The following is a 71,452-nucleotide window of genomic DNA, read 5'->3' as shown; positions in this document are numbered from 1 at the left end:
ATGCAGGAAGTGGATGTGACATCCAGCCTTGTCAAAGAACACAATTCACCTCTTTACAGTGGTAGGCCTCTGGAAGAGGCAGTGCTAAAATGCCTTCGTCAGGCCTTCTATCGTTTTGGGAACTTGCGACACTTAGACACATGCTCATTAAAATTGATTCAGCGAAGGGCCCAGTGTGTCGCGTGTGTCTGCCTTTGCAGCTCAAAGACTGCAGGTACTTATGTTGCCTGTTAACTAGCATAGGAGGCCCTTGTTAGGAAAGCAGTCTCTTCCCGTTTGGAAAGCTGCATCCTTGCGGCAACAGAGCTGTGTTCAAAACCCTGAAAAGGCCCAGCGTCTATTCAGTGCAGCAACGCCTTGTGAGGAAAACACTAATTTCCACAGAGGAACTGCATGCTTGCAATCCTTGGGGGGAGCTAATCCCGCAGCCCTCCTTCTTTCGGGGAAACAGCAAGGTGACCACTAGGTTCCCCGTAAGTTCCACTTTTGCCAACGGGCATGTTGGGCATACAGCAGTTTCCATGAAGTGTTCGTCGTTGGGCTGCATACATGGAACTCGAGGGTGCCTTTCAGGACGCAATGGGCTCTCGCGTCCGCACTGTGTCCCGTGCAACTACACTTAGTACGCCAAGTCTCCTCTCTGCCTGCTGAGCAACAGACAGCCATGTAGTCCCTTCGGAACACTTCTTGGCATGCAGAGTCCAACGCGACACACTCTTCTCTTCCTTCCAAACCGAGGTTGACATAGTTTGCAAAGAGCCCTGGAACACAGTCCTACATGGTCTCATGTGCTGGGCCACTTGGACTCAGTGCGGAAAAGTGACTAACCCCGAGAGAAACCTTCTCCTCTGCCTTCCTTCTGGGAACTCATACCTCCCCGCCCTCTACCTCAAGCAGGAAGTCGAGGTGAGATCCAACCTGAGCAAAGAGCACAATTCCTCTGTTTACACTGGCAGGTCCTTGGAATATGCAGTGTCAACTCGGTTTTCCTCAGGCCTTCACTCGGTTAAGGATCTGGCCACACGTAGAAGCCTGTGCAATAAAATTTGTTTAGCCAAGGGCCCAGTGTGTCGCGATGGTCTCCCTTTGCAGTTCCAATTTTGCAAGTACTTATGTTGGGTGTTAACTAGGTTAGGTGGCCCTGCTTAGAAAACCAGCGTTTCCCCTTTGGAAATCTGGATACTTGTGGCCTCGGAGCTGTTTCTGAATCCCTAAAAATGCCCAGCTTCTACTCACTGCAGGCACACCTCAGGAGGAAACCAGTAGGTTCCCCAGACCAAAAGAGTGCTTGCGCTTTCAGAGGGGAGCCAATCTATGGCCCACGTTTGTTCTGGGAAATCGCAAGGTGACCGCTAGCATCAGCGAACAAAAGCAGACTTATCCCCTTTCGAAAGCTGGATTCTTGCGGCCTAGAACCTGTGTGCAAAAGTGTGGAATTGCCCAGCTCCTATTTACTGCAGGCACGCTTGCGAGGGAAACGTGTATTTGGCCCAGAGAACTCAGGTGCTTTCAATTCTTAGGGGGAGCTAATCCCACAGCCCTCGTTCGTTCTAGGAAAGCAGAAGACGACCACTAGTCTCATCGTAAGGACCAATTTTTCCCCCTGGCAAGCTCTGCGTGCAGCAGTTTCCATGAGGTCTTTGTCGTGGTTCAGCTTAAATGGAACACGAGTAGACGTTTCAGGTCTCCTAGGGCTCTGGCATCCGTACCGTTTCCCGTGCAAATACACTGAGTACCCCAAGTGTCCTCTCTGCCTGCTGATCAACAGACAGCCGTGTAGGCCCCTCGGAACACTTCCTGGCATGCAGAATCCAGGGCGACACACTGCTCCCTTCCTCGGAGAACCAGGTTGACACAGCTTACAAACACGTCGGGAATATATTCCCAGCCGGTCTAATGGTCTGGGCACTTTGACTCAGTGCAGAAGAGTGACGTGCCATGAGAGACACCCTCTGCAAGCGTTCCTTCTGGGAACTCATACCAGCCGGCCCTCTACACCATGCAGGAAGTGGATGTGACATAAAACCTGGTCAAAGAACACAATTCACCACTTTACACTGGTAGGCCTCTGGAAGAGGCAGTGCCTAAAATGCCTTCCTCAGGCCTTCTATCATTTAGGGAACTCTCGACACTTAGACACCTGCTCATTAAAATTGATTCAGCGAAGGGCCCAGTGTGTCGCGTGTGTCTGCCTTCGCACCTCAAAGACTGCAGGTACTTATGTTGCCTGTTAACTAGCATAGGAGGCCCTTGTTAGGAAAGCAGTCTCTTCCCGTTTGGAAAGCTGCATCCTTGCGGCAACAGAGCTGTGTTCAAAACCCTGAAAAGGCCCAGCGTCTATTCAGTGCAGCAACGCCTTGTGAGGAAAACACTAATTTCCACAGAGGAACTGCGTGCTTGCAATCCTTGGGGGGAGCTAATCCCGCAGCCCTCCTTCTTTCGGGGAAACAGCAAGGTGACCACTAGGTTCCCCGTAAGTTCCACTTTTGCCAACGGGCATGTTGGGCATACAGCAGTTTCCATGAAGTGTTCGTCGTTGTGCTGCATACATGGAACTCGAGGGTGCCTTTCAGGACGCAATGGGCTCTCGCGTCCGCACTGTGTCCCGTGCAACTACACTGAGTACGCCAAGTCTCCTCTCTGCCTGCTGAGCAACAGACAGCCGTGTAGGCCCTTCGGAACACTTCTTGGCATGCAGAGTCCAACGTGACACACTGTTCTCTTCCTTCCAAACCGAGGTTGACATAGCTTGCAAAGAGCCCTGGAACACAGTCCTACATGGTCTCATGTGCTGGGCCACTTGGACTCAGTGCGGAAAAGTGACTTACCCCGAGAGAAACCTTCTCCTCTGCCTTCCTTCTGGGAACTCATACCTCCCCGCCCTCTACCTCAAGCAGGAAGTCGAGGTGAGATCCAACCTGAGCAAAGAGCACAATTCCTCACTTTACACTGTAAGGTCCTTGGAATATGCAGTGCCAACTCAGTTTTCCTCAGGCCTTCACTCGGTTAAGGATCTGGCCACACGTAGAAGCCTGTGCAATAAAACTTGTTTAGCCAAGGGCCCAGTGTGTCGCGATGGTCTCCCTTTGCAGTTCCAAATCTGCAGGTACTTATGTTGGGTGTTAACTAGTTTAGGTGGCCCTGCTTAGAAAACCAGCGTTTCCCCGTTTGGAAATCTGGATACTTGTGGCCTCGGAGCTCTTTCTGAATCCCTAAATATGCCCAGCTTCTACTCACTGCAGGCACACCTCGGGAGGAAACCAGTAGGTTCCCCAGACAAAAAGGGTGCTTGCGCTTTCAGAGGGAAGCTAATCTGTGGCCCACGTTCGTTCTGGGAAATCGCAAGGTGACTGCTAGCATCAGCGAACAAAAGCAGACTTATCCCCTTTCGAAAGCTGGATTCTTGCGGCCTAGAACCTGTGTGCAAAAGTGTGGAATTGCCCAGCTCCTATTCACTGCAGGCACGCTTGCGAGGGAAACGAGTATTTGGCCCAGAGAAATCAGGTGCTTTCAATTCTTAGGGGGAGCTAATCCCACAGCCCTCGTTCGTTCTGGGAAATCACAAGACGACCACTAATCTCATCGTAAGGACCAGTTTTTCCCCCTGGCAAGCTCTGCGTGCAGCAGTTTCCATGAGGTCTTTGTCGTGGTTCAGCTTAAATGGAACACGAGTAGACGTTTCAGGTCTCCTAGGGCTCTGGCATCCGCACCGTTTCCCGTGCAAATACACTGAGTACCCCAAGTGTCCTCTCTGCATGCTGTTCAACAGACAGTCGTGTAGGCCCCTCGGAACACTTCTTGGCATGCAGAATCCAGGGCGACACACTGCTCCCTTCCTCGGAGAACCAGGTTGACACAGCTTACAAACTCCTCGGGAATATATTCCCATCCGGTCCAATCGGCTGGGCAACTTTGACTCAGTGCAGAAGAGTGACGTGCCATGAGAGACACCCTCTGCAAGCGTTCCTTCTGGGAACTCATACATGCCGGCCCTCTACATCATGCAGGAAGTGGATGTGACATCCAGCCTGGTCAAAGAACACAATTCACCACTTTACACTGGTAGGCCTCTGGAAGAGGCAGTGCTAAAATGCCTTCGTCAGGCCTTCTATCGTTTAGGGAACTTGCGACACTTAGACACCTTCTCATTAAAATTGATTCAGCGAAGGGCTCAGTGTGTCGCGTGTGTCTGCCTTTGCAGCTCAAAGATTGCAGGTACTTATGTTGCCTGTTAACTAGCATAGGAGGCCCTTGTTAGGAAAGCAGTCTCTTCCCGTTTGGAAAGCTGCATCCTTGCGGCAACAGAGCTGTGTTCAAAACCCTGAAAAGGCCCAGCGTCTATTCAGTGCAGCAACGCCTTGGGAGGAAAACACTAATTTCCACAGAGGAACTGCATGCTTGCAATCCTTGGGGGGAGCTAATCCCGCAGCCCTCCTTCTTTCGGGGAAACAGCAAGGTGACCACTAGGTTCCCCGTAAGTTCCACATTTACCAACGGGCATGTTGGGCATACAGCAGTTTCCATGAAGTGTTCGTCGTTGTGCTGCATACATGGAACTCGAGGGTGCCTTTCAGGACGCAATGGGCTCTCGCGTCCACACTGTGTCCCGTGCAACTACACTGAGTACGCCAAGTCTCCTCTCTGCCTGCTGAGCAACAGACAGCCGTGTAGGCCCTTCGGAACACTTCTTGGCATGCAGAGTCCAACGCGACACACTGTTCTCTTCCTTCCAAACCGAGGTTGACATAGCTTGCAAAGAGCCCTGGAACACAGTCCTACATGGTCTCATGTGCTGGGCCACTTGGACTCAGTGCGGAAAAGTGACTAACCCCGAGAGAAACCTTCTCCTCTGCCTTCCTTCTGGGAACTCATACCTCCCCGCCCTCTACCTCAAGCAGGAAGTCGAGGTGAGATCCAACCTGAGCAAAGAGCACAATTCCTCTGTTTACACTGGCAGGCCCTTGGAATATGCAGTTGCAACTCGGTTTTCCTCAGGCCTTCACTCGGTTAAGGATCTGGCCACACGTAGAAGCCTGTGCAATAAAATTTGTTTAGCCAAGGGCCCAGTGTGTCGTGATGGTCTCCCTTTGCAGTTCCAAGTCTGCAAGTACTTATGTTGGGTGTTAACTAGGTTAGGTGGCCCTGCTTAGAAAACCAGCGTTTCCCCCTTTGGAAATCTGGATACTTGTGGCCTCGGAGGTCTTTCTGAATCCCTAAATATGCCCAGCTTCTACTCACTGCAGGCACACCTCAGGAGGAAACCAGTAGGTTCCCCAGACCAAAAGAGTGCTTGCGCTTTCAGAGGGGAGCCAATCTGTGGCCCACGTTTGTTCTGGGAAATCGCAAGGTGACCGCTAGCATCAGCGAACAAAAGCAGACTTATCCCCTTTTGAAAGCTGGATTCTTGCGGCCTAGAACATGTGTGCAAAAGTGTGGAATTGCCCAGCTCCTATTCACTGCAGGCACGCTTGCGAGGGAAACGAGTATTTGGCCCAGAGAAATCAGGTGCTTTCAATTCTTAGGGGGAGCTAATCCCACAGCCCTCGTTCGTTCTGGGAAACCACAAGACGACCACTAGTCTCATCGTAAGGACCAATTTTTCCCCCTGGCAAGCTCTGCGTGCAGCAGTTTCCATGAGGTCTTTGTCGTGGTTCAGCTTAAATGGAACACGATTAGATATTCAGGTCTCCTAGGGCTCTGGCATCCGCACCGTTTCCCGTGCAAATACACTGAGTACCCCAAGTGTCCTCTCTGCATACTGATCAACAGACAGCCGTGTAGGCCGCTCGGAACACTTCTTGGCATGCAGAATCCAGGGCGACACACTGCTCCCTTCCTCGGAGAACCAGGTTGACACAGCTTACAAACACATCGGGAATATATTCCCAGCCGGTCTAATGGTCTGGGCAACTTTGACTCAGTGCAGAAGAGTGACGTGCCATGAGAGACACCCTCTGCAAGCGTTCCTTCTGGGAACTCATACCTGCCGGCCCTCTACACCATGCAGGAAGTGGATGTGACATACAACCTGGTCAAAGAACACAATTCACCACTTTACACTGGTAGGCCTCTGGAACAGGCAGTGCCTAAAATGCCTTCCTCAGGCCTTCTATCGTTTAGGGAACTTGCGACACTTAGACACCTGCTCATTAAAATTGATTCAGCGAAGGGCCCAGTGTGTCGCGTGTGTCTGCCTTTGCAGCTCAAAGACTGCAGGTACTTATGTTGCCTGTTAACTAGCATAGGAGGCCCTTGTTAGGAAAGCAGTCTCTTCCCGTTTGGAAAGCGGCATCCTTGCGGCAACAGAGCTGTGTTCAAAACCCTGAAAAGGCCCAGCGTCTATTCAGTGCAGCAACGCCTTGGGAGGAAAACACTAATTTCCACAGAGGAACTGCATGCTTGCAATCCTTGGGGGGAGCTAATCCCTCAGCCCTCCTTCTTTCGGGGAAACAGCAAGGTGACCACTAGGCTCCCCGTAAGTTCCACTTTTGCCAACGGGCATGTTGGGCATACAGCAGTTTCCATGAAGGGTTCGTCGTTGTGCTGCATACATGGAACTCGAGGGTGCCTTTCAGGACGCAATGGGCTCTCGCGTCCGCACTGTGTCCCGTGCAACTACACTGAGTACGCCAAGTCTCCTCTCTGCCTGCTGAGCAACAGACAGCCGTGTAGGCCCTTCGGAACACTTCTTGGCATGCAGAGTCCAACCCGACACACTGTTCTCTTCCTTCCAAACCGAGGTTGACATAGCTTGCAAAGGGCCCTGGAACACAGTCCTACATGGTCTCATGTGCTGGGCCACTTGGACTCAGTGCGGAAAAGTGACTTACACAGAGAGAAACCTTCTCCTCTGCCTTCCTTCTGGGAACTCATACCTCCCCGCCCTCTACTTCAAGCAGGAAGTCGAGGTGAGATCCAACCTGAGCAAAGAGCACAATTCCTCACTTTACACTGGCAGGCCCTTGGAATATGCAGTTGCAACTCGGTTTTCCTCAGGCCTTCACTCGGTTAAGGATCTGGCCACACGTAGAAGCCTGTGCAATAAAACTTGTTTAGCCAAGGGCCCAGTGTGTCGCGATGGTCTCCCTTTGCAGTTCCAAATCTGCAAGTACTTATGTTGGGTGTTAAATAGGTTAGGTGGCCCTGCTTAGACAACCAGCGTTTCCCCCTTTGGAAATCTGGATACTTGTGGCCTCGGAGCTCTTTCTGAATCCCTAAATATGCCCAGCTTCTACTCACTGCAGGCACACCTCAGGAGGAAACCAGTAGGTTCCCCAGACCAAAAGGGTGCTTGCGCTTTCAGAGGGGAGCCAATCTGTGGCCCACGTTCGTTCTGGGAAATCGCTAGGTGACCGCTAGCATCAGCGAACAAAAGCAGACTTATCCCCTTTTGAAAGCTGGATTCTTGCGGCATAGAACCTGTGTGCAAAAGTGTGGAATTGCACAGCTCCTATTCACTGCAGGCACGCTTGCGTGGGAAACGAGTATTTGGCCCAGAGAAATCAGGTGCTTTCAATTCTTAGGGGGAGCTAATCCCACAGCCCTCGTTCGTTCTGGGAAACCACAAGACGACCAATAGTCTCATCATAAAGACCAGTTTTTCCCCCTGGCAAGCTCTGCGTGCAGCAGTTTCCATGAGGTCTTAGTCGTGGTTCAGCTTAAATGGAACACGAGTAGACGTTTCAGGTCTCCTAGGGCTCTGGCATCCGCACCGTTTCCCGTGCAAATACACTGAGTACCCCAAGTGTCCTCTCTGCATGCTGATCAACAGACAGCCGTGTAGGCCCCTCGGAACACTTCTTGGCATGCAGAATCCAGGGCGACACACTGCTCCCTTCCTCGGAGATCCAGGTTGGGACAGCTTACAAACACCTCGGGAATATATTCCTAGCCGCTCTAATGGTCTGGGCAAGTTTGACTCAGTGCAGAAGAGTGACGTGCCATGAGAGACACCCTCTGCAAGCGTTCCTTCTGGGAACTCATACCTGCCGGCCCTCTACACCATGCAGGAAGTTGATGTGACATACAACCTGGTCAAAGAACACAATTCACCACTTTACACTGGTAGGCCTCTGGAAGAGGCAGTGCCTAAAATGCCTTCCTCAGGCCTTCTATCGTTTAGGGAACTTGCGACATTTAGACACCTGCTCATTAAATTGATTCAGCGAAGGGCCCAGTGTGTCGCGTGTGTCTGCCTTTGCAGCTCAAAGACTGCAGGTATTTATGTTGCCTGTTAACTAGCATAGGAGGCCCTTGTTAGGAAAGCAGTCTCTTCCCGTTTGGAAAGCGGCATCCTTGCGGCAACAGAGCTGTGTTCAAAACCCTGAAAAGGCCCAGCGTCTATTCAGTGCAGCAACGCCTTGGGAGGAAAACACTAATTTCCACAGAGGAACTGCGTGCTTGCAATCCTTGGGGGGAGCTAATCCCGCAGCCCTCGTTCTTTCGGGGAAACAGCAAGGTGACCACTAGGCTCCCCGTAAGTTCCACTTTTGCCAACGGGCATGTTGGGCATATAGGAGTTTCCATGAAGTGTTCGTCGTTGTGCTGCATACATGGAACTCGAGGATGCCTTTCAGGACACAATGGGCTCTCGCGTCCACACTGTGTCCCGTGCAACTACACTGAGTACGCCAAGTCTCCTCTCTGCCTGCTGAGCAACAGACAGCCGTGTAGGCCCTTCTGAACACTTCTTGGCATGCAGAGTCCAACGCGACACACTGTTCTCTTCCTTCCAAACCGAGGTTGACATAGCTTGCAAAGAGCCCTGGAACACAGTCCTACACGGTCTCATGTGCTGGGCCACTTGGACTCAGTGCGGAAAATGACTTACACCGAGAGAAACCTTCTCCTCTGCCTTCCTACTGGGAACTCATACCTCCCCGCCCTCTACCTCAAGCAGGAAGTCGAGGTGAGATCCAACCTGAGCAAAGAGCACAATTCCTCAGTTTACACTGGCAGGCCCTTGGAATATGCAGTGCCAACTCGGTTTTCCTCAGGCCTTCACTCGGTTAAGGATCTGGCCACACGTAGAAGCCTGTGCAATAAAACTTGTTTAGCCAAGGGCCCAGTGTGTCGCGATTGTCTCCCTTTGCAGTTCCAAATCTGCAAGTACCTATGTTGGGTGTTAACTAGGTTAGGTGGCCCTGCTTAGAAAACCAGCGTTTCCCCCTTTGGAAATCTGGATACTTGTGGCCTCGGAGCTCTTTCTGAATCCCTAAATATGCCCAGCTTCTACTCACTGCAGGCACACCTCGGGAGGAAACCAGTAGATTCCCCAGACAAAAAAGGTACTTGCGCTTTCAGAGGGAAGCTAATCTGTGGCACACGTTCATTCTGGGAAATCGCAAGGTGACCGCTAGCATCAGCGAACAAAAGCAGACTTATCCCCTTTTGAAAGCTGGATTCTTGCGGCCTAGAACCTGTGTGCAAAAGTGTGGAATTGCCCAGCTCCTATTCACTGCAGGCACGCTTGTGAGGGAAACGAGTATTTTGCCCAGAGAAATCAGGAGCTTTCAATTCTTAGGGGTGCTAATCCCACAGCCCTCGTTCGTTCTGGGAAACCACAAGACGACCACTAGTCTCATCGTAAGGACCAATTTCTCCCCCTGGCAAGCTCTGCGTGCAGCAGTTTCCATGAGGTCTTTGTCGTGGTTCAGCTTAAATGGAACACGAGTAGACTTTCAGGTCTCCTAGGGCTCTGGCATCCGCACCGTTTCCCGTGCAAATACACTGAGTACCCCAAGTGTCCTCTCTGCATGCTGATCAACAGACAGCCGTGTAGGCCCCTCGGAACACTTCTTGGCATGCAGAATCCAGGGCGACACACTGCTCCCTTCCTCGGAGAACCAGGTTGACACAGCTTACAAACACCTCGGGAATATATTCCCATCCGGTCCAATGGGCTGGGCAACTTTGACTCAGTGCAGAAGAGTGACGTGCCATGAGAGACACCCTCTGCAAGCGTTCCTTCTGGGAACTCATACCTGCCGGCCCTCTACATCATGCAGGAAGTGGATGTCACATCCAACCTGGTCAAAGAACACAATTCACCACTTTACAGTGGTAGGCCTCTGGAAGAGGCAGTGCCTAAAATGCCTTCGTCAGGCCTTCTATCGGTTAGGGAAATTGTGACACTTAGACACCTGCTCATTAAAATTGATTCAGCGAAGGTCCCAGTGTGTCGCGTGTGTCTGCCTTCGCACCTCAAAGACTGCAGGTACTTATGTTGCCTGTTAACTAGCATAGGAGGCCCTTGTTAGGAAAGCAGTCTCTTCCCGTTTGGAAAGCTGCATCCTTGCGGCAACAGAGCTGTGTTCAAAACCCTGAAAAGGCCTAGCGTCTATTCAGTGCAGCAACGCCTTGGGAGGAAAACACTAATTTCCACAGAGGAACTGCGTGCTTGCAATCCTTGGGAGGAGCTAATCCCGCAGCCCTCGTTCTTTCGGGGAAACTGAAAGGTGACCACTAGGCTCCCCGTAAGTTCCACTTTTGCCAACGGGCATGTTGGGCATACAGCAGTTTCCATGAAGTGTTCGTCGTTGTGCTGCATACATGGAACTCGAGGGTGCGTTTCAGGACGCAATGGGTTCTCGCGTCCACACTGTGTCCCGTGCAACTACACTGAGTACGCCAAGTCTCCTCTCTGCCTGCTGAGCAACAGACAGCCGTGTAGGCCCTTCGGAACACTTCTTGGCGTGCAGAGTCCAACGCGACACACTGTTCTCTTCCTTCCAAACCGAGGTTGACATAGCTTGCAAAGAGCCCTGGAACACAGTCCTACACGGTCTCATGTGCTGGGCCGCTTGGATTCAGTGCTTGAGAGAAACCTTCTCCTCTGCCTTCCTACTGGGAACTCATACCTCCCCGCCCTCTACCTCAAGCAGGAAGTCGAGGTGAGATCCAACCTGAGCAAAGAGCACAATTCCTCTCTTTACACTGGCAGGTCCTTGGAATATGCAGTGCCAACTCGGTTTTCCTCAGGCCTTCACTCGGTTAAGGATCTGGCCACACGTAGAAGCCTGTGCAATAAAACTTGTTTAGCCAAGGGCCCAGTGTGTCGCGATGGTCTCCCTTTGCAGTTCCAATTCTGCAAGTACTTATATTGGGTGTTAACTAGGTTAGGTGGCCCTGCTTTGAAAACCAGCCTTTCCCCCTTTGGAAATCTGGATACTTGTGGCCTCGGAGCTGTTTCTGAATCCCTAAATATGCCCAGCTTCTACTCACTGCAGGCACACCTCGGGAGGAAACCAGTAGGTTCCCCAGACAAAAAGGGTGCTTGCGCTTTCAGAGGGGAGCCAATCTGTGGCCCACGTTTGTTCTGGGAAACCGCAAGGTGACCGCTAACATCAGCGAACAAAAGCAGACTTATCCCCTTTTGAAAGCTTGATTCTTGCGGCCTAGAACCTGTGTGCAAAAGTGTGGAATTGCCCAGCTCCTATTCACTGCAGGCACGCTTGCGAGGGAAACGAGTATTTGGCCCAGAGAAATCAGGTGCTTTGAATTCTTAGGGGGAGCTAATCACACAGCCCTCGTTCGTTCCGGGAAACCACAAGACGACCACTAGTCTCATCATAAGGACCAATTTTTCCCCCTGGCAAGCTTTGCGTGCATCAGTTTCTGTGAGGTCTTAGTCGTGGTTCAGCTTAAATGGAACACGAGTAGACGTTTCAGGACTCCTAGGGCTCTGGCATCCGTACCGTTTCCCGTGCAAATACACTGAGTACCCCAAGTGTCCTCTCTGCATGCTGATCCACAGACAGCCGTGTAGGCCCCTCGGAACACTTCTTGGCATGCAGAATCCAGGGCAATACACTGCTCCCTTCCTCGGAGAACCAGGTTGACACAGCTTACAAACACCTCAGAATATATTCCCAGCCGGTCTAATGGTCTGGGCATCTTTGACTCAGTGCAGAAGAGTGACGTGCCATGAGAGACGCCCTCTGCAAGGGTTCCTTCTGGGAACTCAAACCTGCTGGCCCTCTACATCATGCAGGAAGTGGATGTGACATACAACCTGGTCAAAGAACACAATTCACCACTTTACACTGGTAGGCCTCTGGAAGAGGCAGTGCCTAAAATGCCTTCGTCAGGCCTTCTATCGGTCAGGGAACTTGCGACACTTAGACAGCTGCTCATTAAAATTGATTCAGCGAAGGGCCCAGTGTGTCGCGTGTGTCTGCCTTTGCAGCTCAAAGACTGCAAGTACTTATGTTGCCTGTTAACTAGCATAGGAGGCCCTTGTTAGGAAAGCAGTCTCTTCCCGTTTGGAAAGCTGCATCCTTGCGGCAACAGAGCTGTGTTCAAAACCCTGAAAAGGCCTAGCGTCTATTCAGTGCAGCAACGCCTTGGGAGGAAAACACTAATTTCCACAGAGGAACTGCGTGCTTGCAATCCTTGGGAGGAGCTAATCCCGCAGCCCTCGTTCTTTCGGGGAAACTGCAAGGTGACCACTAGGCTCCCCTTAAGTTCCACTTTTGCCAACGGGCATGTTGGGCATACAGCAGTTTCCATGAAGTGTTCGTCGTTGTGCTGCATACATGGAACTCGAGGGTGCGTTTCAGGACGCAATGGGTTCTCGCGTCCACACTGTGTCCCGTGCAACTACACTGAGTACGCCAAGTCTCCTCTCTGCCTGCTGAGCAACAGACAGCCGTGTAGGCCCTTCGGAACACTTCTTGGCGTGCAGAGTCCAACGCGACACACTGTTCTCTTCCTTCCAAACCGAGGTTGACATAGCTTGCAAAGAGCCCTGGAACACAGTCCTACACGGTCTCATGTGCTGGGCCGCTTGGACTCAGTGCTTGAGAGAAACCTTCTCCTCTGCCTTCCTACTGGGAACTCATACCTCCCCGCCCTCTACCTCAAGCAGGAAGTCGAGGTGAGATCCAACCTGAGCAAAGAGCACAATTCCTCTCTTTACACTGGCAGGTCCTTGGAATATGCAGTGCCAACTCGGTTTTCCTCAGGCCTTCACTCGGTTAAGGATCTGGCCACACGTAGAAGCCTGTGCAATAAAACTTGTTTAGCCAAGGGCCCAGTGTGTCGCGATGGTCTCCCTTTGCAGTTCCAATTCTGCAAGTACTTATGTTGGGTGTTAACTAGGTTAGGTGGCCCTGCTTTGAAAACCAGCGTTTCCCCCTTTGGAAATCTGGATACTTGTGGCCTCGGAGCTGTTTCTGAATCCCTAAATATGCCCAGCTTCTACTCACTGCAGGCAGACCTCGGGAGGAAACCAGTAGGTTCCCCAGAGAAAAAGGGTGCTTGCGCTTTCAGAGGGGAGCCAATCTGTGGCCCACGTTCGTTCTGGGAAATCGCAAGGTGACCGCTAGCATCAGCGAACAAAAGCAGACTTATCCCCTTTCGAAAGCTGGATTCTTGCGGCCTAGAACCTTTGTGCAAAAGTGTGGAATTGCCCAGCTCCTATTCACTGCAGGCACGCTTGCGAGGGAAACGAGTATTTGGCCCAGAGAAATCAGGTGCTTTGAATTCTTAGGGGGAGCTAATCACACAGCCCTCGTTAGTTCCGGGAAACCACAAGACGACCACTAGTCTCATCATAAGGACCAATTTCTCCCCCTGGCAAGCTCTGCGAGCAGCAGTTTCCATGAGGTCTTTGTCGTGGTTCAGCTTAAATGGAACACGAGTAGACTTTCAGGTCTCCTAGGGCTCTGGCATCCGCACCGTTTCCCGTGCAAATACACTGAGTACCCCAAGTGTCCTCTCTGCATGCTGATCAACAGACAGCCGTGTAGGCCCCTCGGAACACTTCCTGGCATGCAGAATCCAGGGCAACACACTGCTCCCTTCCTCGGAGAACCAGGTTGACACAGCTTACAAACACCTCGGGAATATATTCCCATCCGGTCCAATGGGCTGCGCAACTTTGACTCAGTGCAGAAGAGTGACGTGCCATGATAGACACCCTCTGCAAGCGTTCCTTCTGGGAACTCATACCTGCCGGCCCTCTACATCATGCAGGAAGTGGATGTGACATCCAACCTGGTCAAAGAACACAATTCACCACTTTACAGTGGTAGGCCTCTGGAAGAGGCAGTGCCTAAAATGCCTTCGTCAGGCCTTCTATCGGTTAGGGAAATTGAGACACTTAGACACCTGCTCATTAAAATTGATTCAGCGAAGGTCCCAGTGTGTCGCGTGTGTCTGCCTTCGCACCTCAATGACTGCAGGTACTTATGTTGCCTGTTAACTAGCATAGGAGGCCCTTGTTAGGAAAGCAGTCTCTTCCCGTTTGGAAAGCTGCATCCTTGCGGCAACAGAGCTGTGTTCAAAACCCTGAAAAGGCCTAGCGTCTATTCAGTGCAGCAACGCCTTGGGAGGAAAACACTAATTTCCACAGAGGAACTGCGTGCTTGCAATCCTTGGGAGGAGCTAATCCCGCAGCCCTCGTTCTTTCGGCGAAACTGCAAGGTGACCACTAGGCTCCCCGTAAGTTCCACTTTTGCCAACGGGCATTTTGGGCATACAGCAGTTTCCATGAAGTGTTCGTCGTTGGGCTGCATACATGGAACTCGAGGGTGCCTTTCAGGACGCAATGGGCTCTCGCGTCCACACTGTGTCCCGTGCAACTACACTGAGTACGCCAAGTCTCCTCTCTGCCTGCTGAGCAACAGACAGCCGTGTAGGCCCTTCGGAACACTTCTTGGCGTGCAGAGTCCAACGCGACACACTGTTCTCTTCCTTCCAAACCGAGGTTGACATAGCTTGCAAAGAGCCCTGGAACACAGTCCTACACGGTCTCATGTGCTGGGCCACTTGGACTCAGTGTGGAAAAGTGACTTACACCAAGAAAAACATTCTCCTCTGCCTTCCTTCTGGGAACTCATACCACCCTGCCCTCTACCTCAAGCAGGAAGTCGAGGTGAGATCCAACCTGAGCAAAGAGCACAATTCCTCAGTTTACACTGGCAGGCCCTTGGAATATGCAGTGCCAACTCGGTTTTCCTCAGGCCTTCACTCGGTTAAGGATCTGGCCACACGTAGAAGCCTGTGCAATAAAACTTGTTTAGCCAAGGGCCCAGTGTGTCGCGATGGTCTCCCTTTGCAGTTCCAAATCTGCAAGTACCTATGTTGGGTGTTAACTAGGTTAGGTGGCCCTGCTTAGAAAACCAGCGTTTCCCCCTTTGGAAATCTGGATACTTGTGGCCTCGGAGCTCTTTCTGAATCCCTAAATATGCCCAGCTTCTACTCACTGCAGGCACACCTCGGGAGGAAACCAGTAGGTTCCCCAGACAGAAAGGGTGCTTGCGCTTTCAGAGGGGTGCCAATCTGTGGCCCACGTTCGTTCTGGGAAATCGCAAGGTGACCGCTAGCATCAGCGAACAAAAGCAGACTTATCCCCTTTTGAAAGCTGGATTCTTGCGGCCTAGAACCTGTGTGCAAAAGTGTGGAATTGCCCAGCTCCTATTCACTGCAGGCACGCTTGTGAGGGAAACGAGTATTTTGCCCAGAGAAATCAGGTGCTTTCAATTCTTAGGGGGAGCTAATCCCACAGCCCTCGTTCGTTCTGGGAAACCACAAGACGACCACTAGTCTCATCGTAAGGACCAATTTCTCCCCCTGGCAAGCTCTGCGTGCAGCAGTTTCCATGAGGTCTTTGTCGTGGTTCAGCTTAAATGGAACACGAGTAGACTTTCAGGTCTCCTAGGGCTCTGGCATCCGCACCGTTTCCCGTGCAAATACACTGAGTACCCCAAGTGTCCTCTCTGCATGCTGATCAACAGACAGCCGTGTAGGCCCCTCGGAACACTTCTTGGCATGCAGAATCCAGGGCGACACACTGCTCCCTTCCTCGGAGAACCAGGTTGACACAGCTTACAAACACCTCGGGAATATATTCCCATCCGGTCCAATGGGCTGGGCAACTTTGACTCAGTGCAGAAGAGTGACGTGCCATGAGAGACACCCTCTGCAAGCGTTCCTTCTGGGAACTCATACCTGCCGGCCCTCTACACCATGCAGGAAGTGGATGTGACATCCAGCCTGGTCAAAGAACACAATTCACCACTTTACAGTGGTAGGCCTCTGGAAGAGGCAGTGCCTAAAATGCCTTCGTCAGGCCTTCTATCGGTTAGGGAAATTGCGACACTTAGACACCTGCTCATTAAAATTGATTCAGCGAAGGTCCCAGTGTGTCGCGTGTGTCTGCCTTCGCACCTCAAAGACTGCAGGTACTTATGTTGCCTGTTAACTAGCATAGGAGGCCCTTGTTAGGAAAGCAGTCTCTTCCCGTTTGGAAAGCTGCATCCTTGCGGCAACAGAGCTGTGTTCAAAACCCTGAAAAGGCCTAGCGTCTATTCAGTGCAGCAACGCCTTGGGAGGAAAACACTAATTTCCACAGAGGAACTGCGTGCTTGCAATCCTTGGGAGGAGCTAATCCCGCAGCCCTCGTTCTTTCGGGGAAACTGAAAGGTGACCACTAGGCTTCCCGTAAGTTCCACTTTTGCCAACGGGCATGTTGGGCATACAGCAGTTTCCATGAAGTGTTCGTCGTTGTGCTGCATACATGGAACTCGAGGGTGCGTTTCAGGACGCAATGGGTTCTCGCGTCCACACTGTGTCCCGTGCAAATACACTGAGTACGCCAAGTCTCCTCTCTGCCTGCTGAGCAACAGACAGCCGTGTAGGCCCTTCGGAACACTTCTTGGCGTGAAGAGTCCAACGCGACACACTGTTCTCTTCCTTCCAAACCGAGGTTGACATAGCTTGCAAAGAGCCCTGGAACACAGTCCTACACGGTCTCATGTGCTGGGCCGCTTGGACTCAGTGCTTGAGAGAAACCTTCTCCTCTGCCTTCCTACTGGGAACTCATACCTCCCCGCCCTCTACCTCAAGCAGGAAGTCGAGGTGAGATCCAACCTGAGCAAAGAGCACAATTCCTCTCTTTACACTGGCAGGTCCTTGGAATATGCAGTGCCAACTCGGTTTTCCTCAGGCCTTCACTCGGTTAAGGATCTGGCCACACGTAGAAGCCTGTGGAATAAAACTTGTTTAGCCAAGGGCCCAGTGTGTCGCGATGGTCTCCCTTTGCAGTTCCAATTCTGCAAGTACTTATGTTGGGTGTTAACTAGGTTAGGTGGCCCTGCTTTGAAAACCAGCGTTTCCCCCTTTGGAAATCTGGATACTTGTGGCCTCGGAGCTGTTTCTGAATCCCTAAATATGCCCAGCTTCTACTCACTGCAGGCAGACCTCGGGAGGAAACCAGTAGGTTCCCCAGACAAAAAGGGTGCTTGCGCTTTCAGAGGGGAGCCAATCTGTGGCCCACGTTCGTTCTGGGAAATCGCAAGGTGACCGCTAGCATCAGCGAACAAAAGCAGACTTATCCCCTTTCGAAAGCTGGATTCTTGCGGCCTAGAACCTTTGTGCAAAAGTGTGGAATTGCCCAGCTCCTATTCACTGCAGGCACGCTTGCGTGGGAAACGAGTATTTGGCCCAGAGAAATCAGGTGCTTTGAATTCTTAGGGGGAGCTAATCACACAGCCCTCGTTCGTTCCGGGAAACCACAAGACGACCACTAGTCTCATCGTAAGGACCAATTATTCCCCCTGGCAAGCTTTGCGTGCATCAGTTTCTGTGAGGTCTTAGTCGTGGTTCAGCTTAAATGGAACACGAGTAGACGTTTCAGGACTCCTAGGGCTCTGGCATCCGTACCGTTTCCCGTGCAAATACACTGAGTACCCCAAGTGTCCTCTCTGCATGCTGATCCACAGACAGCCGTGTAGGCCCCTCGGAACACTTCTTGGCATGCAGAATCCAGGGCGACATACTGCTCCCTTCCTCGGAGAACCAGGTTGACACATCTTACAAACACCTCAGAATATATTCCCAGCCGGTCTAATGGTCTGGGCATCTTTGACTCAGTGCAGAAGAGTGACGTGCCATGAGAGACGCCCTCTGCAAGGGTTCCTTCTGGGAACTCAAACCTGCTGGCCCTCTACATCATGCAGGAAGTGGATGTGACATACAACCTGGTCAAAGAACACAATTCACCACTTTACACTGGTAGGCCTCTGGAAGAGGCAGTGCCTAAAATGCCTTCGTCAGGCCTTCTATCGGTCAGGGAACTTGCGACACTTAGACAGCTGCTCATTAAAATTGATTCAGCAAAGGGCCCAGTGTGTCGCGTGTGTCTGCCTTTGCAGCTCAAAGACTGCAGGTACTTATGTTGCCTGTTAACTAGCATAGGAGGCCCTTGTTAGGAAAGCAGTCTCTTCCCGTTTGGAAAGCTGCATCCTTGCGGCAACAGAGCTGTGTTCAAAACCCTGAAAAGGCCCAGCGTCTATTCAGTGCAGCAACGCCTTGGGAGGAAAACACTAATTTCCACAGAGGAACTGCGTGCTTGCAATCCTTGGGGGGAGCTAATCCCGCAGCCCTCCTTCTTTCGGGGAAACTGCAAGGTGACCACTACGCTCCCCGTACGTTCCACTTTTGCCAACGGGCATGTTGTGCATACAGGATTTTCGATGAAGTGTTCGTCGTTGTGCTGCATACATGGAACTCGAGGATGCCTTTCAGGACGCAATGGGCTCTCGCGTCCACACAGTGTCCCGTGCAACTACACTGATTACGCCAAGTCTCCTCTCTGCCTGCTGAGCAACAGACAGCCATGTAGGCCCTTCGGAACACTTCTTGGCATGCAGAGTCCAACGCGACCCACTGTTCTCTTCCTTCCAAACCGAGGTTGACATAGCTTGCAAAGAGCCCTGGAACACAGTCCTACACGGTCTCATGTGCTGGGCCACTTGGACTCAGTGTGGAAAAGTGACTTACACCAAGAGAAACCTTCTCCTCTGCCTTCCTTCTGGGAACTCATACCACCCTGCCCTCTACCTCAAGCAGGAAGTCGAGGTGAGATCCAACCTGAGCAAAGAGCACAATTCCTCAGTTTACACTGGCAGGCTCTTGGAATATGCAGTGCCAACTCGGTTTTCCTCAGGCCTTCACTCGGTTAAGGATCTGGCCACACGTAGAAGCCTGTGCAATAAAACTTGTTTAGCCAAGGGCCCAGTGTGTCGCGATGGTCTCCCTTTGCAGTTCCAATTCTGCAAGTACTTATGTTGGGTGTTAAGTAGGTTAGGTGGCCCTGCTAGAAAACCAGCATTGCCCCCTTTAGAAATCTGGATACTTGTGGCCTCTGAGCTGTTTCTGAATCCCTAAATATGCCCAGCTTCTACTCACTGCAGGCACACCTCGGGAGGAAACCAGTAGGTTCCCCAGACAGAAAGGGTGCTTGCGCTTTCAGAGGGGTGCCAATCTGTGGCCCACGTTCGTTCTGGGAAATCGCAAGGTGACCGCTAGCATCAGCGAACAAAAGCAGACTTATCCCCTTTTGAAAGCTGGATTCTTGCGGCCTAGAACCTGTGTGCAAAAGTGTGGAATTGCCCAGCTCCTATTCACTGCAGGCACGCTTGTGAGGGAAACGAGTATTTTGCCCAGAGAAATCAGGTGCTTTCAATTCTTAGGGGGAGCTAATCCCACAGCCCTCGTTCGTTCTGGGAAACCACAAGACGACCACTAGTCTCATCGTAAGGACCAATTTCTCCCCCTGGCAAGCTCTGCGTGCAGCAGTTTCCATGAGGTCTTTGTCGTGGTTCCGCTTAAATGGAACACGAGTAGACTTTCAGGTCTCCTAGGGCTCTGGCATCCGCACCGTTTCCCGTGCAAATACACTGAGTACCCCAAGTGTCCTCTCTGCATGCTGATCAACAGACAGCCGTGTAGGCCCCTCGGAACACTTCTTGGCATGCAGAATCCAGGGCGACACACTGCTCCCTTCCTCGGAGAACCAGGTTGACACAGCTTACAAACACCTCGGGAATATATTCCCATCCGGTCCAATGGGCTGGGCAACTTTGACTCAGTGCAGAAGAGTGACGTGCCATGAGAGACACCCTCTGCAAGCGTTCCTTCTGGGAACTCATACCTGCCGGCCCTCTACATCATGCAGGAAGTGGATGTCACATCCAACCTGGTCAAAGAACACAATTCACCACTTTACAGTGGTAGGCCTCTGGAAGAGGCAGTGCCTAAAATGCCTTCGTCAGGCCTTCTATCGGTTAGGGAAATTGCGACACTTAGACACCTGCTCATTAAAATTGATTCAGCGAAGGTCCCAGTGTGTCGCGTGTGTCTGCCTTCGCACCTCAAAGACTGCAGGTACTTATGTTGCCTGTTAACTAGCATAGGAGGCCCTTGTTAGGAAAGCAGTCTCTTCCCGTTTGGAAAGCTGCATCCTTGCGGCAACAGAGCTGTGTTCAAAACCCTGAAAAGGCCTAGCGTCTATTCAGTGCAGCAACGCCTTGGGAGGAAAACACTAATTTCCACAGAGGAACTGCGTGCTTGCAATCCTTGGGAGGAGCTAATCCCGCAGCCCTCGTTCTTTCGGGGAAACTGAAAGGTGACCACTAGGCTTCCCGTAAGTTCCACTTTTGCCAACGGGCATGTTGGGCATACAGCAGTTTCCATGAAGTGTTCGTCGTTGTGCTGCATACATGGAACTCGAGGGTGCGTTTCAGGACGCAATGGGTTCTCGCGTCCACACTGTGTCCCGTGCAACTACACTGAGTACGCCAAGTCTCCTCTCTGCCTGCTGAGCAACAGACAGCCGTGTAGGCCCTTCGGAACACTTCTTGGCGTGCAGAGTCCAACGCGACACACTGTTCTCTTCCTTCCAAACCGAGGTTGACATAGCTTGCAAAGAGCCCTGGAACACAGTCCTACACGGTCTCATGTGCTGGGCCGCTTGGACTCAGTGCTTGAGAGAAACCTTCTCCTCTGCCTTCCTACTGGGAACTCATACCTCCCCGCCCTCTACCTCAAGCAGGAAGTCGAGGTGAGATCCAACCTGAGCAAAGAGCACAATTCCTCTCTTTACACTGGCAGGTCCTTGGAATATGCAGTGCCAAATCGGTTTTCCTCAGGCCTTCACTCGGTTAAGGATTTGGCCACACGTAGAAGCCTGTGCAATAAAACTTGTTTAGCCAAGGGCCCAGTGTGTCGCGATGGTCTCCCTTTGCAGTTCCAATTCTGCAAGTACTTATGTTGGGTGTTAACTAGGTTAGGTGGCCCTGCTTTGAAAACCAGCCTTTCCCCCTTTGGAAATCTGGATACTTGTGGCCTCGGAGCTCTTTCTGAATCCCTAAATATGCCCAGCTTCTACTCACTGCAGGCACACCTCGGGAGGAAACCAGTAGTTTCCCCAGACAAAAAGGGTGCTTGCGCTTTCAGAGGGGAGCCAATCTGTGGCCCACGTTTGTTCTGGGAAACCGCAAGGTGACCGCTAGCATCAGCGAACAAAAGAAGACTTATCCCCTTTTGAAAGCTTGATTCTTGCGGCCTAGAACCTGTGTGCAAAAGTGTGGAATTGCCCAGCTCCTATTCACTGCAGGCACGCTTGCGAGGGAAACGAGTATTTGGCCCAGAGAAATCAGGTGCTTTGAATTCTTAGGGGGAGCTAATCACACAGCCCTCGTTCGTTCCGGGAAACCACAAGACGACCACTAGTCTCATCGTAAGGACCAATTATTCCCCCTGGCAAGCTTTGCGTGCATCAGTTTCTGTGAGGTCTTAGTCGTGGTTCAGCTTAAATGGAACACGAGTAGACGTTTCAGGACTCCTAGGGCTCTGGCATCCGTACCGTTTCCCGTGCAAATACACTGAGTACCCCAAGTGTCCTCTCTGCATGCTGATCCACAGACAGCCGTGTAGGCCCCTCGGAACACTTCTTGGCATGCAGAATCCAGGGCGATACACTGCTCCCTTCCTCGGAGAACCAGGTTGACACAGCTTACAAACACCTCAGAATATATTCCCAGCCGGTCTAATGGTCTGGGCATCTTTGACTCAGTGCAGAAGAGTGACGTGCCATGAGAGACGCCCTCTGCAAGGGTTCCTTCTGGGAACTCAAACCTGCTGGCCCTCTACATCATGCAGGAAGTGGATGTGACATACAACCTGGTCAAAGAACACAATTCACCACTTTACACTGGTAGGCCTCTGGAAGAGGCAGTGCCTAAAATGCCTTCGTCAGGCCTTCTATCGGTCAGGGAACTTGCGACACTTAGACAGCTGCTCATTAAAATTGATTCAGCGAAGGGCCCAGTGTGTCGCGTGTGTCTGCCTTTGCAGCTCAAAGACTGCAGTTACTTATGTTGCCTGTTAACTAGCATAGGAGTCCCTTGTTAGGAAAGCAGTCTCTTCCCGTTTGGAAAGCTGCATCCTTGCGGCAACAGAGCTGTGTTCAAATCCCTGAAAAGGCCTAGCGTCTATTCAGTGCAGCAACGCCTTGGGAGGAAAACACTAATTTCCACAGAGGAACTGCGTGCTTGCAATCCTTGGGAGGAGCTAATCCCGCAGCCCTCGTTCTTTCGGGGAAACTGCAAGGTGACCACTAGGCTCCCCTTAAGTTCCACTTTTGCCAACGGGCATGTTGGGCATACAGCAGTTTCCATGAAGTGTTCGTCGTTGTGCTGCATACATGGAACTCGAGGGTGCGTTTCAGGACGCAATGGGTTCTCGCGTCCACACTGTGTCCCGTGCAAATACACTGAGTACGCCAAGTCTCCTCTCTGCCTGCTGAGCAACAGACAGCCGTGTAGGCCCTTCGGAACACTTCTTGGCGTGAAGAGTCCAACGCGACACACTGTTCTCTTCCTTCCAAACCGAGGTTGACATAGCTTGCAAAGAGCCCTGGAACACAGTCCTACACGGTCTCATGTGCTGGGCCGCTTGGACTCAGTGCTTGAGAGAAACCTTCTCCTCTGCCTTCCTACTGGGAACTCATACCTCCCCGCCCTCTACCTCAAGCAGGAAGTCGAGGTGAGATCCAACCTGAGCAAAGAGCACAATTCCTCTCTTTACACTGGCAGGTCCTTGGAATATGCAGTGCCAACTCGGTTTTCCTCAGGCCTTCACTCGGTTAAGGATTTGGCCACACGTAGAAGCCTGTGCAATAAAACTTGTTTAGCCAAGGGCCCAGTGTGTCGCGATGGTCTCCCTTTGCAGTTCCAATTCTGCAAGTACTTATGTTGGGTGTTAACTAGGTTAGGTGGCCCTGCTTTGAAAACCAGCGTTTCCCCCTTTGGAAATCTGGATACTTGTGGCCTCGGAGCTGTTTCTGAATCCCTAAATATGCCCAGCTTCTACTCACTGCAGGCAGACCTCGGGAGGAAACCAGTAGGTTCCCCAGACAAAAAGGGTGCTTGCGCTTTCAGAGGGGAGCCAATCTGTGGCCCACGTTCGTTCTGGGAAATCGCAAGGTGACCGCTAGCATCAGCGAACAAAAGCAGACTTATCCCCTTTCGAAAGCTGGATTCTTGCGGCCTAGAACCTTTGTGCAAAAGTGTGGAATTGCCCAGCTCCTATTCACTGCAGGCACGCTTGCGTGGGAAACGAGTATTTGGCCCAGAGAAATCAGGTGCTTTGAATTCTTAGGGGGAGCTAATCACACAGCCCTCGTTCGTTCCGGGAAACCACAAGACGACCACTAGTCTCATCGTAAGGACCAATTATTCCCCCTGGCAAGCTTTGCGTGCATCAGTTTCTGTGAGGTCTTAGTCGTGGTTCAGCTTAAATGGAACACGAGTAGACGTTTCAGGACTCCTAGGGCTCTGGCATCCGTACCGTTTCCCGTGCAAATACACTGAGTACCCCAAGTGTCCTCTCTGCATGCTGATCCACAGACAGCCGTGTAGGCCCCTCGGAACACTTCTTGGCATGCAGAATCCAGGGCGACATACTGCTCCCTTCCTCGGAGAACCAGGTTGACACATCTTACAAACACCTCAGAATATATTCCCAGCCGGTCTAATGGTCTGGGCATCTTTGACTCAGTGCAGAAGAGTGACGTGCCATGAGAGACGCCCTCTGCAAGGGTTCCTTCTGGGAACTCAAACCTGCTGGCCCTCTACATCATGCAGGAAGTGGATGTGACATACAACCTGGTCAAAGAACACAATTCACCACTTTACACTGGTAGGCCTCTGGAAGAGGCAGTGCCTAAAATGCCTTCGTCAGGCCTTCTATCGGTCAGGGAACTTGCGACACTTAGACAGCTGCTCATTAAAATTGATTCAGCAAAGGGCCCAGTGTGTCGCGTGTGTCTGCCTTTGCAGCTCAAAGACTGCAGGTACTTATGTTGCCTGTTAACTAGCATAGGAGGCCCTTGTTAGGAAAGCAGTCTCTTCCCGTTTGGAAAGCTGCATCCTTGCGGCAACAGAGCTGTGTTCAAAACCCTGAAAAGGCCCAGCGTCTATTCAGTGCAGCAACGCCTTGGGAGGAAAACACTAATTTCCACAGAGGAACTGCGTGCTTGCAATCCTTGGGGGGAGCTAATCCCGCAGCCCTCCTTCTTTCGGGGAAACTGCAAGGTGACCACTACGCTCCCCGTACGTTCCACTTTTGCCAACGGGCATGTTGTGCATACAGGATTTTCGATGAAGTGTTCGTCGTTGTGCTGCATACATGGAACTCGAGGATGCCTTTCAGGACGCAATGGGCTCTCGCGTCCACACAGTGTCCCGTGCAACTACACTGATTACGCCAAGTCTCCTCTCTGCCTGCTGAGCAACAGACAGCCATGTAGGCCCTTCGGAACACTTCTTGGCATGCAGAGTCCAACGCGACCCACTGTTCTCTTCCTTCCAAACCGAGGTTGACATAGCTTGCAAAGAGCCCTGGAACACAGTCCTACACGGTCTCATGTGCTGGGCCACTTGGACTCAGTGTGGAAAAGTGACTTACACCAAGAGAAACCTTCTCCTCTGCCTTCCTTCTGGGAACTCATACCACCCTGCCCTCTACCTCAAGCAGGAAGTCGAGGTGAGATCCAACCTGAGCAAAGAGCACAATTCCTCAGTTTACACTGGCAGGCTCTTGGAATATGCAGTGCCAACTCGGTTTTCCTCAGGCCTTCACTCGGTTAAGGATCTGGCCACACGTAGAAGCCTGTGCAATAAAACTTGTTTAGCCAAGGGCCCAGTGTGTCGCGATGGTCTCCCTTTGCAGTTCCAATTCTGCAAGTACTTATGTTGGGTGTTAAGTAGGTTAGGTGGCCCTGCTAGAAAACCAGCATTGCCCCCTTTAGAAATCTGGATACTTGTGGCCTCTGAGCTGTTTCTGAATCCCTAAATATGCCCAGCTTCTACTCACTGCAGGCACACCTCGGGAGGAAACCAGTAGGTTCCCCAGACAGAAAGGGTGCTTGCGCTTTCAGAGGGGTGCCAATCTGTGGCCCACGTTCGTTCTGGGAAATCGCAAGGTGACCGCTAGCATCAGCGAACAAAAGCAGACTTATCCCCTTTTGAAAGCTGGATTCTTGCGGCCTAGAACCTGTGTGCAAAAGTGTGGAATTGCCCAGCTCCTATTCACTGCAGGCACGCTTGTGAGGGAAACGAGTATTTTGCCCAGAGAAATCAGGTGCTTTCAATTCTTAGGGGGAGCTAATCCCACAGCCCTCGTTCGTTCTGGGAAACCACAAGACGACCACTAGTCTCATCGTAAGGACCAATTTCTCCCCCTGGCAAGCTCTGCGTGCAGCAGTTTCCATGAGGTCTTTGTCGTGGTTCCGCTTAAATGGAACACGAGTAGACTTTCAGGTCTCCTAGGGCTCTGGCATCCGCACCGTTTCCCGTGCAAATACACTGAGTACCCCAAGTGTCCTCTCTGCATGCTGATCAACAGACAGCCGTGTAGGCCCCTCGGAACACTTCTTGGCATGCAGAATCCAGGGCGACACACTGCTCCCTTCCTCGGAGAACCAGGTTGACACAGCTTACAAACACCTCGGGAATATATTCCCATCCGGTCCAATGGGCTGGGCAACTTTGACTCAGTGCAGAAGAGTGACGTGCCATGAGAGACACCCTCTGCAAGCGTTCCTTCTGGGAACTCATACCTGCCGGCCCTCTACATCATGCAGGAAGTGGATGTCACATCCAACCTGGTCAAAGAACACAATTCACCACTTTACAGTGGTAGGCCTCTGGAAGAGGCAGTGCCTAAAATGCCTTCGTCAGGCCTTCTATCGGTTAGGGAAATTGCGACACTTAGACACCTGCTCATTAAAATTGATTCAGCGAAGGTCCCAGTGTGTCGCGTGTGTCTGCCTTCGCACCTCAAAGACTGCAGGTACTTATGTTGCCTGTTAACTAGCATAGGAGGCCCTTGTTAGGAAAGCAGTCTCTTCCCGTTTGGAAAGCTGCATCCTTGCGGCAACAGAGCTGTGTTCAAAACCCTGAAAAGGCCTAGCGTCTATTCAGTGCAGCAACGCCTTGGGAGGAAAACACTAATTTCCACAGAGGAACTGCGTGCTTGCAATCCTTGGGAGGAGCTAATCCCGCAGCCCTCGTTCTTTCGGGGAAACTGAAAGGTGACCACTAGGCTTCCCGTAAGTTCCACTTTTGCCAACGGGCATGTTGGGCATACAGCAGTTTCCATGAAGTGTTCGTCGTTGTGCTGCATACATGGAACTCGAGGGTGCGTTTCAGGACGCAATGGGTTCTCGCGTCCACACTGTGTCCCGTGCAACTACACTGAGTACGCCAAGTCTCCTCTCTGCCTGCTGAGCAACAGACAGCCGTGTAGGCCCTTCGGAACACTTCTTGGCGTGCAGAGTCCAACGCGACACACTGTTCTCTTCCTTCCAAACCGAGGTTGACATAGCTTGCAAAGAGCCCTGGAACACAGTCCTACACGGTCTCATGTGCTGGGCCGCTTGGACTCAGTGCTTGAGAGAAACCTTCTCCTCTGCCTTCCTACTGGGAACTCATACCTCCCCGCCCTCTACCTCAAGCAGGAAGTCGAGGTGAGATCCAACCTGAGCAAAGAGCACAATTCCTCTCTTTACACTGGCAGGTCCTTGGAATATGCAGTGCCAAATCGGTTTTCCTCAGGCCTTCACTCGGTTAAGGATTTGGCCACACGTAGAAGCCTGTGCAATAAAACTTGTTTAGCCAAGGGCCCAGTGTGTCGCGATGGTCTCCCTTTGCAGTTCCAATTCTGCAAGTACTTATGTTGGGTGTTAACTAGGTTAGGTGGCCCTGCTTTGAAAACCAGCCTTTCCCCCTTTGGAAATCTGGATACTTGTGGCCTCGGAGCTCTTTCTGAATCCCTAAATATGCCCAGCTTCTACTCACTGCAGGCACACCTCGGGAGGAAACCAGTAGTTTCCCCAGACAAAAAGGGTGCTTGCGCTTTCAGAGGGGAGCCAATCTGTGGCCCACGTTTGTTCTGGGAAACCGCAAGGTGACCGCTAGCATCAGCGAACAAAAGAAGACTTATCCCCTTTTGAAAGCTTGATTCTTGCGGCCTAGAACCTGTGTGCAAAAGTGTGGAATTGCCCAGCTCCTATTCACTGCAGGCACGCTTGCGAGGGAAACGAGTATTTGGCCCAGAGAAATCAGGTGCTTTGAATTCTTAGGGGGAGCTAATCACACAGCCCTCGTTCGTTCCGGGAAACCACAAGACGACCACTAGTCTCATCGTAAGGACCAATTATTCCCCCTGGCAAGCTTTGCGTGCATCAGTTTCTGTGAGGTCTTAGTCGTGGTTCAGCTTAAATGGAACACGAGTAGACGTTTCAGGACTCCTAGGGCTCTGGCATCCGTACCGTTTCCCGTGCAAATACACTGAGTACCCCAAGTGTCCTCTCTGCATGCTGATCCACAGACAGCCGTGTAGGCCCCTCGGAACACTTCTTGGCATGCAGAATCCAGGGCGATACACTGCTCCCTTCCTCGGAGAACCAGGTTGACACAGCTTACAAACACCTCAGAATATATTCCCAGCCGGTCTAATGGTCTGGGCATCTTTGACTCAGTGCAGAAGAGTGACGTGCCATGAGAGACGCCCTCTGCAAGGGTTCCTTCTGGGAACTCAAACCTGCTGGCCCTCTACATCATGCAGGAAGTGGATGTGACATACAACCTGGTCAAAGAACACAATTCACCACTTTACACTGGTAGGCCTCTGGAAGAGGCAGTGCCTAAAATGCCTTCGTCAGGCCTTCTATCGGTCAGGGAACTTGCGACACTTAGACAGCTGCTCATTAAAATTGATTCAGCGAAGGGCCCAGTGTGTCGCGTGTGTCTGCCTTTGCAGCTCAAAGACTGCAGTTACTTATGTTGCCTGTTAACTAGCATAGGAGTCCCTTGTTAGGAAAGCAGTCTCTTCCCGTTTGGAAAGCTGCATCCTTGCGGCAACAGAGCTGTGTTCAAATCCCTGAAAAGGCCTAGCGTCTATTCAGTGCAGCAACGCCTTGGGAGGAAAACACTAATTTCCACAGAGGAACTGCGTGCTTGCAATCCTTGGGAGGAGCTAATCCCGCAGCCCTCGTTCTTTCGGGGAAACTGCAAGGTGACCACTAGGCTCCCCTTAAGTTCCACTTTTGCCAACGGGCATGTTGGGCATACAGCAGTTTCCATGAAGTGTTCGTCGTTGTGCTGCATACATGGAACTCGAGGGTGCGTTTCAGGACGCAATGGGTTCTCGCGTCCACACTGTGTCCCGTGCAAATACACTGAGTACGCCAAGTCTCCTCTCTGCCTGCTGAGCAACAGACAGCCGTGTAGGCCCTTCGGAACACTTCTTGGCGTGAAGAGTCCAACGCGACACACTGTTCTCTTCCTTCCAAACCGAGGTTGACATAGCTTGCAAAGAGCCCTGGAACACAGTCCTACACGGTCTCATGTGCTGGGCCGCTTGGACTCAGTGCTTGAGAGAAACCTTCTCCTCTGCCTTCCTACTGGGAACTCATACCTCCCCGCCCTCTACCTCAAGCAGGAAGTCGAGGTGAGATCCAACCTGAGCAAAGAGCACAATTCCTCTCTTTACACTGGCAGGTCCTTGGAATATGCAGTGCCAACTCGGTTTTCCTCAGGCCTTCACTCGGTTAAGGATCTGGCCACACGTAGAAGCCTGTGGAATAAAACTTGTTTAGCCAAGGGCCCAGTGTGTCGCGATGGTCTCCCTTTGCAGTTCCAATTCTGCAAGTACTTATGTTGGGTGTTAACTAGGTTAGGTGGCCCTGCTTTGAAAACCAGCGTTTCCCCCTTTGGAAATCTGGATACTTGTGGCCTCGGAGCTGTTTCTGAATCCCTAAATATGCCCAGCTTCTACTCACTGCAGGCAGACCTCGGGAGGAAACCAGTAGGTTCCCCAGACAAAAAGGGTGCTTGCGCTTTCAGAGGGGAGCCAATCTGTGGCCCACGTTCGTTCTGGGAAATCGCAAGGTGACCGCTAGCATCAGCGAACAAAAGCAGACTTATCCCCTTTCGAAAGCTGGATTCTTGCGGCCTAGAACCTTTGTGCAAAAGTGTGGAATTGCCCAGCTCCTATTCACTGCAGGCACGCTTGCGTGGGAAACGAGTATTTGGCCCAGAGAAATCAGGTGCTTTGAATTCTTAGGGGGAGCTAATCACACAGCCCTCGTTCGTTCCGGGAAACCACAAGACGACCACTAGTCTCATCGTAAGGACCAATTTTTCCCCCTGGCAAGCTTTGCGTGCATCAGTTTCTATGAGGTCTTAGTCGTGGTTCAGCTTAAATGGAACACGAGTAGACGTTTCAGGACTCCTAGGGCTCTGGCATCCGTACCGTTTCCCGTGCAAATACACTGAGTACCCCAAGTGTCCTCTCTGCATGCTGATCCACAGACAGCCGTGTAGGCCCCTCGGAACACTTCTTGGCATGCAGAATCCAGGGCGACATACTGCTCCCTTCCTCGGAGAACCAGGTTGACACATCTTACAAACACCTCAGAATATATTCCCAGCCGGTCTAATGGTCTGGGCATCTTTGACTCAGTGCAGAAGAGTGACGTGCCATGAGAGACGCCCTCTGCAAGGGTTCCTTCTGGGAACTCAAACCTGCTGGCCCTCTACATCATGCAGGAAGTGGATGTGACATACAACCTGGTCAAAGAACACAATTCACCACTTTACACTGGTAGGCCTCTGGAAGAGGCAGTGCCTAAAATGCCTTCGTCAGGCCTTCTATCGGTCAGGGAAATTGCGACACTTAGACAGCTGCTCATTAAAATTGATTCAGCAAAGGGCCCAGTGTGTCGCGTGTGTCTGCCTTTGCAGCTCAAAGACTGCAGGTACTTATGTTGCCTGTTAACTAGCATAGGAGGCCCTTGTTAGGAAAGCAGTCTCTTCCCGTTTGGAAAGCTGCATCCTTGCGGCAACAGAGCTGTGTTCAAAACCCTGAAAAGGCCCAGCGTCTATTCAGTGCAGCAACGCCTTGGGAGGAAAACACTAATTTCCACAGAGGAACTGCGTGCTTGCAATCCTTGGGGGGAGCTAATCCCGCAGCCCTCCTTCTTTCGGGGAAACTGCAAGGTGACCACTACGCTCCCCGTACGTTCCACTTTTGCCAACGGGCATGTTGTGCATACAGGATTTTCGATGAAGTGTTCGTCGTTGTGCTGCATACATGGAACTCGAGGATGCCTTTCAGGACGCAATGGGCTCTCGCGTCCACACAGTGTCCCGTGCAACTACACTGATTACGCCAAGTCTCCTCTCTGCCTGCTGAGCAACAGACAGCCATGTAGGCCCTTCGGAACACTTCTTGGCATGCAGAGTCCAACGCGACCCACTGTTCTCTTCCTTCCAAACCGAGGTTGACATAGCTTGCAAAGAGCCCTGGAACACAGTCCTACACGGTCTCATGTGCTGGGCCACTTGGACTCAGTGTGGAAAAGTGACTTACACCAAGAGAAACCTTCTCCTCTGCCTTCCTTCTGGGAACTCATACCACCCTGCCCTCTACCTCAAGCAGGAAGTCGAGGTGAGATCCAACCTGAGCAAAGAGCACAATTCCTCAGTTTACACTGGCAGGCCCTTGGAATATGCAGTGCCAACTCGGTTTTCCTCAGGCCTTCACTCGGTTAAGGATCTGGCCACACGTAGAAGCCTGTGCAATAAAACTTGTTTAGCCAAGGGCCCAGTGTGTCGCGATGGTCTCCCTTTGCAGTTCCAATTCTGCAAGTACTTATGTTGGGTGTTAAGTAGGTTAGGTGGCCCTGCTAGAAAACCAGCGTTGCCCCCTTTAGAAATCTGGATACTTGTGGCCTCTGAGCTGTTTCTGAATCCCTAAATATGCCCAGCTTCTACTCACTGCAGGCACACCTCGGGAGGAAACCAGTAGGTTCCCCAGACAGAAAGGGTGCTTGCGCTTTCAGAGGGGTGCCAATCTGTGGCCCACGTTCGTTCTGGGAAATCGCAAGGTGACCGCTAGCATCAGCGAACAAAAGCAGACTTATCCCCTTTTGAATGCTGGATTCTTGCGGCCTAGAACCTGTGTGCAAAACTGTGGAATTGCCCAGCTCCTATTCACTGCAGGCACGCTTGCGAGGGAAACGAGTATTTGGCTCAGAGAAATCAGGCGCTTTCAATTCTTAGGGGGAGCTAATCCCACAGCCCTCGTTCGTTCTGGGAAACCACAAGACGACCACTAGTCTCATCGTAAGGACCAATTTCTCCCCCTGGCAAGCTCTGCGTGCAGCAGTTTCCATGAGGTCTTTGTCGTGGTTCAGCTTAAATGGAACACGAGTAGACTTTCAGGTCTCCTAGGGCTCTGGCATCCGCACCGTTTCCCGTGCAAATACACTGAGTACCCCAAGTGTCCTCTCTGCATGCTGATCAACAGACAGCCGTGTAGGCCCCTCGGAACACTTCTTGGCATGCAGAATCCAGGGCGACACACTGCTCCCTTCCTCGGAGAACCAGGTTGACACAGCTTACAAACACCTCGGGAATATATTCCCATCCGGTCCAATGGGCTGGGCAACTTTGACTCAGTGCAGAAGAGTGACGTGCCATGAGAGACACCCTCTGCAAGCGTTCCTTCTGGGAACTCATACCTGCCGGCCCTCTACATCATGCAGGAAGTGGATGTGACATCCAACCTGGTCAAAGAACACAATTCACCACTTTACAGTGGTAGGCCTCTGGAAGAGGCAGTGCCTAAAATGCCTTCGTCAGGCCTTCTATCGTTTAGGGAAATTGCGACACTTAGACACCTGCTCATTAAAATTGATTCAGCGAAGGTCCCAGTGTGTCGCGTGTGTCTGCCTTCGCACCTCAAAGACTGCAGGTACTTATGTTGCCTGTTAACTAGCATAGGAGGCCCTTGTTAGGAAAGCAGTCTCTTCCCGTTTGGAAAGCTGCATCCTTGCGGCAACAGAGCTGTGTTCAAAACCCTGAAAAGGCCCAGCGTCTATTCAGTGCAGCAACGCCTTGGGAGGAAAACACTAATTTCCACAGAGGAACTGCGTGCTTGCAATCCTTGGGAGGAGCTAATCCCGCAGCCCTCGTTCTTTCGGGGAATCTGCAAGGTGACCACTAGGCTCCCCGTAAGTTCCACTTTTGCCAACGGGCATGTTGGGCATACAGCAGTTTCCATGAAGTGTTCGTCGTTGTGCTGCATACATGGAACTCGAGGGTGCCTTTCAGGACGCAATGGGCTCTCGCGTCCACACTGTGTCCCGTGCAACTACACTGAGTACGCCAAGTCTCCTCTCTGCCTGCTGAGCAACAGACAGCCGTGTAGGCCCTTCGGAACACTTCTTGGCATGCAGAGTCCAACGCGACACACTGTTCTCTTCCTTCCAAACCGAGGTTGACATAGCTTGCAAAGAGCCCTGGAACACAGTCCTACATGGTCTCATGTGCTGGGCCACTTGGACTCAGTGCGGAAAAGTGACTTACCCCGAGAGAAACCTTCTCCTCTGCCTTCCTTCTGGGAACTCATACCTCCCCGCCCTCTACCTCAAGCAGGAAGTCGAGGTGAGATCCAACCTGAGCAAAGAGCACAATTCCTCACTTTACACTGGCAGGCCTTTGGAATATGCAGTGCCAACTCGGTATTCCTCAGGCCTTCACTCGGATAAGGATCTTGCCACACGTAGAAGCCTGTGCAATAAAACTTGTTTAGCCAAGGGCCCAGTGTGTCTCGATGGTCTCCCTTTGCAGTTCCAAATCTGCAAGTACTTATGTTGGGTGTTAACTAGGTTAGGTGGCCCTGCTAGAAAACCAGCGTTTCCCCCTTTGGAAATCTGGATACTTGTGGCCTCGGAGCTGTTTCTGAATCCCTAAATATGCCCAGCTTCTACTCACTGCAGGCACACCTCGGGAGGAAACCAGTAGGTTCCCCAGACAAAAAGGGTGCTTGCGCTTTCAGAGGGGAGCTAATCTGTGGCCCACGTTCGTTCTGGGAAAACGCAAGGTGACCGCTAGCATCAGCGAACAAAAGCAGACTTATCCCCTTTTGAAAGCTGGATTCTTGCGGCCTAGAACCTGTGTGCAAAAGTGTGGAATTGCCCAGCTCCTATTCACTGCAGGCACGCTTGCGAGGGAAACGAGTATTTGGCCCAGAGAAATCAGGTGCTTTCAATTCTTAGGGGGAGCTAATCCCACAGCCCTCGTTCGTTCTGGGAAACCACAAGACGACCACTAGTCTCATCGTAAAGACCAATTTTTCCCCCTGGCAAGCTCTGCGTGCAGAAGTTTCCATGAGGTCTTTGTCGTGGTTCAGCTTAAATGGAACACGAGTAGACGTTTCAGGTCTCCTAGGGCTCTGGCATCCGCACCGTTTCCCGTGCAAATACACTGAGTACCCCAAGTGTCCTCTCTGCATGCTGTTCAACAGACAGTCGTGTAGGCCCCTCGGAACACTTCTTGGCATGCAGAATCCAGGGCGACACACTGCTCCCTTCCTCGGAGAACCAGGTTGACACAGCTTACAAACTCCTCGGGAACATATTCCCATCCGGTCCAATGGGCTGGGCAACTTTGACTCAGTGCAGAAGAGTGACGTGCCATGAGAGACACCCTCTGCAAGCGTTCCTTCTGGGAACTCATACCTGCCGGCCCTCTACATCATGCAGGAAGTGGATGTGACATCCAGCCTGGTCAAAGAACACAATTCACCTCTTTACAGTGGTAGGCCTCTGGAAGAGACAGTGCTAAAATGCCTTCGTCAGGCCTTCTATCGTTTAGGGAACTTGCGACACTTAGACACCTGCTCATTAAAATTGACTCAGCGAAGGGCCCAGGGTGTCGCGTGTGTCTGCCTTTGCAGCTCAAAGACTGCAGGTACTTATGTTGCCTGTTAACTAGCATAGGAGGCCCTTGTTAGGAAAGCAGTCTCTTCCCGTTTGTAAAGCGGCATCCTTGCGGCAACAGAGCTGTGTTCAAAACCCTGAAAAGGCCCAGCGTCTATTCAGTGCAGCAACGCCTTGCGAGGAAACACTAATTTCCACAGAGGAACTGCGTGCTTGCAATCCTTGTGGGGAGCTAATCCCGCAGCCCTCCTTCTTTCGGGGAAACAGCAAGGTGACCACTAGGTTCCCGTAAGTTCCACTTTTGCCAACGGGCATGTTGGGCATACAGCAGTTTCCATGAAGTGTTCGTCGTTGTGCTGCATACATGGAACTCGAGGGTGCCTTTCAGGACGCAATGGGCTCTCGCGTCCGCACTGTGTCCCGTGCAACTACACTGAGTACGCCAAGTCTCCTCTCTGCCTGCTGAGCAACAGACAGCCGTGTAGGCCCTTCGGAACACTTCTTGGCATGCAGAGTCCAACGCGACACACTGTTCTCTTCCTTCCAAACCGAGGTTGACATAGCTTGCAAAGAGCCCTGGAACACAGTCCTACATGGTCTCATGTGCTGGGCCACTTGGACTCAGTGCGGAAAAGTGACTTACCCCGAGAGAAACCTTCTCCTCTGCCTTCCTTCTGGGAACTCATACCTCCCCGCCCTCTACCTCAAGCAGGAAGTCGAGGTGAGATCCAACCTGAGCAAAGAGCACAATTCCTCTGTTTACACTGGCAGGTCCTTGGAATATGCACTGCCAACTCGGTTTTCCTCAGGCCTTCACTCGGTTAAGGATCTGGCCACACGTAGAAGCCTGTGCAATAAAACTTGTTTAGCCAAGGGCCCAGTGTGTCGCGATGGTCTCCCTTTGCAGTTCCAATTCTGCAAGTACTTATGTTGGGTGTTAACTAGGTTAGGTGGCCCTGCTTAGAAAACCAGCGTTTCCCCCTTTGGAAATCTGGATACTTGTGGCCTCGGAGCTGTTTCTGAATCCCTACATATGCCCAGCTTCTACTCACTGCAGGCACACCTCGGGAGGAAACCAGTAGGTTCCCCAGACAAAAAGGGTGCTTGCGCTTTCAGAGGGAAGCTAATATGTGGCCCTCGTTCGTTCTGGGAAATCGCAAGGTGACCGCTAGCATCAGCGAACAAAAGCAGAGTTATCCCCTTTCGAAAGCTGGATTCTTGCGGCCTAGAACCTGTGTGCAAAACTGTGGAATTGCCCATCTCCTATCCACTGCAGGCACGCTTGCGAGGGAAACGAGTATTTGGCCCAGAGAAATCAGGTGCTTTCAATTCTTAGGGGGAGCTAATCCCATAGCCCTCGTTCGTTCTGGGAAACCAGAAGACGACCACTAGTCTCATCGTAAGGACCAATTTTTCCCCCTGGCAAGCTCTGCGTGCAGCAGTTTCCATGAGGTCTTTGTCGTGGTTCAGCTTAAATGGAACAGGAGTAGACTTTTCAGGTCTCCTAGGGCTCTGGCATCCGCACTGTTTCCCGTGCAAATACACTGAGTACCCCAAGTGACCTCTCTGCATGCTGATCAACAGACAGCCGTGTAGGCCCCTTGGAACACTTCTTGGCATGCAGAATCCAGGGCGACACACTGCTCCCTTCCTCGGAGAACCAGGTTGACACAGCTTACAAACTCCTCGGGAATATATTCCCATCCGGTCCAATGGGCTGGGCAACTTTGACTCAGTGCAGAAGAGTGACGTGCCATGAGAGACACCCTCTGCAAGCGTTCCATCTGGGAACTCATACCTGCCGGCCCTCTACATCATGCAGGAAGTGGATGTGACCTCCAACCTGGTCAAAGAACACAATTCACCACTTTACAGTGGTAGGCCTCTGGAAGAGGCAGTGCCTAAAATGCCTTCGTCAGGCCTTCTATCGGTTAGGGAAATTGCAACACTTAGACACCTGCTCATTAAAATTGATTCAGCGAAGGGCCTAGTGTGTCGCGTGTGTCTGCCTTCGCACCTCAAAGACTGCAGGTACATATGTTGCCTGTTAACTAGCATAGGAGGCCCTTGTTAGGAAAGCAGTCTCTTCCCGTTTGGAAAGCTGCATCCTTGCGGCAACAGAGCTGTGTTCAAAACCCTGAAAAGGCCCAGCGTCTATTCAGTGCAGCAACGCCTTGGGAGGAAAACACTAATTTCCACAGAGGAACTGCGTGCTTGCAATCCTTGGGGGGAGCTAAACCCGCAGCCCTCCTTCTTTCGGGGAAACAGCAAGGTGACCACTAGGCTCCCCGTAAGTTCCACTTTTGCCAACGGGCATGTTGGGCATACAGCAGTTTCCATGAAGTGTTCGTCGTTGTGCTGCATACATGGAACTCGAGGGTGCCTTTCAGGACGCAATGGGCTCTCGCGTCCGCACTGTGTCACGTGCAACTACACTGAGTACGCCAAGTCTCCTCTCTGCCTGCTGAGCAACAGACAGCCGTGTAGGCCCTTCGGAACACTTCTTGGCATGCAGAGTCCAACGCGACACACTGTTCTCTTCCTTCCAAACCGAGGTTGACATAGCTTGCAAAGAGCCCTGGAACACAGTCCTACATGGTCTCATGTGCTGGGCCACTTGGACTCAGTGCGGAAAAGTGACTTACACCGAGAGAAACCTTCTCCTCTGCCTTCCTTCTGGGAATTCATACCTCCCCGCCCTCTACCTCAAGCAGGAAGTCGAGGTGAGATCCAACCTGAGGAAAGAGCACAATTCCTCACTTTACACTGTAAGGTCCTTGGAATATGCACTGCTAACTCGGTTTTCCTCAGGCCTTCACTCGGTTAAGGATCTGGCCACACGTAGAAGCCTGTGCAATAAAATTTGTTTAGCCAAGGGCCCAGTGTGTCGCGATGGTCTCCCTTTGCAGTTCCAAATCTGCAGGTACTTATGTTGGGTGTTAACTAGGTTAGGTGGCCCTGCTTAGAAAACCAGCGTTTCCCCCTTTGGAAATCTGGATACTTGTGGCCTCGGAGCTCTTTTTGAATCCCTAAATATGGCCAGCTTCTACTCACTGCAGGCACAACTCGGGAGGAAACCAGTAGGTTCCCCAGACAAAAAGGGTGCTTGCGCTTTCAGAGGGAAGCTAATCTGTGGCCCACGTTCGTTCTGGGAAATCGCAAGGTGACCGCTAGCATCAGCAAACAAAAGCAGACTTATCCCCTTTCGAAAGCTGGATTCTTGTGGCCTAGAACCTGTGTGCAAAAGTGTGGAATTGCCCAGCTCCTATTCACTGCAGGCACGCTTGCGAGGGAAACGAGTATTTGGCCCAGAGAAATCAGGTGCTTTCAATTCTTAGGGGGAGCTAATCCCACAGCCCTCGTTCGTTCTGGGAAACTACAAGACGACCACTAGTCTCATCGTAAGGACCAATTTTTCCCCCTGGCAAGCTCTGCGTGCAGCAGTTTCCATGAGGTCTTTGTCGTGGTTCAGCTTAAATGGAACACGAGTAGACGTTTCAGGTCTCCTAGGGCTCTGGCATCCGCACCGTTTCCCGTGCAAATACACTGAGTACCCCAAGTGTCCTCTCTGCATGCTGTTGAACCGACAGTCGTGTAGGCCCCTTGGAACACTTCTTGGCATGCAGAATCCAGGGCGACACACTGCTCCCTTCCTCGGAGAACCAGGTTGAAACAGCTTACAAACACCTCGGGAATATATTCCCATCCGGTCCAATGGGCTGGGCAACTTTGACTCAGTGCAGAAGAGTGACGTGCCATGAGAGACACCCTCTGCAAGCGTTCCTTCTGGGAACTCATACCTGCCGGCCCTCTACATCATGCAGGAAGTGGATGTGACATCCAACCTGGTCAAAGAACACAATTCACCACTTTATACTGGTAGGCCTCTGGAAGAGGCAGTGCCTAAAATGCCTTCGTCAGGCCTTCTATCGGTTAGGGAAATTGCGACACTTAGACACCTGCTCATTAAAATTGATTCAGCGAAGTGCCCAGTGTGTCGCGTGTGTCTGCCTTCGCACCTCAAAGACTGCAGGTACTTATGTTGCCTTTAGCTAGCATAGGAGGCCCTTCTTGGAAAAGCAGTCTCTTCCCGTTTGGAAAGCGGCATCCTTGCAGCAACAGAGCTGTGTTCAAAACCCTGAAAAGGCCCAGCGTCTATTCAGTGCAGCAACGCCTTGGGAGGAAAACACTAATTTCCACAGAGCAACTGCATGCTTGCAATCCTTGGGGGGAGCTAATCCCGCAGCCCTCCTTCTTTCGGGGAAACTGCAAGGTGACCACTAGGTTCCCCGTAAGTTCCACTTTTGCCAACGGGCATGTTGGGCATACAGTAGTTTCCATGAAGTGTTCGTCGTTGTGCTGCATACATGGAACTCGAGGGTGCCTTTCAGGACGCAATGGGCTCTCGCGTCCGCACTGTGTCACGTGCAACTACGCTGAGTACGCCAAGTCTCCTCTCTGCCTGCTGAGCAACAGACAGCCGTGTAGGCCCTTCGGAACACTTCTTGGCATGCAGAGTCCAACGCGACACACTGTTCTCTTCCTTCCAAACCTAGGTTGACATAGCTTGCAAAGAGCCCTGGAACACAGTCCTACATGGTCTCATGTGCTGGGCCACTTGGACTCAGTGCGGAAAAGTGACTTACACCGAGAGAAACCTTCTCCTCTGCCTTCCTTCTGGGAACTCATACCTCCCCGCCCTCTACCTCAAGCAGAAAGTCGAGGTGAGATCCAACCTGAGCAAAGAGCACAATTCCTCACTTTACACTGTAAGGTCCTTGGAATATGCAGTGCCAACTCGGTTTTCCTCAGGCCTTCACTCGGTTAAGGATCTGGCCACACGTAGAAGCCTGTGCAATAAAACTTGTTTAGCCAAGGGCCCAGTGTGTCGCGATGGTCTCCCTTTGCAGTTCCAATTCTGCAAGTACTTATGTTGGGTGTTAACTAGGTTAGGTGGCCCTGCTTAGACAACCAGCGTTTCCCCCTTTGGAAATCTGGATACTTGTGGCCTCGGAGCTGTTTCTGAATCCCTAAATATGCCCAGCTTCTACTCACTGCAGGCACACCTCGGGAGGAAACCAGTAGGTTCCCCAGACAAAAAGGGTGCTTGCGCTTTCAGAGGGAAGCTAATATGTGGCCCTCGTTCGTTCTGGGAAATCGCAAGGTGACCGCTAGCATCAGCGAACAAAAGCAGAGTTATCCCCTTTCGAAAGCTGGATTCTTGCGGCCTAGAACCTGTGTGCAAAACTGTGGAATTGCCCATCTCCTATCCACTGCAGGCACGCTTGCGAGGGAAACGAGTATTTGGCCCAGAGAAATCAGGTGCTTTCAATTCTTAGGGGGAGCTAATCCCATAGCCCTCGTTCGTTCTGGGAAACCAGAAGACGACCACTAGTCTCATCGTAAGGACCAATTTTTCCCCCTGGCAAGCTGTGCGTGCAGCAGTTTCCATGAGGTCTTTGTCGTGGTTCAGCTTAAATGGAACAGGAGTAGACTTTTCAGGTCTCCTAGGGCTCTGGCATCCGCACCGTTTCCCGTGCAAATACACTGAGTACCCCAAGTGACCTCTCTGCATGCTGATCAACAGACAGCCGTGTAGGCCCCTTGGAACACTTCTTGGCATGCAGAATCCAGGGCGACACACTGCTCCCTTCCTCGGAGAACCAGGTTGACACAGCTTACAAACTCCTCGGGAATATATTCCCATCCGGTCCAATGGGCTGGGCAACTTTGACTCAGTGCAGAAGAGTGACGTGCCATGAGAGACACCCTCTGCAAGCGTTCCATCTGGGAACTCATACCTGCCGGACCTCTACATCATGCAGGAAGTGGATGTGACCTCCAACCTGGTCAAAGAACACAATTCACCACTTTACAGTGGTAGGCCTCTGGAAGAGGCAGTGCCTAAAATGCCTTCGTCAGGCCTTCTATCGGTTAGGGAAATTGCAACACTTAGACACCTGCTCATTAAAATTGATTCAGCGAAGGGCCTAGTGTGTCGCGTGTGTCTGCCTTCGCACCTCAAAGACTGCAGGTACATATGTTGCCTGTTAACTAGCATAGGAGGCCCTTGTTAGGAAAGCAGTCTCTTCCCGTTTGGAAAGCTGCATCCTTGCGGCAACAGAGCTGTGTTCAAAACCCTGAAAAGGCCCAGCGTCTATTCAGTGCAGCAACGCCTTGGGAGGAAAACACTAATTTCCACAGAGGAACTGCGTGCTTGCAATCCTTGGGGGGAGCTAAACCCGCAGCCCTCCTTCTTTCGGGGAAACAGCAAGGTGACCACTAGGCTCCCCGTAAGTTCCACTTTTGCCAACGGGCATGTTGGGCATACAGCAGTTTCCATGAAGTGTTCGTCGTTGTGCTGCATACATGGAACTCGAGGGTGCCTTTCAGGACGCAATGGGCTCTCGCGTCCGCACTGTGTCACGTGCAACTACACTGAGTACGCCAAGTCTCCTCTCTGCCTGCTGAGCAACAGACAGCCGTGTAGGCCCTTCGGAACACTTCTTGGCATGCAGAGTCCAACGCGACACACTGTTCTCTTCCTTCCAAACCTAGGTTGACATAGCTTGCAAAGAGCCCTGGAACACAGTCCTACATGGTCTCATGTGCTGGGCCACTTGGACTCAGTGCGGAAAAGTGACTTACACCGAGAGAAACCTTCTCCTCTGCCTTCCTTCTGGGAACTCATACCTCCCCGCCCTCTACCTCAAGCAGGAAGTCGAGGTGAGATCCAACCTGAGGAAAGAGCACAATTCCTCACTTTACACTGTAAGGTCCTTGGAATATGCACTGCTAACTCGGTTTTCCTCAGGCCTTCACTCGGTTAAGGATCTGGCCACACGTAGAAGCCTGTGCAATAAAATTTGTTTAGCCAAGGGCCCAGTGTGTCGCGATGGTCTCCCTTTGCAGTTCCAAATCTGCAGGTACTTATGTTGGGTGTTAACTAGGTTAGGTGGCCCAGCTTAGAAAACCATTGTTTCCCCCTTTGGAAATCTGGATACTTGTGGCCTCGGAGCTCTTTTTGAATCCCTAAATATGGCCAGCTTCTACTCACTGCAGGCACAACTCGGGAGGAAACCAGTAGGTTCCCCAGACATAAAGGGTGCTTGCGCTTTCAGAGGGAAGCTAATCTGTGGCCCACGTTCGTTCTGGGAAATCGCAAGGTGACCGCTAGCATCAGCGAACAAAAGCAGACTTATCCCCTTTCGAAAGCTGGATTCTTGTGGCCTAGAACCTGTGTGCAAAAGTGTGGAATTGCCCAGCTCCTATTCACTGCAGGCACGCTTGCGAGGGAAACGAGTATTTGGCCCAGAGAAATCAGGTGCTTTCAATTCTTAGGGGAAGCTAATCCCACAGCCCTCGTTCGTTCTGGGAAACCACAAGACGACCACTAGTCTCATGGTAAGGACCAATTTTTCCCCCTGGCAAGCTCTGCGTGCAGCAGTTTCCATGAGGTCTTTGTCGTGGTTCAGCTTAAATGGAACACGAGTAGACGTTTCAGGTCTCCTAGGGCTCTGGCATCCGCACCGTTTCCCGTGCAAATACACTGAGTACCCCAAGTGTCCTCTCTGCATGCTGTTGAACCGACAGTCGTGTAGGCCCCTTGGAACACTTCTTGGCATGCAGAATCCAGGGCGACACACTGCTCCCTTCCTCGGAGAACCAGGTTGAAACAGCTTACAAACACCTCGGGAATATATTCCCATCCGGTCCAATGGGCTGGGCAACTTTGACTCAGTGCAGAAGAGTGACGTGCCATGAGAGACACCCTCTGCAAGCGTTCCTTCTGGGAACTCATACCTGCCGGCCCTCTACATCATGCAGGAAGTGGATGTGACATCCAACCTGGTCAAAGAACACAATTCACCACTTTATACTGGTAGGCCTCTGGAAGAGGCAGTGCCTAAAATGCCTTCGTCAGGCCTTCTATCGGTTAGGGAAATTGCGACACTTAGACACCTGCTCATTAAAATTGATTCAGCGAAGTGCCCAGTGTGTCGCGTGTGTCTGCCTTCGCACCTCAAAGACTGCAGGTACTTATGTTGCCTTTAGCTAGCATAGGAGGCCCTTCTTGGAAAAGCAGTCTCTTCCCGTTTGGAAAGCGGCATCCTTGCAGCAACAGAGCTGTGTTCAAAACCCTGAAAAGGCCCAGCGTCTATTCAGTGCAGCAACGCCTTGGGAGGAAAACACTAATTTCCACAGAGGAACGGCGTGCTGGCAATCCTTGGGGGGAGCTAATCCCGCAGCCCTCCTTCTTTCGGGGAAACAGCAAGGTGACCACTAGGTTCCCGTAAGTTCCACATTTGCAAACGGGCATGTTGGGCATACAGCAGTTTCCATGAAGTGTTCGTCGTTGTGCTGCATACATGGAACTCGAGGGTGCCTTTCAGGACGCAATGGGCTCTCGCGTCCGCACTGTGTCCAGTGCAACTACACTGAGTACGCCAAGTCTCCTCTCTGCCTGCTGAGCAACAGAGAGCCGTGTAGGCCCTTCGGAACACTTCTTGGCATGCAGAGTCCAACGCGACACACTGTTCTCTTCCTTCCAAACCTAGGTTGACATAGCTTGCAAAGAGCCCTGGAACACAGTCCTACATGGTCTCATGTGCTGGGCCACTTGGACTTAGTGCGGAAAAGTGACTTACCCCGACAGAAACCTTCTCCTCTGCCTTCCTTCTGGGAACTCATACCTCCCCGCCCTCTACCTCAAGCAGGAAGTGGAGGTGAGATCCAACCTGAGCAAAGAGCACAATTCCTCTCTTTACACTGGCAGGTCCTTGGAATATGCAGTGCCAACTCGGTTTTCCTCAGGCCTTCACTCGGTTAAGGATCTGGCCACACGTAGAAGCCTGTGCAATAAAACTTGTTTAGCCAAGGGCCCAGTGTGTCGCGATGGTCTCTCTTTGCATTTCCAAGTCTGCAAGTACTTATGTTGGGTGTTAACTAGGTTAGGTGGCCCTGCTTAGAAAACCAGCGTTTCCCCCTTTGGAAACCTGGATACTTGTGGCCTCGGAGCTCTTTCTGAATCCCTAAATATGCCCAGCTTCTACTCACTGCAGGCACACCTCAGGAGGAAACCAGTAGGTTCCCCAGACCAAAAGAGTGCTTGCGCTTTCGGAGGGGATCCAATCTGTGGCCCACGTTTGTTCTGGGAAATCGCAAGGTGACCGCTAGCATCAGCGAACAAAAGCAGACTTATCCCCTTTTGAAAGCTGGATTCTTCCGGCCTAGAACCTGTGTGCAAAAGTGTGGAATTGCCCAGCTCCTATTCACTGCAGGCACGCTTGCGAGGGAAACGAGTATTTGGCCCAGAGAAATCAGGTGCTTTCAATTCTTAGGGGGAGCTAATCCCACAGCCCTCGTTCGTTCTGGGAAACCACAAGACGACCACTAGTCTCATCGTAAGGACCAATTTTTCCCCCTGGCAAGCTCTGCGTGCAGCAGTTTCCATGAGGTCTTTGTCGTGGTTCAGCTTAAATGGAACACGAGTAGACGTTTCAGGTCTCCTAGGCCTCTGGCATCCGCACCGTTTCCCGTGCAAATACACTGAGTACCCCAAGTGTCCTCTCTGCATGCTGATCAACAGACAGCCGTGTAGGCCCCTCGGAACACTTGTTGGCATGCAGAATCCAGGGCGACACACTGCTCCCTTCCTCGGAGAACCAGGTTGGGACAGCTTACAAACACCTCGGGAATATATTCCTAGCCGCTCTAATGGTCTGGGCAAGTTTGACTCAGTGCAGAACAGTGACGTGCCATGAGAGACACCCTCTGCAAGCGTTCCTTCTGGGAACTCATACCTGCCGGCCCTCTACACCATGCAGGAAGTGGATGTGACATACAACCTGGTCAAAGAACACAATTCACCACTTTATACTGGTAGGCCTCTGGAAGAGGCAGTGCCTAAAATGCCTTCCTCAGGCCTTCTATCGTTTAGGGAACTTGCGACATTTAGACACCTGCTCATTAAAATTGATTCAGCGTAGGGCCCAGTGTGTCGCGTGTGTCTGCCTTTGTAACTCAAAGACTGCAGGTATTTATGTTGCCTGTTAACTAGTATAGGAGGCCCTTGTTAGGAAAGCAGTCTCTTCCCGTTTGGAAAGCGGCATCCTTGCGGCAACAGAGCTGTGTTCAAAACCCTGAAAAGGCCCAGCGTCTATTCAGTGCAGCAACGCCTTGGGAGGAAAACACTAATTTCCACAGAGGAACTGCGTGCTTGCAATCCTTGGGGGGAGCTAAACCCGCAGCCCTCCTTCTTTCGGGGAAACAGCAAGGTGACCACTAGGCTCCACGTAAGTTCCACTTTTGCCAACGGGCATGTTGGGCATATAGGAGTTTCCATGAAGTGTTCGTCGTTGTGCTGCATACATGGAACTCGAGGGTGACTTTCAGGACGCAATGGGCTCTCGCGTCCACACTGTGTCCCGTGCAACTACACTGATTACGCCAAGTCTCCTCTCTGCCTGCTGAGCAACAGACAGCCGTGTAGGCCCTTCGGAACACTTCTTGGCATGCAGAGTCCAACGCGACACACTGTTCTCTTCCTTCCAAACCGAGGTTGACATAGCTTGCAAAGAGCCCTGGAACACAGTCCTACACGGTCTCATGTGCTGGGCCACTTGGACTCAGTGCGGAAAATGACTTACACCGAGAGAAACCTTCTCCTCTGCCTTCCTACTGGGAACTCATACCTCCCCGCCCTCTACCTCAAGCAGGAAGTCGAGGTGAGATCCAACCTGAGCAAAGAGCACAATTCCTCTGTTTACACTGGCAGGTCCTTGGAATATGCAGTTGCAACTCGGTTTTCCTCAGGCCTTCACTCGGTTAAGGATCTGGCCACACGTAGAAGCCTGTGCAATAAAACTTGTTTAGCCAAGTGCCCAGTGTGTCGCGATGGTCTCCCTTTGCAGTTCCAAATCTGCAAGTACTTATGTTGGGTGTTAACTAGGTTAGGTGGCCCTGCTTAGACAACCAGCGTTTCCCCCTTTGGAAATCTGGATACTTGTGGCCTCGGAGCTCTTTCTGAATCCCTAAATATGCCCAGCTTCTACTCACTGCAGGCACACCTCGGGAGGAAACCAGTAGGTTCCCCAGACAAAAAGGGTGCTTGCGCTTTCAGAGGGAAGCTAATCTGTGGCCTACGTTCGTTCTGGGAAATCGCACGGTGACCGCTAGCATCAGCGAACAAAAGCAGACTTATCCCCTTTTGAAAGCTGGATTCTTGCGGCCTAGAACCTGTGTGCAAAAGTGTGGAATTGCACAGCTCCTATTCACTGCAGGCACGCTTGCGAGGGAAACGAGTATTTGGCCCAGAGAAATCAGGTGCTTTCAATTCTTAGGGGGAGCTAATCCCACAGCCCTCGTTCGTTCTGGGAAACCACAAGACGACCACTAGTCTCATCGTAAGGACCAATTTTTCCCCCTGGCAAGCTCTTCGTGCAGCAGTTTCCATGAGGTCTTTGTCGTGGTTCAGCTTAAATGGAACACGAGTAGACGTTTCAGGTCTCCTAGGGCTCTGGCATCCGCACCGTTTCCCGAGCAAATACACTGAGTACGCCAAGTGTCCTCTCTGCATGCTGTTCAAAAGACAGCCGTGTAGGCCCCTCGGAACACTTCTTGGCATGCAGAATCCAGGGCAACACACTGCTCCCTTCCTCGGAGAACCAGGTTGAGACAGCTTACAAACACCTCGGGAATATATTCCCATCCGGTCCAATGGGCTGGGCAACTTTGACTCAGTGCAGAAGAGTGACGTGCCATGAGAGACACCCTCTGCAAGCGTTCCTTCTGGGAACTCATACCTGCCGGCCCTCTACATCATGCAGGAAGTGGATGTGACATCCAACCTGGTCAAGGAACACAATTCACCACTTTACATTGGTAGGCCTCTGGAAGAGGCAGTGCCTAAAATGCCTTCGTCAGGCCTTCTATCGGTTAGGGAAATTGCGACACTTAGACACCTGCTCATTAAAATTGATTCAGCGAAGGGCCCAGTGTGTCGCGTGTGTCTGCCTTCGCACCTCAAAGACTGCAGGTACTTATGTTGCCTGTTAACTAGCATAGGAGGCCCTTGTTAGGAAAGCAGTCTCTTCCCGTTTGGAAAGCTGCATCCTTGCGGCAACAGAGCTGTGTTCAAAACCCTGAAAAGGCCCAGCGTCTATTCAGTGCAGCAACGTCTTGGGAGGAAAACACTAATTTCCACAGAGGAACTGGGTGCTTGCAATCCTTGGGGGGAGCTAATCCCGCAGCCCTCCTTCTTTCGGGGAAACAGCAAGGTGACCACTAGGCTCCACGTAAGTTCCAATTTTGCCAACGGGCATGTTGGGCATATAGGAGTTTCCATGAAGTGTTCGTCGTTGTGCTGCATACATGGAACTCGAGGATGCCTTTCAGGACGCAATGGGCTCTCGCGTCCACACTGTGTCCCGTGCAACTACACTGAGTACGCCAAGTCTCCTCTCTGCCTGCTGAGCAACAGACAGCCGTGTAGGCCCTTCGGAACACTTCTTGGCATGCAGAGTCCAACGCGACACACTGTTCTCTTCCTTCCAAACCTAGGTTGACATAGCTTGCAAAGAGCCCTGGAACACAGTCCTACACGGTCTCATGTGCTGGGCCACTTGGACTCAGTGCGGAAAATGACTTACACCGAGAGAAACCTTCTCCTCTGCCTTCCTACTGGGAACTCATACCTCCCCGCCCTCTACCTCAAGCAGGAAGTCGAGGTGAGATCCAACCTGAGCAAAGAGCACAATTCCTCTGTTTACACTGGCAGGTCCTTGGAATATGCGGTTGCAACTCGGTTTTCCTCAGGCCTTCACTCGGTTAAGGATCTGGCCACACGTAGAAGCCTGTGCAATAAAACTTGTTTAGCCAAGTGCCCAGTGTTTCGCGATGGTCTCCCTTTTCAGTTCCAAATCTGCAAGTACTTATGTTGGGTGTTAACTAGGTTAGGTGGCCCTGCTTAGACAACCAGCGTTTCCCCCTTTGGAAATCTGGATAGTTGTGGCCTCGGAGCTCTTTCTGAATCCCTAAATATGCCCAGCTTCTACTCACTGCAGGCACACCTCGGGAGGAAACCAGTAGGTTCCCCAGACAAAAAGGGTGCTTGCGCTTTCAGAGGGAAGCTAATCTGTGGCCTACGTTCGTTCTGGGAAATCGCACGGTGACCGCTAGCATCAGCGAACAAAAGCAGACTTATCCCCTTTTGAAATCTGGATTCTTGCGGCCTAGAACCTGTGTGCAAAAGTGTGGAATTGCACAGCTCCTATTCACTGCAGGCACGCTTGCGAGGGAAACGATTATTTGGCCCAGAGAAATCAGGTGCTTTCAATTCTTAGGGGGAGCTAATCCCACAGCCCTCGTTCGTTCTGGGAAACCACAAGACGACCACTAGTCTCATCGTAAGGACCAATTTTTCCCCCTGGCAAGCTCTTCGTGCAGCAGTTTCCATGAGGTCTTTGTCGTGGTTCAGCTTAAATGGAACACGAGTAGACGTTTCAGGTCTCCTAGGGCTCTGGCATCCGCACCGTTTCCCGAGCAAATACACTGAGTACCCCAAGTGTCCTCTCTGCATGCTGTTCAACAGACAGCCGTGTAGGCCCCTCGGAACACTTCTTGGCATGCAGAATCCAGGGCAACACACTGCTCCCTTCCTCGGAGAACCAGGTTGAGACAGTTTACAAACACCTCGGGAATATATTCCCATCCGGTCCAATGGGCTGGGCAACTTTGACTCAGTGCAGAAGAGTGACGTGCCATGAGAGACACCCTCTGCAAGCGTTCCTTCTGGGAACTCATACCTGCCGGCCCTCTACATCATGCAGGAAGTGGATGTGACATCCAACCTGGTCAAGGAACACAATTCACCACTTTACATTGGTAGGCCTCTGGAAGAGGCAGTGCCTAAAATGCCTTCGTCAGGCCTTCTATCGGTTAGGGAAATTGCGACACTTAGACACCTGCTCATTAAAATTGATTCAGCGAAGGGCCCAGTGTGTCGCGTGTGTCTGCCTTCGCACCTCAAAGACTGCAGGTACTTATGTTGCCTTTTGCTAGCATAGGAGGCCCTTCTTAGAAAAGCAGTCTCTTCCCGTTTGGAAAGCGGCATCCTTGCGGCAACAGAGCTGTGTTCAAAACCCTGAAAAGGCCCAGCGTCTATTCAGTGCAGCAACGCCTTGGGAGGAAAACACTAATTTCCACAGAGGAACTGCGTGCTTGCAATCCTTGGGGGGAGCTAATCCTGCAGCCCTCGTTCTTTCGGGGAAACTGCAAGGTGACCACTAGGCTCCCCGTAAGTTCCAGTTTTGCCAACGGGCATGTTGGGCATACAGCAGTTTCCATGAAGTGTTCGTCGTTGTGCTGCATACATGGAACTCGAGGGTGCCTTTCAGGACGCAATGGGCTCTCGCGTCCACACTGTGTCCCGTGCAACTACACTGAGTACGCCAAGTCTCCTCTCTGCCTGCTGAGCAACAGACAGCCGTGTAGGCCCTTCGGAACACTTCTTGGCATGCAGAGTCGAACGCGACCCACTGTTCTCTTCCTTCCAAACCTAGGTTGACATAGCTTGCAAAGAGCCCTGGAACACAGTCCTACACGGTCTCATGTGCTGAGCCGCTTGGACTCAGTGCTTGAGAGAAACCTTCTCTTCTGCGTTCGTACTGGGAACTCATACCTCCCCGCCCTCTACCTCAAGCAGGAAGTCGAGGTGAGATCCAACCTGAGCAAAGAGCACTATTCCTCTCTTTACACTGGCAGGTCCTTGGAATATGCAGTGCCAACTCGGTTTTCCTCAGGCCTTCACTCGGTTAAGGATCTGGCCACACGTAGAAGCCTGTGCAATAAAACTTGTTTAGCCAAGGGCCCAGTGTGTCGCGATGGTCTCCCTTTGCAGTTCCAATTCTGCACGTACTTATGTTGGGTATTAACTAGGTTAGGTGGCCCTGCTTAGAAAACCAGGGTTTCCCCCTTTGGAAATCTGGATACTTGTGGCCTCGGAGCTGTTTCTGAATCCCTAAATATGCCCAGCTTCTACTCACTGCAGGCACACCTCGGGAGGAAACCAGTAGGTTCCCCAGACAAAAAGGGTGCTTGCGCTTTCAGAGGGGAGCCAATCTGTGGCCCACTTTTGTTGTGGGAAATCGCAAGGTGACCGCCAGGATCAGCGAACAAAAGCAGACTTATTCCCTTTTGAAAGCTGGATTCTTGCGGCCTAGAACCTGTGTGCAAAAGTGTGGAATTGCCCAGCTCCTATTCACTGCAGGCACGCTTGCGAGGGAAACGAGTATTTGGCCCAGAGAAATCAGGTGCTTTCAATTCTTAGGGGGAGCTAATCCCACAGCCCTCGTTCGTTCTGGGAAACCACAAGACGACCACTAGTCTCATCGTAAGGACCAGTTTTTCCCCCTGGCAAGCTCTGCGTGCAGCAGTTTCCATGAGGTCTTAGTCGTGGTTCAGCTTAAATGGAACACGAGTAGACGTTTCAGGTCTCCTAGGGCTCTGGCATCCGCACCGTTGCCCGTGCAAATACACTGAGTACCCCAAGTGTCCTCTCTGCATGCTGATCAACAGACAGCCGTGTAGGCCCCTCGGAACACTTCTTGGCATGCAGAATCCAGGGCGACACACTGCTCCCTTCCTCGGAGAACCAGGTTGAGACAGCTTACAAACACCTCAGAATATATTCCCAGCCGGTCTAATGGTCTGGGCAAGTTTGACTCAGTGCAGAACAGTGACGAGCCATGAGAGACGCCCTCTGCAAGGGTTGCTTCTGGGAACTCATACCTGCTGGCCCACTACATCATGCAGGAAGTGAATGTGACATACAACCTGGTCAAAGAACACAATTCACCACTTTACACTGGTAGGCCTCTGGAAGAGGCAGTGCCTAAAATGCTTCGTCAGGCCTTCTATCGGTTAGGGAACTTGCGACACTTAGACACCTCCTCATTACAATTGATTAAGCGAAGGGCCCAGTGTGTTGCGTGTGTCTGCCTTTGCAGCTCAAAGACTGCAGGTACTTATGTTGCCTGTTAACTAGCATGGGAGGCCCTTGTTAGGAAAGCAGTCTCTTCCCGTTTGGAAAGCTGCATCCTTGCGGCAACAGAGCTGTGTTCAAAACCCTGAAAAGGCCCAGCGTCTATTCAGTGCAGCAACGCCTTGGGAGGAAAACACTAATTTCCACAGAGGAACTGCCTGCTTGCAAACCTTGGGGGGAGCTAATCCCGCAGCCCTCCTTCTTTCGGGGAAACAGCAAGGTGACCACTAAGCTCCCCGTAAGTTCCACTTTTGCCAAAGGGCATGTTGGGCATACAGGATTTTCCATGAAGTGTTCGTCGTTGTGCTGCATACATGGAACTCGAGGGTGCCTTTCAGGACGCAAAGGGCTCTCGCGTCTACACTGTGTCTCGTGCAACTACACTGAGTACGCCAAGTCTCCTCTCTGCCTGCTGAGCAACAGACAGCCGTGTGGGCCCTTCAGAACACTTCTTGGCATGCAGAGTCCAACGCGACACACTGTTCTCTTCCTTCCAAACCGAGGTTGACATAGCTTGCAAAGAGCCCTGGAACACAGTCCTACATGGTCTCATGTGCTGGGCCACTTGGACTCAGTGCGGAAAAGTGACTTACACCGAGAGAAACCTTCTCCTCTGACTTCCTTCTGGGAACTCATACCACCCTGCCCTCTACCTCATGCAGGAAGTCGAGGTGAGATCCAACCTGAGCAAAGAGCAAAATTCCTCACTTTACACTGGCAGGCCTTTGGAATATGCAGTGCCAACTCGGTTTTCCTCAGGCCTTCACTCGGTTAAGGATCTGGCCACACGTAGAAGCCTGTGCAATAAAACTTGTTTAGCCAAGGGCCCAGTGTGTCGCGATGGTCTCCCTTTGCAGTTCCAAATCTGCAAGTACTTATGTTGGGTGTTAACTAGGTTAGGTGGCCCTGCTTAGAAAACCAGCGTTTCCCCCTTTGGAAATCTGGATACTTGTGGCCTCGGAGCTCTTTCTGAATCCCTAAATATGCCCAGCTTCTACTCACTGCAGGCACACCTCGGGAGGAAACCAGTAGGTTCCCCAGACAAAAAGGGTGCTTGCGCTTTCAGAGGGAAGCTAATCTGTGGCCCACGTTCGTTCTGGGAAATCGCAAGGTGACCGCTAGCATCAGCGAACAAAAGCAGACTTATCCCCTTTCGAAAGCTGGATTCTTGCGGCCTAGAACCTGTGTGCAAAAGTTTGGAATTGCACAGCTCCTATTCACTGCAGGCACGCTTGCGAGGGAAACGAGTATTTTGCCCAGAGAAATCAGGTGCTTTCAATTCTTAGGGGGAGGTAATCCCACAGCCCTCTTTCGTTCTGGGAAACCACAAGACGACCACTAGTCTCATCGTAAGGACCAATTTTTCCCCCTGGGAAGCTCTGCATGCAGCAGTTTCCATGAGGTCTTTGTCGTGGTTCAGCTTAAATGGAACACGAGTAGACTTTCAGGTCTCCTAGGGCTCTGGCATCCGCACCGTTACCCGTGCAAATACACTGAGTACCCCAAGTGTCCTCTCTGCATGCTGATCAACAGACAGCCGTGTAGGCCCCTCGGAACACTTCTTGGCATGCAGAATCCAGGGCGACACACTGCTCCCTTCCTCGGAGAACCAGGTTGACACAGCTTACAAACACCTCGGGAATATATTCCCATGCGTTCCAATTGGCTGGGCAACTTTGACTCAGTGCAGAAGAGTGACGTGCCATGAGAGACACCCTCTGCAAGCGTTCCTTCTGGGAACTCATACCTGCCGGCCCTCTACATCATGCAGGAAGTGGATGTGACATCCAACCTGGTCAAAGAACACAATTCACCACTTTACAGTGGTAGGCCTCTGGAAGAGGCAGTGCCTAAAATGCCTTCGTCAGACCTTCTATCGGTTAGGGAACTTGGAACACTTAGACACCTGCTCATTACAATTGATTCAGCGAAGGGCCCAGTGTGTCGCGTGTGTCTGCCTTCGCACCTCAAGACTGCAGGTACTTATGTTGCCTTTAGCTAGCATAGGAGGCCCTTCTTAGAAAAGCAGTCTCTTCCCGTTTGGAAAGCGGCATCCTTGCAGCAACAGAGCTGTGTTCAAAACCCTGAAAAGGCCCAGCGTCTATTCAGTGCAGCAACGCCTTGGGAGGAAAACACTAATTTCCACAGAGGAACTGGGTGCTTGCAATCCTTGGGGGGAGCTAATCCCACAGCCCTCGTTCTTTCGGGGAAACTGCAAGGTGACCACTAGGCTCCCCGTAAGTTCCACTTTTGCCATCGGGCATGTTGGGCATACAGCAGTTTCCATGAAGTGTTCGTCGTTGTGCTGCATACATGGAACTCGAGGGTGCCTTTCAGGACGCAAAGGGCTCTCGCGTCTGCACTGTGTCCCGTGCAACTACACTGAGTACGCCAAGTCTCCTCTCTGCCTGCTGAGCAACAGACAGCCGTGTAGGCCCTTCGGAACACTTCTTGGCATGCAGAGTCCAACGCGACACACTGTTCTCTTCGTTCCAAACCTAGGTTGACATAGCTTGCAAAGAGCCCTGGAACACAGTCCTACACGGTCTCATGTGCTGGGCCGCTTGGACTCAGTGCTTGAGAGAAACTTTCTCCTCTGCCTTCCTACTGGGAACTCATACCTCCCCGCCCTCTACCTCAAGCAGGAAGTCGAGGTGAGATCCAACCTGAGCAAAGTGAACAATTCCTCTCTTTACACTGGCAGGTCCTTGGAATATGCAGTGCCAACTCGGTTTTCCTCAGGCCTTCACTCGGTTAAGGATCTGGCCACACGTAGAAGCCTGTGCAATAAAACTTGTTTAGCCAAGGGCCCAGTGTGTCGCGATGGTCTCCCTTTGCAGTTACAATTCTACAAGTACTTATGTTGGGTGTTAACTAGGTTAGGTGGCCCTGCTTAGAAAACCAGCGTTTCCCCCTTTGGAAATCTGGATACTTGTGGCCTCGGAGCTCTTTCTGAATCCCTAAATATGCCCAGCTTCTACTCACTGCAGGCACACCTCGGGAGGAAACCAGTAGGTTCCCCAGACAAAAAGGGTGCTTGCGATTTCAGAGGGGAGCCATTCTGTGGCCCACTTTTGTTGTGGGAAATCGCAAGGTGACCGCTAGCATCAGCGAACAAAAGCAGACTTATCCCCTTTCGAAAGCTGGATTCTTGCGGCCTAGAACCTGTGTGCAAAAGTGTGGAATTGCCCAGCTCCTATTCACTGCAGGCACGCTTGCGAGGGAAACGAGTATTTGGCCCAGAGAAATCAGGTGCTTTCAATTCTTAGGGGGAGCAAATCCCACAGCCCTCGTTCGTTCTGGGAACCACAAGACGACCACTAGTCTCATCGTAAGGACCAATTTTTCCCCCTGGCAATCTCTGCGTGCATCAGTTTCCATGAGGTCTTAGTCGTGGTTCAGCTTAAATGGAACACGAGTAGACGTTTCAGGACTCCTAGGGCTCTGGCATCCGCACCGTTTCCCGTGCAAATACACTGAGTACCCCAAGTGTCCTCTCTGCATGCTGATCAACAGACAGCCGTGTAGGCCCCTCGGAATACTTCTTGGCATGCAGATTCCAGGGCGACACACTGCTCCCTTCCTCGGAGAACCAGGTTGAGACAGCTTACAAACACCTCAGAATATATTCCCAGCCGGTCTAATGGTCTGGGCAAGTTTGACTCAGTGCAGAACAGTGACGAGCCATGAGAGACGCCCTCTGCAAGGGTTGCTTCTGGGAACTCATACCTGCTGGCCCACTACATCATGCAGGAAGTGAATGTGACATACAACCTGGTCAAAGAACACAATTCACCACTTTACACTGGTAGGCCTCTGGAAGAGGCAGTGCCTAAAATGCTTCGTCAGGCCTTCTATCGGTTAGGGAACTTGCGACACTTAGACACCTCCTCATTACAATTGATTAAGCGAAGGGCCCAGTGTGTTGCGTGTGTCTGCCTTTGCAGCTCAAAGACTGCAGGTACTTATGTTGCCTGTTAACTAGCATAGGAGGCCCTTGTTAGGAAAGCAGTCTCTTCCCGTTTGGAAAGCTGCATCCTTGCGGCAACAGAGCTGTGTTCAAAACCCTGAAAAGGCCCAGCGTCTATTCAGTGCAGCAACGCCTTGGGAGGAAAACACTAATTTCCACAGAGGAACTGCCTGCTTGCAAACCTTGGGGGGAGCTAATCCCGCAGCCCTCCTTCTTTCGGGGAAACAGCAAGGTGACCACTAAGCTCCCCGTAAGTTCCACTTTTGCCAAAGGGCATGTTGGGCATACAGGAGTTTCCATGAAGTGTTCGTCGTTGTGCTGCATACATGGAACTCGAGGGTGCCTTTCAGGACGCAAAGGGCTCTCGCGTCTACACTGTGTCTCGTGCAACTACACTGAGTACGCCAAGTCTCCTCTCTGCCTGCTGAGCAACAGACAGCCGTGTGGGCCCTTCAGAACACTTCTTGGCATGCAGAGTCCAACGCGACACACTGTTCTCTTCCTTCCAAACCGAGGTTGACATAGCTTGCAAAGAGCCCTGGAACACAGTCCTACACGGTCTCATGTGCTGGGCCACTTGGACTCAGTGCGGAAAAGTGACTTACACCGAGAGAAACCTTCTCCTCTGACTTCCTTCTGGGAACTCATACCACCCTGCCCTCTACCTCATGCAGGAAGTCGAGGTGAGATCCAACCTGAGCAAAGAGCAAAATTCCTCACTTTACACTGGCAGGCCTTTGGAATATGCAGTGCCAACTCGGTTTTCCTCAGGCCTTCACTCGGTTAAGGATCTGGCCACACGTAGAAGCCTGTGCAATAAAACTTGTTTAGCCAAGGGCCCAGTGTGTCGCGATGGTCTCCCTTTGCAGTTCCAAATCTGCAAGTACTTATGTTGGGTGTTAACTAGGTTAGGTGGCCCTGCTTAGAAAACCAGCGTTTCCCCCTTTGGAAATCTGGATACTTGTGGCCTCGGAGCTCTTTCTGAATCCCTAAATATGCCCAGCTTCTACTCACTGCAGGCACACCTCGGGAGGAAACCAGTAGGTTCCCCAGACAAAAAGGGTGCTTGCGCTTTCAGAGGGAAGCTAATCTGTGGCCCACGTTCGTTCTGGGAAATCGCAAGGTGACCGCTAGCATCAGCGAACAAAAGCAGACTTATCCCCTTTCGAAAGCTGGATTCTTGCGGCCTAGAACCTGTGTGCAAAAGTTTGGAATTGCACAGCTCCTATTCACTGCAGGCACGCTTGCGAGGGAAACGAGTATTTTGCCCAGAGAAATCAGGTGCTTTCAATTCTTAGGGGGAGGTAATCCCACAGCCCTCTTTCGTTCTGGGAAACCACAAGACGACCACTAGTCTCATCGTAAGGACCAATTTTTCCCCCTGGGAAGCTCTGCATGCAGCAGTTTCCATGAGGTCTTTGTCGTGGTTCAGCTTAAATGGAACACGAGTAGATTTTCAGGTCTCCTAGGGCTCTGGCATCCGCACCGTTACCCGTGCAAATACACTGAGTACCCCAAGTGTCCTCTCTGCATGCTGATCAACAGACAGCCGTGTAGGCCCCTCGGAACACTTCTTGGCATGCAGAATCCAGGGCGACACACTGCTCCCTTCCTCGGAGAACCAGGTTGACACAGCTTACAAACACCTCGGGAATATATTCCCATGCGTTCCAATTGGCTGGGCAACTTTGACTCAGTGCAGAAGAGTGACGTGCCATGAGAGACACCCTCTGCAAGCGTTCCTTCTGGGAACTCATACCTGCCGGCCCTCTACATCATGCAGGAAGTGGATGTGACATCCAACCTGGTCAAAGAACACAATTCACCACTTTACAGTGGTAGGCCTCTGGAAGAGGCAGTGCCTAAAATGCCTTCGTCAGACCTTCTATCGGTTAGGGAACTTGGAACACTTAGACACCTGCTCATTACAATTGATTCAGCGAAGGGCCCAGTGTGTCGCGTGTGTCTGCCTTCGCACCTCAAGACTGCAGGTACTTATGTTGCCTTTAGCTAGCATAGGAGGCCCTTCTTAGAAAAGCAGTCTCTTCCCGTTTGGAAAGCGGCATCCTTGCAGCAACAGAGCTGTGTTCAAAACCCTGAAAAGGCCCAGCGTCTATTCAGTGCAGCAACGCCTTGGGAGGAAAACACTAATTTCCACAGAGGAACTGGGTGCTTGCAATCCTTGGGGGGAGCTAATCCCGCAGCCCTCGTTCTTTCGGGGAAACTGCAAGGTGACCACTAGGCTCCCCGTAAGTTCCACTTTTGCCATCGGGCATGTTGGGCATACAGCAGTTTCCATGAAGTGTTCGTCGTTGTGCTGCATACATGGAACTCGAGGGTGCCTTTCAGGACGCAAAGGGCTCTCGCGTCTGCACTGTGTCCCGTGCAACTACACTGAGTACGCCAAGTCTCCTCTCTGCCTGCTGAGCAACAGACAGCCGTGTAGGCCCTTCGGAACACTTCTTGGCATGCAGAGTCCAACGCGACACACTGTTCTCTTCCTTCCAAACCTAGGTTGACATAGCTTGCAAAGAGCCCTGGAACACAGTCCTACACGATCTCATGTGCTGGGCCGCTTGGACTCAGTGCTTGTGAGAAACTTTCTCCTCTGCCTTCCTACTGGGAACTCATACCTCCCCGCCCTCTACCTCAAGCAGGAAGTCGAGGTGAGATCCAACCTGAGCAAAGAGCACAATTCCTCACTTTACACTGGCAGGCCTTTGGAATATGCAGTGCCAACTCGGTTTTCCTCAGGCCTTCACTCGGTTAAGGATCTGGCCACACGTAGAAGCCTGTGCAATAAAACTTGTTTAGCCAAGGGCCCAGTGTGTCGCGATGGTCTCCCTTTGCAGTTCCAAATCTGCAAGTACTTATGTTGCGTGTTAACTAGGTTAGGTGGCCCTGCTTAGAAAACCAGCGTTTCCCCCTTTGGAAATCTGGATACTTGTGGCCTCGGAGCTGTTTCTGAATCCCTAAATATGCCCAGCATCTACTCACTGCAGGCACACCTCGGGAGGAAACCAGTAGGTTCCCCAGACAAATAGGGTGCTTGCGCTTTCAGAGGGGAGCCAATCTGTGGCCCACGTTTGTTCTGGGAAATCGCAAGGTGACCGCTAGCATCAGCAAACAAAAGCAGACTTATCCCCTTTCGAAAGCTGGATTCTTGCGGCCTAGAACCTGTGTGCAAAAGTGTGGAATTGCCCAGCTCCTATTCACTGCAGGCACGCTTGCGAGGGAAACGAGTATTTGGCCCAGAGAAATCAGGTGCTTTCAATTCTTAGGGGGAGCTAATCCCACAGCCCTCGTTCGTTCTGGGAAACCACAAGACGACCACTACTCTCATCGTAAGGACCAATTTTTCCCCCTGGCAAGCTCTGCGTGCAGCAGTTTCCATGAGGTCTTTGTCGTGGTTCAGCTTAAATGGAACACGAGTAGACGTTTCAGGTCTCCTAGGGCTCTGGCATCCGCACCGTTGCCCGTGCAAATACACTGAGTACCCCAAGTGTCCTCTCTGCATGCTGATCAACAGACAGCCGTGTAGGCCCCTCGGAACACTTCTTGGCATGCAGAATCCAGGGCGACACACTGCTCCCTTCCTCGGAGAACCAGGTTGACACAGCTTACAAACACCTCAGAATATATTCCCAGCCGGTCTAATGGTCTGGGCAAGTTTGACTCAGTGCAGAACAGTGACGAGCCATGAGAGACGCCCTCTGCAAGGGTTGCTTCTGGGAACTCATACCTGCTGGCCCACTACATCATGCAGGAAGTGAATGTGACATACAACCTGGTCAAAGAACACAATTCACCACTTTACACTGGTAGGCCTCTGGAAGAGGCAGTGCCTAAAATGCTTCGTCAGGCCTTCTATCGGTTAGGGAACTTGCGACACTTAGACACCTCCTCATTACAATTGATTAAGCGAAGGGCCCAGTGTGTTGCGTGTGTCTGCCTTTGCAGCTCAAAGACTGCAGGTACTTATGTTGCCTGTTAACTAGCATAGGAGGCCCTTGTTAGGAAAGCAGTCTCTTCCCGTTTGGAAAGCTGCATCCTTGCGGCAACAGAGCTGTGTTCAAAACCCTGAAAAGGCCCAGCGTCTATTCAGTGCAGCAACGCCTTGGGAGGAAAACACTAATTTCCACAGAGGAACTGCCTGCTTGCAAACCTTGGGGGGAGCTAATCCCGCAGCCCTCCTTCTTTCGGGGAAACAGCAAGGTGACCACTAAGTTCCCCGTAAGTTCCACTTTTGCCAAAGGGCATGTTGGGCATACAGGAGTTTCCATGAAGTGTTCGTCGTTGTGCTGCATACATGGAACTCGAGGGTGCCTTTCAGGACGCAAAGGGCTCTCGCGTCTACACTGTGTCTCGTGCAACTACACTGAGTACGCCAAGTCTCCTCTCTGCCTGCTGAGCAACAGACAGCCGTGTGGGCCCTTCAGAACACTTCTTGGCATGCAGAGTCCAACGCGACACACTGTTCTCTTCCTTCCAAACCGAGGTTGACATAGCTTGCAAAGAGCCCTGGAACACAGTCCTACACGGTCTCATGTGCTGGGCCACTTGGACTCAGTGCGGAAAAGTGACTTACACCGAGAGAAACCTTCTCCTCTGACTTCCTTCTGGGAACTCATACCACCCTGCCCTCTACCTCATGCAGGAAGTCGAGGTGAGATCCAACCTGAGCAAAGAGCAAAATTCCTCACTTTACACTGGCAGGCCTTTGGAATATGCAGTGCCAACTCGGTTTTCCTCAGGCCTTCACTCGGTTAAGGATCTGGCCACACGTAGAAGCCTGTGCAATAAAACTTGTTTAGCCAAGGGCCCAGTGTGTCGCGATGGTCTCCCTTTGCAGTTCCAAATCTGCAAGTACTTATGTTGGGTGTTAACTAGGTTAGGTGGCCCTGCTTAGAAAACCAGCGTTTCCCCCTTTGGAAATCTGGATACTTGTGGCCTCGGAGCTCTTTCTGAATCCCTAAATATGCCCAGCTTCTACTCACTGCAGGCACACCTCGGGAGGAAACCAGTAGGTTCCCCAGACAAAAAGGGTGCTTGCGCTTTCAGAGGGAAGCTAATCTGTGGCCCACGTTCGTTCTGGGAAATCGCAAGGTGACCGCTAGCATCAGCGAACAAAAGCAGACTTATCCCCTTTCGAAAGCTGGATTCTTGCGGCCTAGAACCTGTGTGCAAAAGTTTGGAATTGCACAGCTCCTATTCACTGCAGGCACGCTTGCGAGGGAAACGAGTATTTTGCCCAGAGAAATCAGGTGCTTTCAATTCTTAGGGGGAGGTAATCCCACAGCCCTCTTTCGTTCTGGGAAACCACAAGACGACCACTAGTCTCATCGTAAGGACCAATTTTTCCCCCTGGGAAGCTCTGCATGCAGCAGTTTCCATGAGGTCTTTGTCGTGGTTCAGCTTAAATGGAACACGAGTAGACTTTCAGGTCTCCTAGGGCTCTGGCATCCGCACCGTTACCCGTGCAAATACACTGAGTACCCCAAGTGTCCTCTCTGCATGCTGATCAACAGACAGCCGTGTAGGCCCCTCGGAACACTTCTTGGCATGCAGAATCCAGGGCGACACACTGCTCCCTTCCTCGGAGAACCAGGTTGACACAGCTTACAAACACCTCGGGAATATATTCCCATGCGTTCCAATTGGCTGGGCAACTTTGACTCAGTGCAGAAGAGTGACGTGCCATGAGAGACACCCTCTGCAAGCGTTCCTTCTGGGAACTCATACCTGCCGGCCCTCTACATCATGCAGGAAGTGGATGTGACATCCAACCTGGTCAAAGAACACAATTCACCACTTTACAGTGGTAGGCCTCTGGAAGAGGCAGTGCCTAAAATGCCTTCGTCAGACCTTCTATCGGTTAGGGAACTTGGAACACTTAGACACCTGCTCATTACAATTGATTCAGCGAAGGGCCCAGTGTGTCGCGTGTGTCTGCCTTCGCACCTCAAGACTGCAGGTACTTATGTTGCCTTTAGCTAGCATAGGAGGCCCTTCTTAGAAAAGCAGTCTCTTCCCGTTTGGAAAGCGGCATCCTTGCAGCAACAGAGCTGTGTTCAAAACCCTGAAAAGGCCCAGCGTCTATTCAGTGCAGCAACGCCTTGGGAGGAAAACACTAATTTCCACAGAGGAACTGGGTGCTTGCAATCCTTGGGGGGAGCTAATCCCGCAGCCCTCGTTCTTTCGGGGAAACTGCAAGGTGACCACTAGGCTCCCCGTAAGTTCCACTTTTGCCATCGGGCATGTTGGGCATACAGCAGTTTCCATGAAGTGTTCGTCGTTGTGCTGCATACATGGAACTCGAGGGTGCCTTTCAGGACGCAAAGGGCTCTCGCGTCTGCACTGTATCCCGTGCAACTACACTGAGTACGCCAAGTCTCCTCTCTGCCTGCTGAGCAACAGACAGCCGTGTAGGCCCTTCGGAACACTTCTTGGCATGCAGAGTCCAACGCGACACACTGTTCTCTTCCTTCCAAACCTAGGTTGACATAGCTTGCAAAGAGCCCTGGAACACAGTCCTACACGATCTCATGTGCTGGGCCGCTTGGACTCAGTGCTTGTGAGAAACTTTCTCCTCTGCCTTCCTACTGGGAACTCATACCTCCCCGCCCTCTACCTCAAGCAGGAAGTCGAGGTGAGATCCAACCTGAGCAAAGAGCACAATTCCTCACTTTACACTGGCAGGCCTTTGGAATATGCAGTGCCAACTCGGTTTTCCTCAGGCCTTCACTCGGTTAAGGATCTGGCCACACGTAGAAGCCTGTGCAATAAAACTTGTTTAGCCAAGGGCCCAGTGTGTCGCGATGGTCTCCCTTTGCAGTTCCAAATCTGCAAGTACTTATGTTGCGTGTTAACTAGGTTAGGTGGCCCTGCTTAGAAAACCAGCGTTTCCCCCTTTGGAAATCTGGATACTTGTGGCCTCGGAGCTGTTTCTGAATCCCTAAATATGCCCAGCATCTACTCACTGCAGGCACACCTCGGGAGGAAACCAGTAGGTTCCCCAGACAAATAGGGTGCTTGCGCTTTCAGAGGGGAGCCAATCTGTGGCCCACGTTTGTTCTGGGAAATCGCAAGGTGACCGCTAGCATCAGCAAACAAAAGCAGACTTATCCCCTTTCGAAAGCTGGATTCTTGCGGCCTAGAACCTGTGTGCAAAAGTGTGGAATTGCCCAGCTCCTATTCACTGCAGGCACGCTTGCGAGGGAAACGAGTATTTGGCCCAGAGAAATCAGGTGCTTTCAATTCTTAGGGGGAGCTAATCCCACAGCCCTCGTTCGTTCTGGGAAACCACAAGACGACCACTACTCTCATCGTAAGGACCAATTTTTCCCCCTGGCAAGCTCTGCGTGCAGCAGTTTCCATGAGGTCTTTGTCGTGGTTCAGCTTAAATGGAACACGAGTAGACGTTTCAGGTCTCCTAGGGCTCTGGCATCCGCACCGTTGCCCGTGCAAATACACTGAGTACCCCAAGTGTCCTCTCTGCATGCTGATCAACAGACAGCCGTGTAGGCCCCTCGGAACACTTCTTGGCATGCAGAATCCAGGGCGACACACTGCTCCCTTCCTCGGAGAACCAGGTTGACACAGCTTACAAACACCTTGGGAATATATTCCCAGCCTCTCTAATGGTCTGGGCAACTTTGACTCAGTTCAGAAGAGTGACGTGCCATGAGAGACACCCTCTGCAAGCGTTCCTTCTGGGAACTCATACCTGCCGGCCCTCTAAACCATGCAGGAAGTGGATGTGACATACAACCTGGTCAAAGAACACAATTCACCCTTTACACTGGTAGGCCTCTGGAAGAGGCAGTGCCTAAAATGCCTTCCTCAGGCCTTCTATCGTTTAGGGAATTTGCGACACTTAGACACCTGCTCATTAAAATTGATTCAGCGAAAGGCCCAGTGTGTCGCGTGTGTCTGCCTTTGCAGCTCAAAGACTGCAGGTACTTATATTGCCTGTTAACTAGCATAGGAGGCCCTTGTTAGGAAAGCAGTCTCTTCCCGTTTGGAAAGCTGCATCCTTGCGGCAACAGAGCTGTGTTCAAAACCCTGAAAAGGCCCAGCGTCTATTCAGTGCAGCAACGCCTTGGGAGGAAAACACTAATTTCCACAGAGGAACTGCGTGCTTGCAATCCTTGGAGGGAGCTAATCAGGCAGCCATCCTTCTTTCGGGGAAACAGCAAGGTGACCACTAGGCTCCCCGTAAGTTCCACTTTTGCCAACGGGCATGTTGGGAATACAGCAGTTTCCATGAAGTGTTCGTCGTTGTGCTGCATACATGGAACTCGAGGATGCCTTTCAGGACGCAATGGGCTCTTGCGTCCACACTGTGTCCCGTGCAACTACACTGAGTACGCCAAGTCTCCTCTCTGCCTGCTGAGCAACAGACAGCCGTGTAGGCCCTTCAGAACACTTCTTGGCATGCAGAGTCCAACGCGACACACTGTTCCCTTCCTTCCAAACCGAGGTTGACATAGCTTGCAAAGAGCCCTGGAACACAGTCCTACACGGTGTCATGTGCTGGGCCACTTGGACTCAGTGCGGAAAAGTGACTTACACCGAGAGAAACCTTCTCCTCTGCCTTCCTTCTGGGAACTCATACCGCCCCGCCCTCTACCTCAAGCAGGAAGTCGAGGTGAGATCCAACCTGAGCAAAGAGCACAATTCCTCACTTTACACTGGCAGGCCCTTGGAATATGCAGTGCCAACTCGGTTTTCCTCAGGCCTTCACTCGGTTAAGGATCTGGCCACACGTAGAAGCCTGTGCAATAAAACTTGTTTAGCCAAGGGCCCAGTGTGTCGCGATGGTCTCCCTTTGCAGTTCCAAATCTGCAAGTACTTATGTTGGGTGTTAACTAGGTTAGGTGGCCCTGCTTAGAAAACCAGCGTTTCCCCCTTTGGAAATCTGGATACTTGTGGCCTCGGAGCTCTTTCTGAATCCCTAAATATGCCCAGCTTCTACTCACGGCAGGCACACCTCGGGAGGAAATCAGTAGGTTCCCCATACAGAAAGGGTGCTGGCGCTTTCAGAGGGGAGCTAATCTGTGGCCCACGTTCGTTCTGGGAAAACGCAAGGTGACCGCTAGCATCAGCGAACAAAAGCAGACTTATCCCCTTTTGAAAGCTGGATTCTTGCGGCCTAGAACCTGTGTGCAAAAGTGTGGAATGGCCCAGCTCCTATTCACTGCAGGCACGCTTGCGAGGGAAACGAGTATTTGGCCCTGAGAAATCAGGTGCTTTCAATTCTTAAGGGAAGCTAATCCCACAGCCCTCGTTCGTTCTGGGAAACCACAAGACGACCACTAGTCTCATCGGAAGGACCAATTTTTCCCCCTGGCAAGCTCTGCGTGCAGCAGTTTCCATGAGGTCTTTGTCGTGGTTCAATTAAATGGAACACGAGTAGACATTCAGGTCTCCTAGGGGTCTGGCATCCGCACCGTTTCCCGTGCAAATACACTGAGTACCCCAAGTGTCCTCTCTGCATGCTGTTCAACAGACAGCCGTGTAGGCCCCTCGGAACACTTCTTGGCATGCAGAATCCAGGGCGACACACAGCTCCCTTCCTCGGAGAACCAGGATGACACAGCTTACAAACACCTCGGGAATATATTCCCATACGGTCCAATCGGCTGGGCAACTTTAACTCAGTGCAGAAGAGTGACGTGCCATGAGAGACACCCTCTGCAAGCGTTCCTTCTGGGAACTCATACCTGCCGGCCCTCTACACCATGCAGGAAGTGGATGTGACATACAACCTGGTCAAAGAACACAATTCCTCACTTTACAGTGGTAGGCCTCTGGAAGAGGCAGTGCTAAAATGCCTTCCTCAGGCATTCTATCGGTTAGGGAACTTGCGACACTTAGACACCTGCTCATTAAAATGGATTCAGCGAAGGGCCCAGTGTGTCGCGTGTGTCTGCCTTCGCACCTCAAAGAATGCAGTTACTTATGTTGCCTTTAGCTAGCATAGGAGGCCCTTGTTAGGAAAGCAGTCTCTTCCCGTTTGGAAAGCGGCATCCTTGCGGCAACAGAGCTGTGTTCAAAACCCTGAAAAGGCCCAGCGTCTATTCAGTGCAGCAACGACTTGGGAGGAAACCACTAATTTCCACAGAGGAACTGCGTGCTTGCAATCCTTGGGGGGAGCTAATCCCGCAGCCCTCCTTCTTTCGGGGAAACAGCAAGGTGACCACTAGGCTCCCCGTAAGTTCCACTTTTGCCAGCGGGCATGTTGGGCATACAGGAGTTTCCATGAAGTGTTCGTCGTTGTGCTGCATACATGGAACTCGAGGATGCCTTTCAGGATGCAATGGGCTCTCGCGTCCACACTGTGTCCCATGCAACTACACTGAGTACGCCAAGTCTCCTCTCTGCCTGCTGAGCAACAAACAGCCGTGTAGGCCCTTCGGAACACTTCTTGGCATGCAGAGTCCAACGCGACACACTGTTCTCTTCCTTCCAAACCGAGGTTGACATAGCTTGCAAAGAGCCCTGGAACACAGTCCTACACGGTCTCATGTGCTGGGCCACTTGGACTCAGTGCGGAAAAGTGACTTACACCGAGAGAAACCTTCTCCTCTGCCTCCTTCTGGGAACTCATACCTCCCCGCCCTCTACCTCAAGCAGGAAGTCGAGGTGAGATCCAACCTGAGCAAAGAGCACAATTCCTCACTTTACACTGGCAGGCCTTTGGAATATGCAGTGCCAACTCGGTTTTCCTCAGGCCTTCACTCGGTTAAGGATCTGGCCACACGTAGAAGCCTGTGCAATAAAACTTGTTTAGCCAAGGGCCCAGTGTGTCGCGATGGTCTCCCTTTGCAGTTCCAAATCTGCAAGTACTTATGTTGGGTGTTAACTAGGTTAGGAGGCCCTGCTTAGAAAACCAGCGTTTCCCCCTTTGCAAATCTGGATACTTGTGGCCTCGGAGCTGTTTCTGAATCCCTAAATATGCCCAGCTTCTACTCACTGCAGGCACACCTCGGGAGGAAACCAGTAGGTTCCCCAGACAAAAAGGGTGCTTGCGCTTTCAGAGGGAAGCTAATCTGTGGCCTACGTTCGTTCTGAGAAATCGCACGGTGACCGCTAGCATCAGCGAACAAAAGCAGACTTATCCCCTTTTGAAAGCTGGATTCTTGCGGCCTAGAAGCTGTGTGCAAAAGTGTGGAATTGCCCAACTCCTATTCACTGCAGGCACGCTTGCGAGGGAAACGAGTATTTGGCCCAGAGAAATCAGGTGCTTTCAATTCTTAGGGGGAGCTAATCCCACAGCCCTCGTTCGTTCTGGGAAACCACAAGACGACCACTAGTCTCATCGGAAGGACCAATTTTTCCCCCTGGCAAGCTCTGCGTGGAGCAGTTTCCATGAGGTTTTTGTCGTGGTTCAGCTTAAATGGAACACGAGTAGACGTTTCAGGTCTCCTAGGGCTCTGGCATCCGCAACGTTTCCCGTGCAAATACACAGAGTACCCCAAGTGTCCTCTCTGCATGCTGATCAACAGACAGCCGTGTAGGCCCCTCGGAACACTTCTTGGCATGCAGAATCCAGGGCGACAGACTGCTCCCTTCCTCGGAGAACCAGGTTGACACAGCTTACAAACACCTCGGGAATATATTCCCAGGCTGTCTAATGGTCTGGGCAACTTTGACTCAGTGCAGAAGAGTGACGTGCCATGACAGACACCCTCTGCAAGCGTTCCTTCTGGGAACTCATACCTGCCGCCCCTCTACACCATGCAGGAAGTGGATGTGACATACAACCTGGTCAAAGAACACAATTCACCACTTTACACTGGTAGGCCTCTGGAAGAGGCAGTGCCTAAAATGCCTTCGTCAGGCCTTCTATCGTTTAGGGAACTTGCGACTCTTAGACACCTGCTCATTAATATTGATTCAGCGAAGGACCCAGTGTGTCGCGTGTGTCTGCCTTTGCAGCTCAAAGACTGCTGGTACTTATGTTGCCTGTTAACTAGCATAGGAGGCCCTTGTTAGGAAAGCAGTCTCTTCCCGTTTGGAAAGCTGCATCCTTGCGGCAACAGAGCTGTGTTCAAAACCCTGAAAAGGCCCAGCGTCTATTCAGTGCAGCAACGCCTTGGGAGGAAAACACTAATTTCCATAGAGGAACTGCGTGCTTGCAATCCTTAGGGGGAGCTAATCCCGTAGCCCTCCTTATTTCGGGGAAACAGCAAGGTGACCACTAGGCTCCCCGTAAGTTCCACTTTTGCCAGCAGGCATGTTGGGCATACAGCAGTTTCCATGAAGTGTTCGTCGTTGTGCTGCATACATGGAACTCGAGGATGCCTTTCAGGACGCAATGGGCTCTCGCGTCCGCACTGTGTCCCGTGCAACTACACTGAGTACGCCAAGTCTCCTCTCTGCCTGCTGAGCAACAGACAGCCATGTAGGCCCTTCGGAACACTTCTTGGCATGCAGAGTCCAACGCGACACACTGTTCTCTTCCTTCCAAACCGAGGTTGACATAGCTTGCAAAGAGCCCTGGAACACAGTCTTAAACGGTCTCATGTGCTGGGCCACTTGGACTCAGTGCGGAAAAGTGACTTACACCGAGGGAAACCTTCTAATCTGCCTTCCTTCTGGGAACTCATACCGCCCCGCCCTCTACCTCAAGCAGGAAGTCGAGGTGAGATCCAAACTGAGCAAAGAGCACAATTCCTCACTTTACACTGGCAGGCCCTTGGAATATGCAGTGCCAACACGGTTTTCCTCAGGCCTTCACTCGGTTAAGGATCTGGCCACACGTAGAAGCCTGTGCAATAAAACTTGTTTAGCCAAGGGCCCAGTGTGTCGCGATGGTCTCCCTTTGCAGTTCCAAATCTACAATTACTTATGTTGGGTGTTAACTAGGTTAGGTGGCCCTGCTTAGAAAACCCTCGTTTCCACCTTTGGAAATCTGGATACTTGTGGCCTCGGAGCTCTTTCTGAATCCCTAAATATGCCCAGCTTCTACTCACTGCAGGCACACCTCGGGAGGAAATCAGTAGGTTCCCCATACAGAAAGGGTGCTGGCGCTTTCAGAGGGGAGCTAATCTGTGGCCCACGTTCGTTCTGGGAAAACGCAAGGTGACCGCTAGCATCAGCGAACAAAAGCAGACTTATCCCCTTTTGAAAGCTGGATTCTTGCGGCCTAGAACCTGTGTGCAAAAGTGTGGAATGGCCCAGCTCCTATTCACTGCAGGCACGCTTGCGAGGGAAACGAGTATTTGGCCCTGAGAAATCAGGTGCTTTCAATTCTTAGGGGAAGCTAATCCCACAGCCCTCGTTCGTTCTGGGAAACCACAAGACGACCACTAGTCTCATCGTAAGGACCAATTTTTCCCCCTGGCAAGCTCTGCGTGCAGCAGTTTCCATGAGGTCTTTGTCGTGGTTCAATTAAATGGAACACGAGCAGACATTCAGGTCTCCTAGGGGTCTGGCATCCGCACCGTTTCCCGTGCAAATACACTGAGTACCCCAAGTGTCCTCTCTGCATGCTGTTCAACAGACAGCCGTGTAGGCCCCTCGGAACACTTCTTGGCATGCAGAATCCAGGGCGACACACAGCTCCCTTCCTCGGAGAACCAGGATGACACAGCTTATAAACACCTCGGGAATATATTCCCATCCGGTCCAATCGGCTGGGCAACTTTGACTCAGTGCAGAAGAGTGACGTGCCATGAGAGACACCCTCTGCAAGCGTTCCTTCTGGGAACTCATACCTGCCGGCCCTCTACACCATGCAGGAAGTGGATGTGACATACAACCTGGTCAAAGAACACAATTCACCACTTTACACTGGTAGGCCTCTGGAAGAGGCAGTGCCAAAATGCCTTCCTCAGGCATTCTATCGTTTAGGGAATTTGCGACACTTAGACACCTGCTCATTAAAATTGATTCAGCGAAGGGCCCAGTGTGTCGCGTGTGTCTGCCTTCGCACCTCAAAGACTGCAGGTACTTATGTTGCCTTTAGCTAGCATAGGAGGCCCTTGTTAGGAAAGCAGTCTCTTCCCGTTTGGAAAGCGGCATCCTTGCGGCAACAGAGCTGTGTTCAAAACCCTGAAAAGGCCCAGCGTCTATTCAGTGCAGCAACGCCTTGGGAGGAAAACACTAATTTCCACAGAGGAACTGCGTGCTTGCAATCCTTGGGGGGAGCTAATCCCGCAGCCCTCCTTCTTTCGGGAAAACAGCAAGGTGACCACTAGGCTCCCCGTAAGTTCCACTTTTGCCAACGGGCATGTTGGGCATACAGGAGTTTCCATGAAGTGTTCGTCGTTGTGCTGCATACATGGAACTCGAGGATGCCTTTCAGGACGCAATGGGCTCTCGCGTCCACACTGTGTCCCGTGCAACTACACTGAGTACGCCAAGTCTCCTCTCTGCCTGCTGAGCAACAGACAGCCGTGTAGGCCCTTCGGAACACTTCTTGGCGTGCAGAGTCCAACGCGACACACTGTTCTCTTCCTTCCAAACCGAGGTTGACATAGCTTGCAAAGAGCCCTGGAACACAGTCCTACACGGTGTCATGTGCTGGGCCACTTGGACTCAGTGCGGAAAATTGACTTACACCGAGAGAAACCTTCTCCTCTGCCTTCCTTCTGGGAACTCATACCGCCCCGCCCTCTACCTCAAGCAGGAAGTCGAGGTGAGATACAACCTGAGCAAAGAGCACAATTCCTCACTTTACACTGGCAGGCCCTTGGAATATGCAGTGCCAACTCGGTTTTCCTCAGGCATTCACTCGGTTAAGGATCTGGCCACACGTAGAAGCCAGTGCAATAAAACTTGTTTAGCCAAGGGCCCAGTGTGTCGCGATGGTCTCCTTTTGCAGTTCCAATTCTGCAAGTACTTATGTTGGGTGTTAACTAGGTTAGGTGGCCCTGCTTAGAAAACCAGCGTTTCCCCCTTTGCAAATCTGGATACTTGTGGCCTCGGAGCTGTTTCTGAATCCCTAAATATGCCCAGCTTCTACTCTCTGCAGGCACACCTCGGGAGGAAATCAGTAGGTTCCCCAGACAAAAAGGGTGCTTGCGCTTTCAGAGGGGAGCTAATCTGTGGCCCACGTTCGTTCTGGGAAATCGCAAGGTGACCTCTAGCATCATCGAACAAAAGCAGACTTATCCCCTTTTGAAAGCTGGATTCTTGCGGCCTAGAACCTGTGTGCAAAAGTGTGGAATTGCCCAGCTCCTATTCACTGCAGGCACGCTTGTGAGGGAAACGAGTATTTGGCCCAGAGAAATCAGGTGCTTTCAATTCTTAGGGGGAGCTAATCCCACAGCCCTCGTTCGTTCTGGGAAACCACAATACGACCACTAGTCTCATCGTAAGGACCAATTTTTCCCCCTGGCAAGCTCTGCGTGCAGCAGTTTCCATGAGGTCTTTGTCGTGGTTCAGCTTAAATGGAACACGAATAGACTTTCAGGTCTCCTAGGGCTCTGGCATCCGCACCGTTGCCCGTGCAAATACACTGAGTACCCCAAGTGTCCTCTCTGCATGCTGATCAACAGACAGCCGTGTAGGCCCCTCGGAACACTTCTTGGCATGCAGAATCCAGGGCGACACACTGCTCCCTTCCTCGGAGAACCAGGTTGACACAGCTTACAAACACCTCGGGAATATATTCCCATCCGGTCCAATGGGCTGGGCAACTTTGACTCAGTGCAGAAGAGTGACGTGCCATGAGAGACACCCTCTGCAAGCGTTCCTTCTGGGAACTCATACCTGCCGGCCCTCTACATCATGCAGGAGCTGGATGTGACATCCAACCTGGTCAAAGAACACAATTCACCACTTTACAGTGGTAGGCCTCTGGAAGAGGCAGTGCCTAAAATGCCTTCGTCAGGCCTTCTATCGGTTAGGGAACTTGCGACACTTAGACACCTGCTCATTAAAATTGATTCAGCAAAGGGCCCAGTGTGTCGCATGTGTCTGCCTTCGCACCTCAAGACTGCAGGTACTTATGTTGCCTTTAGCTAGCATAGGAGGCCCTTCTTAGAAAAGCAGTCTCTTCCCGTTTGGAAAGCGGCATCCTTGCGGCAACAGAGCTGTGTTCAAAACCCTGAAAAGGCCCAGCGTCTATTCAGTGCAGCAACGCCTTGGGAGGAAAACACTAATTTCCACAGAGGAACTGGGTGCTTTCAATACTTGGCGGGAGCTAATCCCACAGCCCTCGTTCTTTCGGGGAAACTGCAAGGTGACCACTAGGCTCCCCGTAAGTTCCACTTTTGCCAACGGGCATGTTGGGCATACAGCAGTTTCCATGAAGTGTTCTTCGTTGTGCTGCATACATGGAACTCGAGGGTGCCTTTCAGGACGCAATGGGCTCTCGCGTCCACACTGTGTCCCGTGCAACTACACTGAGTACGCCAAGTCTCCTCTCTGCCTGCTGAGCAACAGACAGCCGTGTAGGCCCTTCGGAACACTTCTTGGCGTGCAGAGTCCAACGCGACACACTGTTCTCTTACTTCCAAACCGAGGTTGACATAGCTTGCAAAGAGCCCTGGAACACAGTCCTACACGGTGTCATGTGCTGGGCCACTTGGACTCAGTGCAGAAAAGTGACTTACACCGAGGGAAACCTTCTAATCTGCCTTCCTTCTGGGAACTCATACCGCCCCGCCCTCTACCTCAAGCAGGAAGTCGAGGTGAGATCCAACCTGAGCAAAGAGCACAATTCCTCACTTTACACTGGCAGGCCCTTGGAATATGCAGTGCCAACTCGGTTTTCCTCAGGCCTTCACTCGGTTAAGGATCTGGCCACACGTAGAAGCCTGTGCAATAAAACTTGTTTAGCCAAGGGCCCAGTGTGTCGCGATGGTCTCCCTTTGCAGTTCCAAATCTGCAAGTACTTATGTTGGGTGTTAACTAGGTTAGGTGGCCCTGCTTAGAAAACCAGCGTTTCCCCCTTTGGAAATCTGGATACTTGTGGCCTCGGAGCTCTTTCTGAATCCCTAAATATGCCCAGCTTCTACTCACTGAAGGCACACCTCGGGAGGAAACCAGTAGGTTCCCCATACAGAAAGGGTGCTTGCGCTTTCAGAGGGGAGCTAATCTGTGGCCCACGTTCGTTCTGGGAAAACGCAAGGTGACCGCTAGCATCAGCGAACAAAAGCAGACTTATCCCCTTTTGAAAGCTGGATTGTGGCGGCCTAGAACCTGTGTGCAAAAGTGTGGAATGGCCCAGCTCCTATTCACTGCAGGCACGCTTGCGAGGGAAACGAGTATTTGGCCCAGAGAAATCAGGTGCTTTCAATTCTTAGGGGGAGCTAATCCCACAGCCCTCGTTCGTTCTGGGAAACCACAAGACGACCACTAGTCTCATCGTAAGGACCAGTTTTTCCCCCTGGCAAGCTCTGCG

Source organism: Eschrichtius robustus, chromosome 5 (assembly GCF_028021215.1).
Source record: "Eschrichtius robustus isolate mEscRob2 chromosome 5, mEscRob2.pri, whole genome shotgun sequence".
In the NCBI taxonomy this organism is placed as follows: domain Eukaryota; kingdom Metazoa; phylum Chordata; class Mammalia; order Artiodactyla; family Eschrichtiidae; genus Eschrichtius; species Eschrichtius robustus.
Note: the sequence above shows the minus strand (reverse complement) of the source record.